Source organism: Taudactylus pleione, unplaced genomic scaffold (genome assembly GCF_031769625.1).
Source record: "Taudactylus pleione unplaced genomic scaffold, aTauple2 ptg001830l, whole genome shotgun sequence".
NCBI lineage: Eukaryota > Metazoa > Chordata > Amphibia > Anura > Myobatrachidae > Taudactylus > Taudactylus pleione.
In genome coordinates this window covers 66941-139029 of record NW_028286227.1, presented here as the reverse complement: position 1 = coordinate 139029, position 72089 = coordinate 66941, and the positions used below count along the sequence as shown (strand labels likewise).

Sequence of the window (72089 nt, the reverse complement as noted above, 5' to 3'; positions counted from 1 at the left end):
AATGGTAATTTTTATACTATGTCATTACTGTGAATAAAAAAAATAAAAATAAAAATGTTCCTTTTAAATCCATACCAAATTTCAGGGCAGACCCGGGTTTAGTGTTAATGTATCCGACCCTGGAATTTCCCGGGTTTTGGTGTAGTGTGAATGGGGGTCTCATCGATTTTGTCCCTCACTATTCTACCTTCTCCATCCATCGACTTCAGCTTTGTCCCTCACTATTCTATCTTCTCCATCCATAGACTTCAGCTTTCTGCCTCATTATTCTACCTTCTCCATCCATCGACTTCAGCTTTCTGCCTCATTATTCTACCTTCTCCATCCATTGACTTTGTCCCGCACTATTCTACCTTCTCCATCCATCGACTTCAGCTTTGTCCCTCACTATTCTACCTTCTCCATCCATAGACTTCAGCTTTCTGCCTCATTATTCTTCCCTTTCCTTCATTATAAATCATTATTCTACCTTCTCCATCAATCGACTTTGTCCCTCACTATTCTACCTTCTCCATCCATCGACTTTGTCCCTCACTATTCTACCTTCTCCATCGACAATGTGCCTCACTATTCTATCTTCTCCATCCATCAACTTCAGCTTTCTTCCTCGCTATTCTACCTTCTCCATTCATCGACTTCATCTTTGACCCTCACCATTCTACCTTTTCCATCCATCGACTTCAGCTTTGTCCCTCACTATTCTACCTTCTCCGTCCATCGACTTCAGCTTTGTCCCTCATTATTCTACCTTCTCCATCCATAGACCAGCTCTCTGCCTCATTATTCTACCTTCTCCATCCATAGACTTCAGCTTTCTTCCTCATTATTCTACCTTCTCCATCAATCAACTTTGTCCCTCACTATTCTACTTTCTCCATCCACTGACTTTAGCTTTGTCCCTCACTATTCTATCTTCTCCATCCATCGACTTCAGCTTTCCTCCTCGCTATTCTACCTTCTCCATCCATCAACTTTGTCCCTCACTATTCTACCTTCTCCATCAATCGACTTCAGCTTTGTCCCTCACTATTCTACCTTCTCCATCAATCGACTTCAGCTTTGTCCTTCACTATTATTCTACTTTCTCCATCCATCGACTTCATCCTTCACATTTCTACTTTCTCCAACCCATCAACCTTAGTTTTGTCACTTAGGATTTTACCTTCTCCAACCCATCATCATCACCTTTGCCTCTTACGATTCTACCTTCTTCAACCCATAGACTCCATCAACCTTAATTTTGTCCCTCGCGATTCTACCTACTCCAACCCATCAACTTCAACATTGTCCCTCACAATTCTACCTTCTCCAACCCATCAACTTCATCCCTCGCAATTCTTTCTCCATACCAACAACTTCAGTTTTGTTGCTCATGATTCTACTAATTTTTCTGAAAACTTCTAAAACAAATTATAAATAACCAATACTTAAAATAAATTGTTTTTGCAGCAGTCACCTACAAACAACTGTAGCAGCTATTTTGTCAACCGATACACAAGAACGCCGTTACGGAACCAGCGACACCACTGAGGAACTTCACAGCTATCCCGTATTGTACCTGTAACACTCTTTTGGTAGTGTCTACAAAGCACCACGCAATGACCCACAGATAGCACTACATGTAAGGAATGAGACTGTGCTTTTGTGCACAAGTTACTCTATGCTATAATCCTATCTCGCTGCGGATCTCACCTTTTCTGCAGGGTCTGTGCTCGCTTTGTCAAACTTTGAGGGTTTAGGAGCCACGATGGATAGCAGCTGAAAGAAACCAAAGTCAAGTAATCGTTATCACGAGATATAGGTCGCTTCCAGGTATTTTCAAATCAGAGGCCCTGCGCATTTTCAAGAAATCACACACTACAATTATCGGGGCGTTTAGTGGATATCGGGTGGGTCGCTCCGATAATTGCATTCTAGGGTGTAGAAGTTAATTTTATTTATTTTAAGTTAAAAAAAAAAAAAGTATCAAAATCTGCACTAATGGTTGTTTTGATGCCATCTAGTGGTCAGTGTTAGAAAATGCCAAGTCCAGACAAGAGATAACAGGCCTGATTCATTACGGATCGCAATATTGCGCACTCATGCATGCAGTTCAACTGCGATAACATGCAAATCCATTGCAATCGCAATGCAAACTCAGCACTATATAAGGACGCCCACTTTACATTGCACACATGCGTAATACTTAGCAGAATAGCGAAACCATCGGTACAATCGAGTACCATCGCAGACTCATGCACATTTGAACAAGCCCTGACCTTACTCAGAAATTGCTAACAACCACGCACACTTTGAGACCATGTATGGTAATGGACAATTTATGCACGCCCCTGCAACGGCGTGCGAACTGGCACACCTGCGTTTCCCTGACCACCACCCCCAGTCACCACCCAGAAACGGTGCTTCCTGTCAGTCTGCGTAGCCTCTGCGATCGCAGTCCCGATCACAAAAGCTAGTTTGCGCACTGCAAAGCATATGCATGCGCGGACGCAACAATCAGGCGACTGCGTGCGTAATCGCCGTTGGGTACGGTAATGAATCAGGCCCAATGTTGGGTTTGTATCATGAAGATGACCAATCCAAGCGCATTCCGTATCTGAAACCCCTAATCCTGGTTTCCCCGGTTAAAATTTTTTAATTCTGTTACCTACACATCTCAATTCATATGTTCAGACAATAGTAGCCGTTTAGCATGTATGGTACACAATACACGTACAGGACCAGAAAGCCGTTTAGCATGTATGGTATACAATACACGTGCAGGACCAGATAGCAGTTTAGCATGTATGGTATACAATACACGTGCAGGACCAGATAGCTGTTTAACATGTATGGTATACGATACACGTGCAGGATCAGATAGCAGTTTAGCATGTATGGTATACAATACACGTGAAGGACCAGATAGCATTTTAGCAGGTATGGTATACAATACACGTGCAAGACCAGATAGTTTAGCATGTATGGTATACAATACACGTGCAGGACCAGATAGCCATTTAGCATGTATGGTGTACAATACACGTGCAGGACCAGATAGCCATTTAGTATGCATGGTGTACAATACACGTGCAGGACCATATAGCCATTTAGCATGTATGGTATACAATACACTTGCAGGACCAGATAGCAGTTTAGCATGTATGGTATACAATACACGTGCAGGACCAGATAGCAGTTTAGCATGTATGGCATACAATACACTTGCAGGATCAGATAGCCGTTTAGCATGTATGGTGTACAATACACGTGCAGGACCAGATAGCAGTTTAGCATGTATGGTATACAATACACGTGCAGGACCAGATTTTGGGAGTAGCCTCAGTCACATTCATTTCATCCTTGACCCTTCTCTCACTGGTTGTGAGCCACAGAAAGAGTACAGGGTGGGACACACTCCCACCTATAATGGTAGGACCATTTACCATGTATATAATTTAAAAGACTATTTCTGTGCAAACTATCACTCATTAACGTGTGGAGGCAGCTAGGTTACAACTATTTATTTTATGTACTTCCCACCAGTGTTCCTCTCACAGCCAGGTCTTTTACACATTATTTTATGTACTTCCCACCAGTGTTCCTCTCACGGCCAGGTCTTTTACACATTATTTTATGTACTTCCCACCAGTGTTCCTCTCACGGCCAGGTCTGTTACGCATTAGTTTATGTACTACCCACCAGTGTTCCTCTCACGGCCAGGTCTGTTACGCATTATTTTATGTACTTCCCACCCGTGTTCCTCTCACGGCCAGGTCTGTTACGCATTATTTTATGTACTTCCCACCAGTGTCCCTCTCACGGCCAGGTCTGTTACGCATTATTTTATGTACTTCCCACCAGTGTTCCTCTCACGGCCAGGTCTGTTACACATTATTCTATGTACTTCCCACCAGTGTTCCTCTCACGGCCAGGTCTGTTACACATTATTTTATGTACTTCCCACCAGTGTTCCTCTCACGGCCAGGTCTGTTACACATTATTTTATGTACTTCCCACCAGTGTTCCTCTCACGGCCAGATCTGTTACGTATGCACAGCAACCCAACAAAATATAGAGCTCCCTTGCTCAGGGACGAATAACTAATACGCCATTTGATACAATAATCTCTCAGCATTTGGCGCTTTCTCACCCGTAGGGCAGCCGATAAACTCTGGATGACGAAGACGACGGGAATTCCAGCATTTTTAATGGCCTCCACAGCTTCATCGTGTCTGGTTTCTCTCAGATCTACACCCGACACCTGGAAATTATATTCAGAGGCAAATTATACACCTCAAATACAGGTTCTGTGTCACTATTCTATCATAGGAAACATTTTTAACAACTGAAACACATAATCAGTTTTATTGCAAATTTAGTAATGTACAAATTAGTACCAACATTTAAAACAATGCAACTGGAAGGGGGGAATGATCTACATAATGGCCAGACAGGGAGTACAATAATAAAATGCAATAATTCTAGATACCATAGCTTAAACTAATATCTAAATTCACTAGTTGATAACGAAGGCAGAGGTTTTACGGTACTCTGTGTTCGTGGGATGCAATTCCCACACTTGTCTGGGGTAAAAGAATGGTGAGAATGGTAACATGATGGTAACAGGATGGTTGTAATGGTAACAGAATGGGTAAAATGGTAACAGAATAGTTAGATTGGTAACAGAATGGTTAGAATGGTAACAGAATGGTGAGAATGGTAACAGAATGGTTAGATTGGTAACAGAATGGTGAGACTGGTAACAGAATGGTTAGAATGGTAACAGAATGGTTAGAATGGTAACAGAATGGTTAGAATGGTAACAGAATGGTTAGAATGGTAACAGAATGGTTAGCACCTGTAAGTAACACCAGCGGCGATAGAGGCAGATAATTTATGTAATTGCAACTATTATCCAACAACTTGGTTACCTCTCCTACGGTCTCTGCTATGACTATGCTAAATACTAACAATACAATTATGTCATACAGAAGATTATGGAGATCGTCACAAATATTGGGGGTTGCAAAAAAAAGCTTTGAAGGGCCGCAGCAGACTAAAAGAGCCCTGTATCAGAACATAAGTCATCCGACAGGTCCTTATACTCCTGGCAAGAGACACATGAAGAACATTGAACCTGGTAAACGTCTCAATTGACATATGTAATACTTTAATATTTACAGATATTTTCAAACTTCGCTGCTAAGCAGATGCATGTAACCACACCCTATAGAGTCCTGCACTACACAATTAAGCTTCCTTGCAATGCAAGATGCTACCTAAATGAAGTTTGTATATTCATCATATTCTAAAAGGTCCTCCCACAAGTCAAAAATATATTGTTGGGTTATTGGGCTTCGCTTCTGACTAATTTTTCCCTATTGTTTGTGCGCACTTGTGTGCCTATGGTCGGGGGATTAGATCATAGGCTCCACAAATTGTACTGTACAAATGGTTAGATTGAAAAATACAGAAACTCTACAGGAACAAATCTTTAAAGCCTTGAAACTTAGGGTAAGTTGGTAACTATGCCATGGAAGTCCCAGGGGTGAGGAACCGGTAGGCGTCCAGCTCAGTGGAATAAGACGGGAAGGCGACGTCACCAGGAGGAACAAAATTTACAGAACTGTTCCACAAACTATTAGTCCCATGGTGCATTTACAGTGCATCCGGAAAGTATTCACCACGCTTCACTTTTTCCACATTTTGTTACATTACAGCCTTATTCCAAAATGGAATAAATTCATTTTTGTCCTCAAAATTCTACACACAATACCCCATAATGACAACATGTAAAAAGTTTTTCGAGATTTTTGCAAATTTATTTAAAATAAAAAAAACTAAGAAATCACATGTACATAAGTATTCACAACCATTGCTCAATACTTTGTTGATGCACCTTTGGTAGCAATTACAGCCTCAAGTCTTTTTTGAATATGATGCCGCAAGCTTGGCAACCTAACTTTGGGCAGTTTCGCCCATTCCTCTTTGCAGCACCTCTCAAGCTCCATCAGGTTGGATGGGAAGCGTCAGTGCACAGCCATTTTCAGATCTCTCCAGAGATGTTCAATCGGATTCAAGTCTGGGCTCTGGATGGGCCACTCAAGGACATTCACAGAGTTGTCCTGAAGCCACTCCTTTGATATCTTGGCTGTGTGCTTAGGGTCGTTGTCCTGCTGAAAGATGAATCGTCGTCCCAGTCTGAGGTCAAGAGCGCTCTGAAGCAGGTTTTCATCCAGGATGTCTCTGTACATTGCTGCATTCATCTTTCCCTCTATCCTGACTAGTCTCCGAGTTCCTGCTGCTGAAAAACATCCCCACAGCATGATGCTGCCACCACCATCCTTCACTGTAGTGATGGTATTGGCCTGGAGATGAGCAGTGCCTGGTTTCCTCCAAACATAACGCCTGGCATTCATGCCAAAGAGTACAATCTTTGTGTCTCATGGTCTGAGAGTCCTTCAGGTGCATTTTGGCAAACTCCAGGCGGGCTGCCATGTGCTTTTTACTAAGGAGTGGCTTCCGTCTGGCCACTCTACCATGTAAGCCTGATTGGTGGATTGCTGCAGAGATGGTTGTCCTTCTGGAAGGTTCTCCTCTCTCCATAGAGGAATGCTGTAGCTCTGACAGAGTGACCATCGGGTTCTTGGTCACCTCCCTGACTAGGGAGGTGACCAAGATCCCCCGATCCCCCGATCGCTCAGTTTAGACGACCGGCCAACTATAGGAAGAGTTCTTGTGGCTCCGAACTTCTTCTTTTTATGGATGATGGAGGCCACTGCTCATTGGGACCTTCAAAGCAGCAAATATTTTTCTGTACCCTTCCCCAGATTTTTGCCTCGAGACAATCCTGTCTCGGAGGTCTACAGACAATTCCTTGGACTTCATGCTTGGTTTGTGCTCTGACATGCACTGTCAAGTGTGGGACCTTATATAGACAGGTGTATGCCTTTCAAAATCATGTCCAATCAACTGAATTTACCACAGGTGGACTCCAATTAAGCTGTAGGAACATCTCAAGGATGATCAGTGGAAACAGGGTGCACTTGAGCTCAATTTTGAGCTTCATGGCAAAGGCTGTGAATACTTATGTACATGTGATTTCTTATGGAGCATACACATGGTCAGATTTGTCAGATCTGTCAGATGAACGATTGAACGATTTTTGACCGCATTAAAATGAATGGAATCGTCCAAGTCTGACTGCAAACACATCAGATGTCAGATATAGTTATCTGACCATCGGGAACGCGCATCATTCAAATCGTTCATCTGACAGATATGTCAGATTTTCCTTCAGATATGACCGATTGAACGATTTTTTAAATCATTATCGTTCAGATCTGAAGAAAAGTCTGACCGTGTGTATGCTCCATCAGTGTTTTTTTTTTAATGAAATTTGCAAAAAAATCTCAAAAAAACTTATTGCACGTTGTCATTATGGGGTATTGTGTGTAGAATTTTGAGGACAAAAATTAATTTATTCCATTTTGGGATAAGGGTGAACATAACAAAATGTGGAAAAAGTGAAGCGTTGTGAATACTTTCCGGATGAACTGTAGCTGTAAGTTTTGAACATTTCAATTTTGGAATTTACTCTTAAATTCTCCTATTCCCAATCCAACCACATCACCCGGTAGAATGAAATGATCGTGGCAGTTCTGCAAACCATACTGCAAATTTACAAATACAGTGCAGAATTGAAAAGGAAAAAGCTGGATAATGGGGCAATTCAATTAGCGGCCTGGCCGTGAAGTGCTGTCCAGGAAAGTTACATCGCGACCAGCAACATCGCTAGTTTCTCCTTGCACCCCATAGAAAACTAGCGATGCTCAGCCTACCCTAATAGGCAAATAGGAGCGCAGCCAAACATTGCGGGATGTGTACAGCGGCACAGCGTCTCCAATTCAATTGGTCGGTAAGACTGTATTGTTTGTATTTGCTATTACACTTACTTCTAGAATTTTATCTCCAGTCTTCAAGGCATTGGTTCTCCCCGCGGGACTGTCTTCCAGGACCTGCTTAATAAAAATCCCTTTCAGCTCCTCCCCATTTTTGAGGCGTTTTATAACGGTTTGCCCACCAACAATGCTGATTCCAAGGGAAACTTCAGGCTCTCTCCAAATTTCTACCCTGAAAGGAGATCAGAAAACAGGAGATGGTTGGACAACAGTAATGCAGTTATTGGAAGTGGTTAAAGACAGGGACGCACACTGACAGCTATGACATACACACGTGGGGCGCTCCAGTGGCTGAATGTTGGGGTCTCCTCTCCTTCCCCTTCTTCCCGTTCAGGTAGTTTCCTATAGATAGAATAAAAGTGACAAATGTAATACAGAGTACAAGACAGCAGTGCATCTTACTGCAAATGCCATTACTGCCATGCAAGTACCATGTACCAGTACATCCATGCCCTGCACCTGGGGCGAAGCTGGGAAGATAGAGAGCACTGGGCATCACAGGAATTTTTTGAAGTGGCCACTAACTGACTTCCATCGTTTTGTGCTGTTCTGCATAGCACGGCTATAGGCTACATGAGCTATCGTATACTACTGGAAAAGAAGGATACAACCGTATATACTCGAGTATAAGCCGACTTTTTCAGCACATTTTTTGTGCTGAAAAAGTACCCCCTCGGCTTATACTCGAGTGAAGTGTAGCGCTGACCGGACGGAGTTCGGTAAGTGCTACACACTGCCAAACACACAGCCGCCGGAGCCGGCAGCTGCGTGTTTGGTGTAATCAGCAGCGGCTGAGAGTCTGTCAGACTCTCAGTGGCTGCTGCTGCTCCCACTGCGGGAGCCATCTTCCGGCTCCCGCAGTGGGTAATGGGAGACACGTCGTCATGACGACGTCTCTACCATGCAAAGCGGCCGGAGGAGTGGATAGCGGCGGGACCAGGAGTGGGAGTTTCAGGTAAGTGATTTTTTTTTTTAATTCTTATCACGTCTCTCTCTATTGGGGGGGGACTACAGGGGGCACTACCAGGGGGCGTTTACTACAGGGGGCACTACCAGGGGGCGATTACTACAGGGGGCACTACAAGGGGGTGATTACTACAGGGGGCACTACCAGGGGGCAATTACTACAGGGGGCACTAAAAGGGGGGATTACCACTGGGGGCACTACAAGGGGGGGATTACTACAGGGGGCACTATAAGGGGTGATTACCACTGGGGGTACTGCCAGGGGGGGATTACTACTGGGGGCACTAAAAGGGGGGGATTACCACTGGAGGCACTGAAAGGGGGGATTACTACTGGGTGCACTACCAGGAGGGATTACTACTGGGGGCACAACCAGGGGGAATTACTATAGGGGGCACTACCAGCTGTTGCCATTTCCCACACTAGGCTTATACTCGAGTCAATAAGTTTTCCCAGTTTTTTGGGGTAAAAGTAGGTACCTCGGCTTATATTCGGGTCGGCTTATACTCGGCGTATATACGGTAATACAACATTAAAGGCACTGTACCATCATTAACGTAATGTCCAGACAAGTTATTATCCTGCTTTAAAGAGACACAGAGGAGAACACATTTGGTGCTTCTTACAAAGTTCGTACAGTGAATATAATGGAGAAAATAACTTCATATTAACTGCTGGCTCGTAAAATAAGTTATTAGACTTCCAATGAAAACCTGGGAAGAGTAACTGTGCAGCCTTTGGCTAATCACTATTGGTACCTGCGATATGGGACCGTTAAAGTGCCCCCCCTTCGTCTACACACAGTGAAGACCGACAATTTTGGGGCAATATTCATCACCGAGGCAATAGGCAAAAAAGTGCCTTGTGCCTCAGTGATGTCACTGATCATTAGGAAATAGCTAAATCAAATATGGGCTCTTCATGCAAAATGTTCCAGGCGCCCTGCAAGTGTGTAAGCGACATTAAAAAATGCACAGTACAGGCAACATTATTAACCATGACAAGGAATTAACGCTGCTACTACAGAAAAAAAAACTTCCAAAATACTAACAGGAAGCAAAATTACAACAAAACTCTACATCTATCTATGTTAAACAAAATTGAATCAAAGACGCAGTCTCACAGCTTTAACATTTAATGCGATCATGCCCAATATATTATTAAGTGTGACACCTACTGTATTTGCCTGAATGTATAACCGTTTATTAGATATCTAGATAGAGCCAGGAGCAATACAGGTTGAGTCTCCCATATCCAAAATGCTTGGGACCAGGGGTATTTTGGATATCGGAACATTCTGTATTTTGGAATAATTGCATGCCATATTAAAATATCTTAGCTATAGGGCCCAAATCTAAACACAGAATGCATTTATGATTTATATACACCTTATACACACAGCCTGAAGGTCATTTTATACCATATTTTCAATAATTTTGTGGCTCAAACAAAGTTTGTGTACATACATGAAATTTATTTATGTGTCATATACACCTTATACACACAGCCTATTGGTCAATTTATACTTTATTTTTAATAATTTTGTGCCTTAAACAAAGTTTGTGTGCATTGAACCATCAAAAATCAAAGTTTTCACTATCTCAGTCATGCTTAAAATATTCCGTATTTCGGAATATTTGGATATGGGATACTCAGCCTGTATCAGAAATGCATTCTAGAGAAGGCAAGGCAGACAGCACCACCTAGAGGAGACTAAAGAGCCAACAAATTACAACTAAGGCCCGTATTCAATTTGAGGCGAAAAGTCCAGACTTTTCGCCTGCTGGACTTTTCGCCTCCTTCACCTGTTTTCCAGGCAGAAAAGTATTGCGCGCGTGCCCACTATTCCCCGTATTCAAAGGACGCGAAAACGAGACCCGGCAAAACTGGGAGCGGCAAAAAAAATGGGAATTTTCGGGAAAACATCCTTGGACCCACCTAAAGATGAAGACATGGGGGTTCACTATGGGTACCCCCGTTTTTGCCTGCTGAAGGGAAGTCGGGTTTTTAAATAGCCGCGGCAGGTGCATAAATGCGGCTTTGAAGAAGGTGATACAGAAGAGGATTTAGCAATTTTTTTTGGGGAAAAAATAACTATGCCCATCAAATTTGGGGTACATGAAAATGGGTACAAGCATATTTTTAACTCCCTAAAATGATTTTTTAAACATTCTTCAATAATATACCTGCCGCTACCACCCGCAATGCAGAAAACACCTTCCGCATATAAGGGAACCCCTGTGGATTTATTATCGCTATTTTAGAAGTGTGTTCCCTATTTTTTTACAACCAAAATTAAAACTTCATTTTTTGGGGTGCCCCTTTTTTTTTTTTTTACATACATTAATTTGAGGGGCCATTCCCAGTGGTGCAGGCTATTTTTTTTTTAAAGCCTGCACCCCTAAACCCCAATTCTGCACTTTTTTTCACCAGCTAAAGGAAGGAGAAAACTTATCCCTGTTTTTTTACAAAGACTTTTCGCACCTATGAAAAGTCTTTGAAATTGAATACAGGGATAATGCAAACAGGCGAAAATGATAACGGGTTTTCGCCTCAAATTGAATATGGCCCTAAATGTGCAACTTTTTTTAAAAAATGTTTCATTTCAGTAACTCTCCAATAGTCATTTTGCTGCAAATGGAGTACCCTCATTTTAAAGTAGGTGGACAAAGATTGGTACAGTAATTTTAATAAAGGAAATTCTGTTTGAACTAATAATGATGCACAGTGATTCAGTAAAAGTTGATGCAGTAATGTAGGGAGGAAAAATAAAGATTACACTGAAAGGATGAATAGTTAACGTGCCCTATTTATACCAACTGTGCATACTGTACTTAGGGGCAGATTAATACTACATCACGCCATAGACCCAAAGCCAAATATTTATTTTATGCCTGATAACCCCCTACTTTACACCATTTATTCTGTATGACGCACAATAAGCCTCATGCTTCCAGTATTTGCTGCTGCATCTCCCCAAGTTCATTGTAATATTCTGCACACCAAGATCATTTACATTACTCTGGCAGTCTGAATGGGTCCGGACATTGTGTACAGCAAGTTCCACTGACAGGCGTCACTTGGAGACGTGTTGGGGGTGCTGTCCCTCCAGGAAGGCACCTGAGCAGGATATTCATTTGGATACGTGAGTGCCGGGGTTTGCCAAAAAGTCTATTATATATATATATATATATATATATATATGTATATATATAAAAATTATCGGCACTCACCAGGTAAAGAGGCATAGAAAGGTTTAATTTACCATTAAAACAATAAGGTGCATAAGATCAGTCGACGTTTCGATCCCATTTAAGGATCTTTATCGAGACATAACAGCAGTTCCCAATAGCAAGACAGCCAAGTGCAAAGTCTATATATAATATATTTTTATATATATACATATCTTGGAGCTGTGGCTGTACATTGTTGATATGTCTGATTGTCGCTATCGTTGATATGTGCTATTGGCTTGAAAAAGGTCTGGATATGACCGAAACGTCGCTATGCTATTTCAACTTTTTGATAATATTGGAAAAAATCATCTTTTTGCTACATCTGACTGGTGAGTGCCTCCATTGGGATATAGATATATATATACACACACACATATATACACATATATATACACACATATACATATATACACACATATACATATATACACACACACACCTGTGAATGTTCAATGCAGCTCTTTATCACAAATATACATTTAAATTCCGGCAGGACCATTGTACGCGGACCCAAAAAGGGATGGGGCTTCAGAGGGTGGGTGTGGCTATTGTGCACTAGGGTGAATAAGAGGCACAGACAGTGTAATGGTTAGCGTTACTGCCTCACAGCACTGAGGTCATGGGTTCGATTCCCACTACAGCCCTAACTGTGTGGAGTTTGTATATTCTCCCTGTGCTTGTCTGGGTTTCCTCCGGGTACTCTGCTTTCCTCCCACATTCCAAAAATATACTGGAAGGTTAATTGGTTCCCAACAAAAAATTAATCCTAGTGTGTATATGTGTGTGTACATGTGATAGGGAAAATAGAGTGTAAGCTCCACTGGGGCTGGAAATAAATAAATAAATGAAATAAATAAATAAATGGTTTCCACAGATTATTTTGTCCTGATTTCTCCTGGATAAATGTTAGGAAGTATGACATAAGGCAAGCTGTACCTTCGGTAGGGATTTCCATTGAATGCAATAGTGAGGGGGTATATTGTGCTTGTGTGGGCGCTTCCAGGGTCAGAGCAAGCCTAAACTATGACTGTGATGAGTATCCCTAGTATAAAACTCACAGGAAGGTCAATACTGGCAATGAAAGGGTGTCATCCCATTGAGTGCTCTGCCATCAATAGCTGAAGGTTTTGAACTATAGTCGGACAACAATTTATGGCTGAAACATCAATAGTTCGCAGCCACGCATGCGCAAGCCTCTGAAACCAATGGTAAAACTAGGGGTGTTAAAATGGTAATTGAAGGCTCCATAGCAAGAGTTTGTAAGGGGCCCTTTGTACCACCCAATGGTGAAAAATATATAACACACTTAACTTTGAGAAGGAAGATGAGCCCCCCTCAGCTCTGGGCCCCACTGCAGCTGCATCCTTTACACCTATGGTAGTTACGCCCATGGGTAAAACCATCTACCTTTGCCAGCTAACCATTGATGGTCAACCCTAATTTTTGCCACCTACATAGGAGACCCATGGGATTTCAGGTACCTTTACCATAAGGGTCTTGTGTTATTATTTATGGTCCAATTCCAGAATTTAAGCAAAGGCTTTGTTCTGTCTCTTTCTGTGTGATCGATCAGGATCTACGAGATCTGCTTCACTTTCCTGCCAGCCCTGATTATCACCTTCACCAGTCCACTATCTGCTCCCAAGGGAGATTACTACAATAGGGGCTAGAACAGGGCAGCCAGTCCGCTAATAAACTGCACTAGAAAAACATTGGCCCTCATTCAGAGGCGGTCGCAAGAAGCGATCGCTCTCTCTGAATGAGGGCGGCCGCTTCCTTTTTTTTTTAGTGTGGCCTCCTGGTCGCTAGCTAAGCTGTGGGTTACCACCCACAGCTTAGCAACCGACCAGGGTGATGGTCGCGATGGTGAACACCATCGCGACCTGCAACGAGACCCTAAGGTTGGGTCTTGGCAAACGCAAGCCCCAGGGAGCTTCCTGCTCTGATTGAGGTCAGTGCGGCCGCCCACAAAATGGCAGGAGTTCCTTAAGGAACGCCTCCATTTGTGAAATAACCCCTCGCCCCCAAAAAACAGGGTGAGCTGTCGATCAACATCGACAGCCGCCCCTTTTGTAGAGAGCTCCGGAGTGAGAGAGATTCTCTCTCGCTCCGGGGCTTGCGCACGCACAGCGCGGCACATGCTGCGCATGCGCAGGGCTAACCATCGACCAGGTTGCGAGCGCATCGGCGCTTGCGACCGGGTCTGAATGAGACCCATTGTTTCTTATTGTCAATAACAACTTTTTTTTTTTTTTCAACAGTTTCCAAAATTGGCCCCTACAGTGTATCACCGGTATAGGGGCATATTCAATTAGATGCAAAAAGTCCCGTACTTTTCGCTGACATCACTGGTTTTCAGTGCGAAGAAGTATCGTGCTCGTCCCCGTTTATCCCCGTAATCAAAAAGAAATCAGCGAAAACGGGACCCGGCGAAACTGTAACATGCGAAAAGTGCTGTCAGATTTGGGGAAATCAGCCTGACACCCCCCAAAAGATGCATCGACATTGGGGATCACTATAGATACCCCCGAATAGCTCTGCTGAAGGTATTTGGGGTTCTTAAATGGTCTCAATAGCTGCTATTTAGTGTCTTTGCATTAGTGGTGAAGAAAATTATTTAGCAGGTTTTTTTGGTGAAAATAAGTAGTCCCAGCAAATTTGGGGTACATGAAAATGGGTGCTAGCATATTTTAAAGTTGCTAAAGTGAACTTTTAATAAACGTAAAAAATCCACCTGCTGCGACCACCTGCAAACTTAAGAACACCTGGGGCATACTTGGGGACCCCCTGGAGTCTATTTTGCTAGTTATTAAGTTTGTAACTCAACTTTGGACTTTTTCGCCCCCAAAATGAAAACACTTTTTTGGGGTGATCTAAAGTATTTTTTAAACTTTTTTTACGCAGTTTACCTTTGGGGGACTGTCCCAAGGGTGCAGGGAGGTTTTCCGAGGTTTGCACCCCAAAACCCCAATTCTGTACTTTTTTTTGACACCTATTCATAGGCAAAACTTTTCACAGGTTCAAATACATTGGAGTTTCCGCACCGGAGAAAAAGTCTCCAAAATTGAATACGGAGGAAACTTTTCGCATGGCGAAATGTCACTCGCGATGCAGTTTTCTGCGAAAAAGTTTTTCGCACCTAAGTGAATATGGCCTATAGAATGGTCGATGTAACCTCCATAGCTGCATCAGTCATGTACCCAGCATCCCAATGCACCCGATTTAGGGGACTGTCCCGCACATCAGGACTATTGTCCCAATTCCAGGAGAACTGTGCCCCACTAATGGATTCCCCTCAATGCTGTGTGTGTGAGGGACAGGTGGGTGGGCACAGCAAGGGTGTTTGTAGAGCAGTATAGAGAGGACTGGGAGTGACCCAGCACTTTGGAAACTCTGGGTATACCCAAGGGGCACATGGCCCTGTTCTATTCTCACACATGGTCCTGAATACTATAATATATAATCTGTGAGGATCTGCCACCTCTTTATCTGGCCTAAGTTGTGTTTTTTCTGTCATTTATGTACCTTGCAATGCCCAAATAATTCTCCCCCCACCTTCCCCCCAAAAATTATATTACAAAAATCATATAACTAGGCCATTCCTTCAAGCTATTGTATGAAGAGGCGATGATCACAAAGAAGGCAGTACAGCAGCAGGATTTACTGTAAACTGAGCATAGGGAAGAGAAGGCAAACAATGGCACCTCTCCTGAACGAGAGCTCAGCAAGCAGATTATACTAGCACCAACAGAAGTTGTTCAATAGCATGAATAATTATTATTATTATTATTAATCATTTCAGTTTATATTAGACAAATTATAGGGTTACAGTTCTTTTAAATATTTTTCTTACGGATACAACTTTGGTAAAATAGACGACAGCTCATTAATTCTCAGCTTGGAGGTTTGTCCTACACACTCATGCTGTAAGCAGATCTACTTGTGTCACTCAGAGTCTTCAGATGCCCTCCTGATTAGGTCATAACAAAATAAAATAAAATTCTACCCAAGGGAGATGAGAGAGCATAAAACACGATTGGCAAAAAAGACGTTAATGGCACTGCACGATACCCTTCTGAAACCGAATTTATCATTCCATTACCGAGTCAGAAGTAGGGAGCTCATTATATCGTAATAAAATTATACACCTTCTGAAATGTTGTTAACGAAAACACAATAATGTTTTATGTGCCACCCTTACAAAAGCCAAATAGATCAAGCCTCGGAAACCCTTGCCGCTCTGTTGCCTCTTCTAGATCGTCAAATGATTGATCAGACTTCAACAGAATACGCATAAATATACCGGCACCTCCAGATTTTATACCCAGTTTTTAAACTGAGAATATGCCAAGTTTAATTTCAGTCCAAAAAAAGAGTAATAAAAGTACAGAAGCCTTTGGCCCATTTTTATTAATGATGGAGGAGAGACAAAGATACAGTTACAGAAATTGGCTATTAATGGTTGGTGTAAGGTTCTATACCAGGGGTCTTCAACCTTGGCCCTCCAGCTGCTGTGGAACTACACATCCCAGCATGCACTGCCATAGTTTTAGCATGCTGTTATATCAAAAAGGTGGCAGTGCATGCTGGGATGTGTAGTTCCACAGCAGCTGGAGGGCCAAGGTTGAAGACCCCTTTTCTATACTATATTACTGGGTACTTTGCACTGAAATTTGTCTTTTTGTGATCAGTCTACAACAGAGGTTTTCAAACAGTTCCCGATTTCCAGGTCACCCAGCAGGTGCACAGGTGTACTCATTACTCACTGACACACTTTAAACGAGCCACAGTTGGAGCTAATTATTTCACTTGTGATTCTGTCAGGAGACCTGGCAAACATGACCCGTTTGGGGTCCTGAGGACCGAGTTTGAGAACCTGTGCTCTACAAAGATGATGTTCAAACAATTGCTTGAAGAGCCTTCAAAATACTACAAAACTTCTCCTACTAATAAAGTGTGTTTCAATGTTTTTATTTGGATGACACGTCAGGCCTGAGCCAAGTCTGTCCCTTACAGCCAATATAAAAAGGCTTCAGGGAGATACATGTGTCCTCCTAAATCTATCCTCAATACGCCATGCAGCGCGACATGCCTGACGTGAGGGAGCCGTCAGGTCCTGTGCAGCACTGGTCGCATCGGTAGTCTTTTTGTGCCGAAAATGCAGATCCTACAATGTGACCCCTTCCACCTGGTACAAAAAGCTCTGCTCCTGGATTTCTCTCTTAATTGATGACTGCAGCTACTTGTGGTGAAACACCTGCCTCATCTTTTAGCTAGCTCTACACAGGTGTCTGTAATCATTAATTAAGAGAGAAATCCAGGAGCAGAGCATTTGTACCGGGTGGAAGGGGTCATGTTGGAGGGTAGGAAAATGCATCTAAGGGCCGTATTCAATTAGGCTGCGAAAAACCCGTTATTGGCGATACTTTATCGCCGATGACGTCATTTTCTCAGTTTTCACTTTTCCCCGTATTCAATTTCAAAGACTTTTCACAGGTGCGAAAAGTCTTTGGCAAAATCTAGGGATAAGTTTTCACAATAGAATAGGTGGCGAAAAAAAGTACAGAATCGGGGTTTTGGGGTACAAACTAAAAAAAAGTACCCTGCACCCCTTGCACTGTCCCCCCAAAAGTATTCTGTGTAAAAAAAAAAAAAAAGAGTTCCACAGGACAGGACACTCCACAAAATGCAAAATGTATTTATTTTTGGGAGCAAAAAATAAAAATTGGGGTGACAAACCTTTTAAACTAGCAAAATAGACTGTGCGGGGGTCCCTAAGTTTGCCCCAGGTGTTTTTTGATTGCGGTTTGTTGCGGCAGGTGGATTTTTTCACTTTAGGGACTTAAAAATATGCTTGCATCCATTTTCATGTACCCCAAATTTGATGGGACTAGTTATTTTTCCCAAAAAATGTTTGTCAAAGATGCATAAAAGCACCTGTAGAGACCGTTTAAAGACCCCACATACCTTTAGCAGGGCTATTCGGGGGTACTCATAGTGAACCCACATGTCAGAGCATCTTTTGGAGGGTGTCAGGCTGATTTCCCCTAAAATTACAGCACTTATCGCAGATTTCCTTTTCGCCGGGTCCCGTTTTCGCCAAAATGCAACGGAATACGAGGAATCGCGTGGACAAGCGCGATAACTTTTCACTTCCAAAACCTCCTTTGGCTCCGAAAAGACCGGCAACTGACTTTTCGCCTCAAATTGAATATGGCCCAAAGTCGCAATGCAATGTCACTAGGAAGCACCAGGAGACTGTGCTGATTAATATAATATGTGACACTTGTATATCTGTGTCTGCGACTGAGAATGTAAACGGTGCTTGGCGTGGGAAAAATCAGTGGTCGCTGCATTGTCGCACTTTGCGCGCTGATTGAGACAGCCAGTCGCACACAGAAATACAAGTGTCACATATCAGACTAATCAGCACACTGTCTCCTGGTGCACCCTAGTCGCATCGCATTGCGACTTAAGGTGCCCACACACATACCGATGTCCTCACGATACGATTTTATGGCCAATTTCCTCATGAACTTTCACGGAAGCTCCCTTGCCGTCGTGATCACTATTTTGGAAAGAAGACACCCAATCTGTGTTGCGATCTCACGATCTATCGGATCGTACACATCGTGAGATTGGCCATAACAAATCGTGAGTTAAAAAAAAAAAAAAAAACAGGCTCTTGACTATTAGTGGGAAATTTAAATAGCCATAACAATGGGAGGGGCTATCTAGGGAGTATAAAAAGCAGGCATCCTTTAAACTCTGTGTACATTCTGCTCTGCTACTAGATGAGGCTAGGTGTATTCCTGCTGAATCCTGTACATTGCTACTGTGCTCTTTGTATTTGGCTTGCCTTTTATAAAGGTTATTCTACCTGCAAGTGTGAGGTACCTACCTGCATTCTAACCTGTTCCTGAATTCTGTACTGATGCATCCCTATCGGTATAGAGTGTTGGTCGCTGAAGCTGGCGTCCTGGAGATTAGGAAGAGGGCCCAGCGAAGAAGGACGAGAGCATGCTGGACCAAGGAGTGGCTGCTACAAAGGGATACCCGCTCTCACATGTCCCTGCTGATGGAAATCAAGGAGAATAACCCGGACGACTATCGGAACTACCTGCGCATGGATGACGCCAGCTTCCAAGAATTGCTGCATCTGGTGACCCCCCACATCCAGAGACAGGACACAAGGTGGCGGAGGGCAATCCCTGCTGAAGACAGACTGGTGGCTACCCTAAGGTACCTGGCTACAGGAAGATCACTGGAAGACACTCATCTCACCTCAGTCTTTGGGCGTCATCATTCCGGAGACCTGCAAAGCCATCGTAAAAGTGCTACAGTACCAGTATTGCAAGGTAAGTTAAAAAAAAACACCACACATTGGTTTCTTGTGCAAAGAATAATTTTTATTTTTATTTTTTACTCAACATAAAGCAAAAAATTGCCTTCTTTTAGTACAATGTGCACTGACCTGCAGGCAACTGAAAGTGTGCACTAAACTGTGTGCAATATACTTTTTTTGTAACAAGTTCACAAAAGAACATTATCACCAAATTTTATGAATCCCAATAGGTAGCCGGCTGTATGTGATAGGGTGGGTCAGACGCCAGTTTGAACAGGCCAATACACATATGGCACAAGTGTACATTGTGGCCCCAGCTTCCAGCAATGTGTACTTGTGCCATGTGCGTAGTGACCTTGTCCAAATAGCGTCATCACCACCCTATCCCATGCAGCAAGCACCTATTAGAATTCATAAAATTTGGTGACATTAAAAGCAAGACAGAAAAAACAACCAAATTACTTATCAAATAAATTTACATCTCTGTATATTGGGGCGACTCATCTGCATCCAGCAGAGCATTATACAAGGTCGTGCTGGTGCTTGGTGGGGGAGTAATACCTAACTGGGCAGGGGGGGGGGCGGACATACCTATTTGGGGCAGGGGAAAATAGCATTGGATCTGCAATGTATGTAGAATTTGTGAGATTTTTGCTCATATAGCGACTCAATAGGTCGTGGGTTAACTTTAGAAAATTTCTTTGGATATCTGTATCCATATTTCTCAATGTGCTGTTCACATGAGCTGTGAAATCATCTATTGCATCTGGGGGTTTCTGCAGAAGCCGTTCTGCGTTTTGTAAAATATTGTCCTCACGTTCAGTAAGATTTTCCTTTCTCCCTTGTTTTTTTTTCTTTTTTTGGGGTTGTTGAGAAGATGAGGGTCCAGGTGGAAGTGGAGTTTTCACTTGTGTGCTATTCTCCGGATCACTGTCACCACCGAGCAGACTGAGGTCCGGTGTGGATGTTAAATCAGGGTGTTGGGTGGGAGTCTATATAGGAAAAAAAGATATGAAAAAAAATTATAGTCATGTTTTAACCCCTTTTTTACTATTTTTACAGTTTCTTAACATCGTGGAGGAGTGGACCAGCATCGCGGAAGATTTTGAACAATGTTGGAATTTCCCTAACTGCGGAGGAGCCATCGATGTGAAACACATCCGCATCAACCCACCTGCCAACACGGGATCATACTACTACAACTACAAAGGATTCTTCAGCATCGTTCTCATGGCAGTGGTGAATGCCAACTACGAATTTCTGTTTGTGGATGTCGGCAAGAATGGCCATGCTTCAGATGGTGGGTCCTTCAAAAAGACGGCTTTCTACCAGAGACTCGCCAACAAAACCCTCAACTTGCCCTCACTGGACCAGACAAAGCACGGCCTAAATTACGTTGGGGGGGGGGGGGGGGGGGTGATAACCTGGCAAAAAAAGAGTCGGTCTGTTTGCATTTTTCTCTGTCTAAATGAATTTACAAATACACAAATGTAGATCTAATCTGTCCTGCGGCTGGAATCATGACCCAATAGCCGTAGTATATAATATAATTGTACTAAAAAGAGGTTCATATGACTTATGAGAGCTGCCCCATACTATTAATGGTAGTGCCCAATGCTCCTTTTACATTATTGTGCAAGTGCTGCAGCAGCTGCAGGAGACCTGAGTGGGCAGGCAGGAGCCGGAACTCTCAGCACACGGGCGGCAGTTGGCAGCTGCATGCGCTGCTGTATAGGGAACCACCATCCTGAGCGTCTCCTTCCAGAGGTCACCCGCAGGAGAAGGCTGTGTCAGAGATGTGAGGGTAGGATTTAAGGTGGAGCCAGTGAGAGTGACAGGCTGTGGGCAGAGATATCTGGCAACTGAGGGGGCGGGGCTGGAAGTTACACTGGGCCCTATCAACGCTGATGAGTGGTCAGACAGAAGAGGACGGCTTCCGGCTGTGAGACGCACCCTGAGGTACAGTGCCCAAACTCAGTTACTTATCCTCATTGTATAAACCATACATTCATTTATTGGTATTGAGGTAAATTGTTGTATCAATCAACTAAAAGATTAGTACATATAGTGCAATGCACATATCAATACAATTACAAAAATCAATGTAAAAAAATTACACTTAAGTTACAAAATACCTTTAGTGCAAAATTAACTGTTGCGTCACGGTGACAACACTTTACAAAAAATAAGTTGCCTAAACCTAGTGACCAGTATGGGAATTTCTTCTTGAAAGGCTGGGGTAATTCGGGAAGGTTACCGCATATATGTGATACGATACACATTTTTTAAACATTTATTTATATATATATATATATATATATATATATATACTATACACACACAGTATATCGCATCGTGCATGCAGCACAGTTCAGAATTCAAACACCAACTGTCACTCCAACTGCTGCCACTCAACACTGGCAGTTGGTGTGGCTCCCCTACGTCAACAGTGAGGGAAGGGATTGCGTTACTACAGAGGTGAGAGAGGAAATGTCAAATGTGTACTACGGGGTGAAGGAAGGGAATGAGTTACAACATGGATGACGGTGGAGAATGTGTTACTAAAGGGGTGAGCAGGGGTAATGTGTTTTACTATAGAGGTGAGGGAGTGGAATGTGTTAGTACATAGGTGAGGGAGGGTAATGTCTTACTATGGCAATGATGCATAACTATTAGAGATGTGCGGGTTCGGATTTACTCGGTTCTTTTTGCCACATTACCGCAAGTTCGGATTAGTTTGGATTTATCTTATTGGCTATCAAAAACACGTCACAGCCGGATAGCCAATATCATGCCGTTTTTAAAATCCGAGTAAAACCGATCCGCACATTTAGGATTAATGTGTTACTGGAGAGGTCTGTTTCCATCTTGGAAATGGAAACAGTAAATAGCTACCTGAGCAAAACTGGGTACATCTGCTAGTGTCTTTCCGCTGAGTCCAGAACGAGGCAAAACATTATCTTCTGTGCCAAGATGTCCGTGAAAGATGACATTTTGCCTCGTTCTGAGATTTGATTTTGGGGGGATGATCCGATCCATAACCGAACCCCTCATCTCTAATATTTATCTTTGATATCCTGAGTATATCTTGTAATCGGACAGAATAAGAATTACAATTGTAATGCAGCTATTACTATGTGTATCATAATTATCCTTCTGTATTTTCATCATTGTAATATGTGACCTCTTACAGGGAAACTAATTGTCTCAAACCCTTATTCGGGTCCAAGAACCAAGAGCTTGCACTCACATTCCTGACTGATTTGCCATTTCAGAGGGCGTTTAATAATATGTGAACTTTTGCATTACAATTTATAGTCTTAAAAAATGACTGTAAGACAGAATTTCTATCTGCTATAAATATTGCAAAATATAGTTAGTATATACGATATATATATATGATGACCAGGGCCCTATCTGTGTGGAGTTTGTATATTCTCCCGGTGTTTATATAAGGGTTTCCTGTGGCTGTTCTGGTTTCTTCCCACATACCAAAAACATACTGCTATTTTATAAATGTACCCCATGGCACTGTTTCCCACCTCCATTCCTCAGTGGCCCCAGACAGTGCATGTTTTATGGATCTCCTAGATGGTGCACAGGTGTATTAATTACTGGCTCACACAAAAGGTGCAAATTATTTCACTTGTGATACTGAAAATATCTGTAAAACATGCGCTGATGAGGTTCCTGTGTACTGGAGATGGGACTCAAAACCTTAGTGTGTATACATTCTGAGAGAGGGAATGTAGAGTGCAAGCTCCAATTAGGCAGTAAACTGATGACAGTGACAAATAATCTATTTGTACAGTAACACATTACTTTATACACTGTACTTATGAATAAAACAATAATAATCACGCAGAAAAAAAGCAGAGGGGGGACCTGCTGAGAACCCCAAAGAGGCAGCCGAAGCGCCGACACACATTGAAACAGCAGAGGGGGACCTGCTGAGAACCCCAAAGAGGCGGCCGAAGCGCCGACACACATTGAAACAGCAGAGGGGGACCTGAGAACCCCTAAGAGGAGGCCAAAGCGCCGACAAACATTGAAACAGCAGAGGGGGACCTGCTGAGAACCCCTAAGAGGCGGCCGAAGCGCCGACAAACATTGAAACAGCAGAGGGGGACCTGCTGAGAACCCCTAAGAGGCGGCCAAAGCGCCGACAAACATTGAAACAGCAGAGGGGGACCTGCTGAGAACCCCTAAGAGGCGGCCGAAGCGCCGACAAACATTGAAACAGCAGAGGGGGACCTGCTGAGAACCCCTAAGAGGCGGCCGAATCGCCGACAAACATTGAAACAGCAGAGGGGGACCTGCTGAGAACCCCTAAGAGGCGGCCGAAGCGCCGACAAACATTGAAACAGCAGAGGGGGACCAGCTGAGAACCCCTAAGAGGCGGCCGTAGCGCCGACAAACGTTGAAACAGCAGAGGGGGACCTGCTGAGAACCCCTAAGAGGCGGCCGAAGCGCCGACAAACATTGAAACAGCAGAGGGGGACCTGCTGAGAACCCCTAAGAGGCGGCCGAAGCGCCGACAAACATTGAAACAGCAGAGGGGGACCTGCTGAGAACCCCTAAGAGGCGGCCGAAGCGCCGACAAACATTGAAACAGCAGAGGGGGACCTGCTGAGAACCCCTAAGAGGCGGCCGAAGCGCCGACAAACATTGAAACAGCAGAGGGGGACCTGCTGAGAACCCCTAAGAGGCGGCCGAAGCGCCGACAAACATTGAAACAGCAGAGGGGGACCTGCTGAGAACCCCTAAGAGGCGGCCGAAGCGCCGACAAACATTGAAACAGCAGAGGGGGACCTGCTGAGAACCCCTAAGAGGCGGCCGAAGCGCCGACAAACATTGAAACAGCAGAGGGGGACCTGCTGAGAACCCCTAAGAGGCGGCCGAAGCGCCGACAAACATTGAAACAGCAGAGGGGGACCTGCTGAGAACCCCTAAGAGGCGGCCGAAGCGCCGACAAACATTGAAACAGCAGAGGGGGACCTGCTGAGAACCCCTAAGAGGCGGCCGAAGCGCCGACAAACATTGAAACAGCAGAGGGGGACCTGCTGAGAACCCCTAAGAGGCGGCCGAAGCGCCGACAAACATTGAAACAGCAGAGGGGGACCTGCTGAGAACCCCTAAGAGGCGGCCGAAGCGCCGACAAACATTGAAACAGCAGAGGGGGACCTGCTGAGAACCCCTAAGAGGCGGCCGAAGCGCCGACAAACATTGAAACAGCAGAGGGGGACCTGCTGAGAACCCCTAAGAGGCGGCCGTAGCGCCGACAAACAATGAAACAGCAGAGGGGGACCTGCTGAGAACCCCTAAGAGGCGTCCGTAGCGCCGACAAACATTGAAACAGCAGTGGGGGACCTGCTGAGAACCCCTAAGAGGCGTCCGTAGCGCCGACAAACATTGAAACAGCAGAAGGGGACCTGCTGAGAACCCCTAAGAGGCGGCCGAAGCGCCGACAAACATTGAAACAGCAGAGGGGGACCTGCTGAGAACCCCTAAGAGGCGGCCGAAGCGCCGACAAACATTGAAACAGCAGAGGGGGACCTGCTGAGAACCCCTAAGAGGCGGCCAAAGCGCCGACAAACATTGAAACAGCAGAGGGGGACCTGCTGAGAACCCCTAAGAGGCGGCCGAAGCGCCGACAAACATTGAAACAGCAGAGGGGGACCTGCTGAGAACCCCTAAGAGGCGGCCGAAGCGCCGACAAACATTGAAACAGCAGAGGGGGACCTGCTGAGAACCCCTAAGAGGCGGCCGAAGCGCCGACAAACATTGAAACAGCAGAGGGGGACCTGCTGAGAACCCCTAAGAGGCGGCCGAAGCGCCGACAAACATTGAAACAGCAGAGGGGGACCTGCTGAGAACCCCTAAGAGGCGGCCGAAGCGCCGACAAACATTGAAACAGCAGAGGGGGACCTGCTGAGAACCCCTAAGAGGCGGCCGAAGCGCCGACAAACATTGAAACAGCAGAGGGGGACCTGCTGAGAACCCCTAAGAGGCGGCCGTAGCGCCGACAAACAATGAAACAGCAGAGGGGGACCTGCTGAGAACCCCTAAGAGGCGTCCGTAGCGCCGACAAACATTGAAACAGCAGTGGGGGACCTGCTGAGAACCCCTAACAGGCGTCCGTAGCGCCGACAAACATTGAAACAGCAGAGGGGGACCTGCTGAGAACCCCTAAGAGGCGGCCGAAGCGCCGACAAACATTGAAACAGCAGAGGGGGACCTGCTGAGAACCCCTAAGAGGCGGCCGAAGCGCCGACAAACATTGAAACAGCAGAGGGGGACCTGCTGAGAACCCCTAAGAGGCGGCCGAAGCGCCGACAAACATTGAAACAGCAGAGGGGGACCTGCTGAGAACCCCTAAGAGGCGGCCGAAGCGCCGACAAACATTGAAACAGCAGAGGGGGACCTGCTGAGAACCCCTAAGAGGCGGCCGAAGCGCCGACAAACGTTGAAACAGCAGAGGGGGACCTGCTGAGAACCCCTAAGAGGCGGCCGAAGCGCCGACAAACGTTGAAACAGCAGAGGGGGGACCTGCTGAGAACCCCTAAGAGGCGGCCGAAGCGCCGACAAACGTTGAAACAGCAGAGGGGGGACCTGCTGAGAACCCCTAAGAGGCGGCCGAAGCGCGACAAACGTTGAAACAGCAGAGGGGGACCTGCTGAGAACCCCTAAGAGGCGGCCGAAGCGCCGACAAACGTTGAAACAGCAGAGGGGGACCTGCTGGAGAACCCCTAAGAGGCGGCCGAAGCGCCGACAAACGTTGAAACAGCAGAGGGGGACCTGCTGAGAACCCCTAAGAGGCGGCCCGAAGCGGCCGACAAACGTTGAAACAAGCAGAGGGGGACCTGCTGAGAACCCCTAAGAGGCGGCCGAAGCGCCGACAAACGTTGAAACAGCAGAGGGGGACCTGCTGAGAACCCCTAAGAGGCGGCCGAAGCGCCGACAAACGTTGAAACAGCAGAGGGGACCTGCTGAGAACCCCTAAGAGACGGCCGAAGCGCCGACAAACATTGAAACAGCAGAGGGGGACCTGCTGAGAACCCCTAAGAGGCGGCCGAAGCGCCGACTAACATTGAAACAGCAGTGGGGGACCTGCTGAGAACCCCTAAGAGGCGGCCGAAGCGCCGACTAACATTGAAACAGCAGAGGGGGATGCTGAGAACCCCTAAGAGGCGGCCAAAGCGCCGACAAACATTGAAACAGCAGAGGGGGACCTGCTGAGAACCCCTAAGAGGCGGCCAAAGCGCCGACAAACATTGAAACAGCAGAGGGGGACCTGCTGAGAACCCCTAAGAGGCGTCCGAAGCGCCGACAAACATTGAAACAGCAGAGGGGGACCTGCTGAGAACCCCTAAGAGGGCGTTCCGAAGCGCCGACAAACATTGAAACAGCAGAGGGGGACCTGCTGAGAACCCCTAAGAGGCGGCCGAAGCGCGACAAACATTGAAACAGCAGAGGGGGACCTGCTGAGAACCCCTAAGAGGCGGGCCGGTAGCGCCGACAAACATTGAAACAGCAGAGGGGGACCTGCTGAGAACCCATAAGAGGCGGCCGAAGCGCCGACAAACAAAGAAACAGCAGAGGGGGACCTGCTGAGAACCCCTAAGAGGCGGCCGAAGCGCCGACAAACATTGAAAGAGCAGAGGGGGGACCTGCTGAGAACCCCTAAGAGGCGGCCGAAGCGCCGACAAACATTGAAACAGCAGAGGGGGACCTGCTGAGAACCCCTAAGAGGCGGCCGAAGCGCCGACAAACATTGAAACAGCAGAGTGGGACCTGCTGAGAACCCCTAAGAGGGCGGCCCGTAGCGCCGACAAACATTGAAACAGCAGAGAGGGACCTGCTGAGAACCCCTAAGAGGCGCGCCGAAGCGCCGACAAACATTGAAACAGCAGAGGGGGACCTGCTGAGAACCCCTAAGAGGCGGCCGTAGCGCCGACAAACATTGAAACAGCAGAGGGGGACCTGCTGAGAACCCCTAAGAGGCGGCCGAAGCGCCGACAAACATTGAAACAGAAGAGGGGACCCTGCTGAGAACCCCTAAGAGGCGGCCGAAGCGCCGACAAACATTGAAACAGCAGAGGGGGACCTGCTGAGAACCCCTAAGAGGCGGCCGAAGCGCCGACAAACATTGAAACAGCAGAGGGGGGACCTGCTGAGAACCCCCTAAGAGGCGGCCGTAGCGCCGACAAACAATGAAACAGCAGAGGGGGACCTGCTGAGAACCCCTAAGAGGCGGCCGTAGCGCCGACAAACGTGTGAAACAGCAGAGGGGGACCTGCTGAGAACCCCTAAGAGGCGGCCGTAGCGCCGACAAACGTTGAAACAGCAGAGGGGGACCTGCTGAGAACCCTTAAGAGGCGGCCGTAGCGCCGACAAAGTTGAAACAGCAGAGGGGGACCTGCTGAGAACCCCTAAGAGGCGGGCCGAAGCGCCGACAAACGTTGAAACAGCAGAGGGGGACCTGCTGAGAACCCCTAAGAGGCGGCCGAAGCGCCGACAAACGTTGAAACAGCAGAGGGGGACCTGCTGAGAACCCCTAAGAGGCGGCCGAAGCGCCGACAAACGTTGAAACAGCAGAGGGGGACCTGCTGAGAACCCCTAAGAGGCGGCCCGAAGCGCCGACAAACGTTGAAACAGCAGAGGGGGACCTGCTGAGAACCCCTAAGAGGCGGCCGAAGCGCCGACAAACGCTGAAACAGCAGAGGGGGACCTGCTGAGAACCCCTAAGAGGCGGCCGAAGCGCCGACAAACGCTGAAACAGCAGAGGGGGACCTGCTGAGAACCCCTAAGAGGGCGGCCGAAGCGCCGACAAACGTTGAAACAGCAGAGGGGGACCTGCTGAGAACCCCTAAGAGGCGACCGAAGCGCCGACAAACGTTGAAACAGCAGAGGGGGACCTGCTGAGAACCCCTAAGAGGCGGCCGAAGCGCCGACAAACGTTGAAACAGCAGAGGGGGACCTTGCTGAGAACCCCTAAGAGGCGGCCGTAGCGCCGACAAACGTTGAAACAGCAGAGGGGGACCTGCTGAGAACCCCTAGAGGCGGCCGAAGCGCCGACAAACGTTGAAACAGCAGAGGGGGACCTGCTGAGAACCCCTAAGAGGCGGCCGAAGCGCCGACAAACGCTGAAACAGCAGAGGGGGACCTGCTGAGAACCCCTAAGAGGCGGCCGAAGCGCCGACAAACGTTTGAAACAGCAGAGGGGGACCTGCTGAGAACCCCTAAGAGGCGACCGAAGCGCCGACAAACATTGAAACAGCAAGAGGGGGACCTGCTGAGAACCACCTAAGAGGCGGCCGAAGCGCCGACAAACATTGAAACAGCAGAGGGGGACCTGCTGAGAACCCTAAGAGGCGGCCGAAGCGCCGACAAACATTGAAACAGCAGAGGGGGACCTGCTGAGAACCCCTAAGAGGCGGCCGAAGCGCCGACAAACATTGAAACAGCAGAGGGGGACCTGCTGAGAACCCCTAAGAGGCGGCCGAAAGCGCCGACAAACATTGAAACAGCAGAGGGGGACCTGCTGAGAACCCCTAAGAGGCGGCCCGAAGCGCCGACAAACATTGAAACAGCAGAGGGGGACCTGCTGAGAACCCCTAAGAGGCGGCCGAAGCGCCGACAAACATTGAAACAGCAGAGGGGGACCTGCTGAGAACCCCTAAGAGGCGGCCGAAGCGCCGACAAACATTGAAACAGCAGAGGGGGACCTGCTGAGAACCCCTAAGAGGCGGCCGTAGCGCCGACAAACAATGAAACAGCAGAGGGGGACCTGCTGAGAACCCCTAAGAGGCGTCCGTAGCGCCGACAAACATTGAAACAGCAGTGGGGGACCTGCTGAGAACCCTAAGAGGCGGCCGAAGCGCCGACGAAACGTTGAAACAGCAGAGGGGGACCTGCTGAGAACCCCTAAGAGGCGGCCGAAGCGCCGACAAACGTTGAAACAGCAGAGGGGGACCTGCTGAGAACCCCTAAGAGGGCGGCCGAAGCGCCGACAAACGTTGAAACAGCAGAGGGGGACCTGCTGAGAACCCCTAAGAGGCGCCGAAGCGCCGACAAACGTTGAAACAGCAGAGGGGGACCTGCTGAGAACCCCTAAGAGGCGGCCGAAGCGCCGACAAACATTGAAACAGCAGAGGGGGACCTGCTGAGAACCCCTAAGAGGCGGCCGAAGCGCCGACAAACGTTGAAACAGCAGAGGGGACCTGCTGAGAACCCCTAAGGAGGCGGCCGGAAGCGCCGACAAACGTTGAAACAGCAGAGGGGGACCTGCTGAGAACCCCTAAGAGGCGGCCGAAGCGCCGACAAACGTTGAAACAGCAAAGGGGGACCTGCTGAGAACCCCTAAGAGGCGGCCGAAGCGCCGACAAACGTTGAAACAGCAGAGGGGGACCTGCTGAGAACCACTAAGAGGCGGCCGTAGCGCCGACAAACGTTGAAACAGCAGAGGGGGACCTGCTGAGAACCCCTAAGAGGCGGCCGAAGCGCCGACAAACGTTGAAACAGCAGAGGGGGACCTGCTGAGAACCCCTAAGAGGCGGCCGTAGCGCCGACAAACGTTGAAACAGCAGAGGGGGACCTGCTGAGAACCCCTAAGAGGCGGCCGTAGCGCCGACAAACGTTGAAACAGCAGAGGGGGACCTGCTGAGAACCCCTAAGAGGCGGCCGAAGCGCCGACAAACGTTGAAACAGCAGAGGGGGACCTGCTGAGAACCCCTAAGAGGCGGCCGAAGCGCCGACAAACGTTGAAACAGCAGAGGGGGACCTGCTGAGAACCCCTAAGAGGCGGCCGTAGCGCCGACAAACATTGAAACAGCAGAGGGGGACCTGCTGAGAACCCCTAAGAGGCGGCCGAAGCGCCGACAAACGTTGAAACAGCAGAGGGGGACCTGCTGAGAACCCCTAAGAGGCGGCCGAAGCGCCGACAAACGTTGAAACAGCAGAGGGGGACATGCTGAGAACCCCTAAGAGGCGGCCGAAGCGCCGACAAACGTTGAAACAGCAGAGGGGGACCTGCTGAGAACCCCTAAGAGGCGGCCGAAGCGCCGACAAACGTTGAAACAGCAGAGGGGGACCTGCTGAGAACCCCTAAGAGGCGGCCGAAGCGCCGACAAACGTTGAAACAGCAGAGGGGGACCTGCTGAGAACCCCTAAGAGGCGGCCGAAGCGCCGACAAACATTGAAACAGCAGAGGGGGACCTGCTGAGAACCCCTAAGAGGCGGCCGAAGCGCCGACAAACATTGAAACAGCAGAGGGGGACCTGCTGAGAACCCCTAAGAGGCGGCCGAAGCGTCGGCCGAAGCGCCGACTAACATTGAAACAGCAGAGGGGGACCTGCTGAGAACCCCTAAGAGGCGGCCAAAGCGCCGACAAACATTGAAACAGCAGAGGGGGACCTGCTGAGAACCCCTAAGAGGCAGCCAAAGCGCCGACAAACATTGAAACAGCAGAGGGGGACCTGCTGAGAACCCCTAAGAGGCGTCCGAAGCGCCGACAAACATTGAAACAGCAGAGGGGGACCTGCTGAGAACCCATAAGAGGCGGCCGAAGCGCCGACAAACATTGAAACAGCAGAGGGGGACCTGCTGAGAACCCCTAAGAGGCGGCCGTAGCGCCGACAAACATTGAAACAGCAGAGGGGGACCTGCTGAGAACCCATAAGAGGCGGCCGTAGCGCCGACAAACAAAGAAACAGCAGAGGGGGACCTGCTGAGAACCCCTAAGAGGCGGCCGAAGAGCCGACAAACATTGAAACAGCAGAGGGGGACCTGCTGAGAACCCCTAAGAGGCGGCCGAAGCGCCGACAAACATTGAAACAGCAGAGGGGGACCTGCTGAGAACCCCTAAGAGGCGGCCGAAGCGCCGACAAACATTGAAAGAGCAGAGGGGGACCTGCTGAGAACCCCTAAGAGGCGGCCGAAGCGCCGACAAACATTGAAACAGCAGAGGGGGACCTGCTGAGAACCCCTAAGAGGCGGCCGAAGCGCCGACAAACATTGAAACAGCAGAGTGGGACCTGCTGAGAACCCCTAAGAGGCGGCCGTAGCGCCGACAAACATTGAAACAGCAGAGAGGGACCTGCTGAGAACCCCTAAGAGGCGGCCGAAGCGCCGACAAACATTGAAACAGCAGAGGGGGACCTGCTGAGAACCCCTAAGAGGCGGCCGTAGCGCCGACAAACATTGAAACAGCAGAGGGGGACCTGCTGAGAACCCCTAAGAGGCGGCCGAAGCGCCGACAAACATTGAAACAGCAGAGGGGGACCTGCTGAGAACCCCTAAGAGGCGGCCGAAGCGCCGACAAACATTGAAACAGCAGAGGGGGACCTGCTGAGAACCCCTAAGAGGCGTCCGTAGCGCCGACAAACAATGAAACAGCAGAGGGGGACCTGCTGAGAACCCCTAAGAGGCGGCCGTAGCGCCGACAAACGTTGAAACAGCAGAGGGGGACCTGCTGAGAACCCCTAAGAGGCGGCCGTAGCGCCGACAAACGTTGAAACAGCAGAGGGGGACCTGCTGAGAACCCTTAAGAGGCGGCCGTAGCGCCGACAAACGTTGAAACAGCAGAGGGGGACCTGCTGAGAACCCCTAAGAGGCGGCCGAAGCGCCGACAAACGTTTGAAACAGCAGAGGGGGACCTGCTGAGAACCCCTAAGAGGCGGCCGAAGCGCCGACAAACGTTGAAACAGCAGAGGGGGACCTGCTGAGAACCCCTAAGAGGCGGCCGAAGCGCCGACAAACGTTGAAACAGCAGAGGGGGACCTGCTGAGAACCCCTAAGAGGCGGCCGAAGCGCCGACAAACGTTGAAACAGCAGAGGGGGACCTGCTGAGAACCCCTAAGAGGCGGCCGAAGCGCCGACAAACGTTGAAACAGCAGAGGGGGACCTGCTGAGTACCCCTAAGAGGCGGCCGAAGCGCCGACAAACGTTGAAACAGCAGAGGGGGACCTGCTGAGAACCCCTAAGAGGCGGCCGAAGCGCCGACAAACGTTGAAACAGCAGAGGGGGACCTGCTGAGAACCCCTAAGAGGCGGCCGAAGCGCCGACAAACGTTGAAACAGCAGAGGGGGACCTGCTGAGAACCCCTAAGAGGCAACCGAAGCGCCGACAAACATTGAAACAGCAGAGGGGGACCTGCTGAGAACCCCTAAGAGGCGGCCGAAGCGCCGACAAACATTGAAACAGCAGAGGGGGACCTGCTGAGAACCCCTAAGAGGCGGCCGAAGCGCCGACAAACATTGAAACAGCAGAGGGGGACCTGCTGAGAACCCCTAAGAGGCGGCCGAAGCGCCGACAAACATTGAAACAGCAGAGGGGGACCTGCTGAGAACCCCTAAGAGGCGGCCGAAGCGCCGACAAACATTGAAACAGCAGAGGGGGACCTGCTGAGAACCCCTAAGAGGCGGCCGAAGCGCCGACAAACATTGAAACAGCAGAGGGGGACCTGCTGAGAACCCCTAAGAGGCGGCCGAAGCGCCGACAAACATTGAAACAGCAGAGGGGGACCTGCTGAGAACCCCTAAGAGGCGGCCGAAGCGCCGACAAACATTGAAACAGCAGAGGGGGACCTGCTGAGAACCCCTAAGAGGCGGCCGAAGCGCCGACAAACATTGAAACAGCAGAGGGGGACCTGCTGAGAACCCCTAAGAGGCGGCCGAAGCGCCGACAAACATTGAAACAGCAGAGGGGGACCTGCTGAGAACCCCTAAGAGGCGGCCGAAGCGCCGACAAACATTGAAACAGCAGAGGGGGACCTGCTGAGAACCCCTAAGAGGCGGCCGAAGCGCCGACAAACATTGAAACAGCAGAGGGGGACCTGCTGAGAACCCCTAAGAGGCGGCCGAAGCGCCGACAAACATTGAAACAGCAGAGGGGGACCTGCTGAGAACCCCTAAGAGGCGTCCGAAGCGCCGACAAACATTGAAACAGCAGAGGGGGACCTGCTGAGAACCCCTAAGAGGCGTCCGAAGCGCCGACAAACATTGAAACAGCAGAGGGGGACCTGCTGAGAACCCCTAAGAGGCGGCCGAAGCGCCGACAAACATTGAAACAGCAGAGGGGGACCTGCTGAGAACCCCTAAGAGGCGGCCGAAGCGCCGACAAACATTGAAACAGCAGAGGGGGACCTGCTGAGAACCCCTAAGAGGCGGCCGAAGCGCCGACAAACATTGAAACAGCAGAGGGGACCTGCTGAGAACCCCTAAGAGGCGGCCAAAGCGCCGACAAACATTGAAACAGCAGAGGGGACCTGCTGAGAACCCCTAAGAGGCGGCCAAAGCGCCGACAAACATTGAAACAGCAGAGGGGGACCTGCTGAGAACCCCTAAGAGGCGGCCAAAGCGCCGACAAACATTGAAACAGCAGAGGGGGACCTGCTGAGAACCCCTAAGAACCCCTAAGAGGCGGCCGAAGCGCCGACAAACATTGAAACAGCAGAGGGGGACCTGCTGAGAACCCCTAAGAGGCGGCCGAAGCGCCGACAAACATTGAAACAGCAGAGGGGGACCTGCTGAGAACCCCTAAGAGGCGGCCGTAGCGCCGACAAACATTGAAACAGCAGAGGGGGACCTGCTGAGAACCCCTAAGAGGCGGCCGTAGCGCCGACAAACATTGAAACAGCAGAGGGGGACCTGCTGAGAACCCCTAAGAGGCGGCCGTAGCGCCGACAAACATTGAAACAGCAGAGGGGGACCTGCTGAGAACCCCTAAGAGGCGGCCGAAGCGCCGACAAACATTGAAACAGCAGAGGGGGACCTGCTGAGAACCCCTAAGAGGCGGCCGAAGCGCCGACAAACATTGAAACAGCAGAGGGGGACCTGCTGAGAACCCCTAAGAGGCGGCCGAAGCGCCGACAAACATTGAAACAGCAGAGGGGGACCTGCTGAGAACCCCTAAGAGGCGGCCGAAGCGCCGACAAACATTGAAACAGCAGAGGGGGACCTGCTGAGAACCCCTAAGAGGCGGCCTAAGCGCCGACAAACATTGAAACAGCAGAGGGGGACCTGCTGAGAACCCCTAAGAGGCGGCCTAAGCGCCGACAAACATTGAAACAGCAGAGGGGGACCTGCTGAGAACCCCTAAGAGGCGGCCGAAGCGCCGACAAACATTGAAACAGCAGAGGGGGACCTGCTGAGAACCCCTAAGAGGCGGCCGAAGCGCCAACAAACATTGAAACAGCAGAGGGGGACCTGCTGAGAACCCCTAAGAGGCGGCCGTAGCGCCGACAAACATTGAAACAGCAGAGGGGGACCTGCTGAGAACCCCTAAGAGGCGGCCGTAGCGCCGACAAACATTGAAACAGCAGAGGGGGACCTGCTGAGAACCCCTAAGAGGCGGCCGAAGCGCCGACAAACATTGAAACAGCAGAGGGGGACCTGCTGAGAACCCCTAAGAGGCGGCCGAAGCGCCGACAAACATTGAAACAGCAGAGGGGGACCTGCTGAGAACCCCTAAGAGGCGGCCGAAGCGCCGACAAACATTGAAACAGCAGAGGGGGACCTGCTGAGAACCCCTAAGAGGCGGCCGAAGCGCCGACAAACATTGAAACAGCAGAGGGGGACCTGCTGAGAACCCCTAAGAGGCGGCCGAAGCGCCGACAAACATTGAAACAGCAGAGGGGGACCTGCTGAGAACCCCTAAGAGGCGGCCGAAGCGCCGACAAACATTGAAACAGCAGACGGGGACCTGCTGAGAACCCCTAAGAGGCGGCCGAAGCGCCGACAAACATTGAAACAGCAGAGGGGGACCTGCTGAGAACCCCTAAGAGGCGGCCGAAGCGCCGACAAACATTGAAACAGCAGAGGGGGACCTGCTGGGAACCCCTAAGAGGCAGCCGTAGCGCCGACAATCAATGAAACAGCAGAGGGGGACCTGCTGGGAACCCCTAAGAGGCGGCCGAAGCACCGACCCACATTGAATCAGCAGAGGGGGACCTGCTGGGAACCCCTAAGAGGCGGCCGAAGCGCCGACCCACATTGAATCAGCAGACCTGCTGAGAATAGAGGCCAAAATATGATAATTCTGTCAATGTCCCAATATTTATGCACCTGACTGTATATTACAAAATTCTCCGGTGTACATCCCTTTGTCCCAATTTAAGATGATTACCAGCTGTATAACTTCATTTATTTGGGGAAATAATGCTCAACGTATAGCTTATAAGACACTGTCGACCTCGAGGGGAAGGTGGACTAGCGTTGCCTGATTTATATCTTTACTACCTAGCAGCTCAGATGTCCCAGATGAGGGAGTGGGTTACTCCGGTGGATCGGGGAGATCTTCCCTTGGCTCTCCTTGCAAAAGCGGGCCTGAAGCTTTCCCCCTTACAATTTTTGTTGGCTTGTACACCTCTCTCACGGTGTCCACCATTGCTGCAACAGGCTCGTAGAGTGTGGCTGGCCGGGAGAAGCTATTGGGGGAGACTCCAATTGATCTATGTTCCCCACTTTGGGATAATCTCTCTATTTCTGAGGTCAGGGGATTACAGGGTAGAGAGGCTTCGAGGTCATATGAAGTGGTAGCTATTGGGCAGCTGTACCAAGATGGGGTTCTTTATTCATTTACGTATTTGTCCTCCAAATATGGTCTCCCAGCTCACTTCTTTTATAGATACCTCCAGATTCAACATGCTCTCTGTGCAGTGGAGGGATGCAGTTCCTAACTTTAGTGAAGCCCCAAAGCGCCTATTGGTGCGTACTCTGCCCTCTAGTAGAACAGTTTCGGTAGGCTATTCCTTACTTTTGTCTTCTGGGGGAGGAGGGAGTTTGGCTGGCCTTAGAGCCCGTTGGGACAATGATCTGGGTACTGTCTGATGATGACTGGAAGATTGTTATCGGGTCTCCTCAGGTGGCTACGGCATATACAATATTTCAGCAGATACAATTGTATATTCTGCAAAGGGTTCATTGGACCCCACTTACACTTTTTGAGTTTGGAGGTTCTGCCGTGGACTCCTGTCCCAAGCGCCTTGCTCCGTCTGCTGATTTCTGGCATCTCCTCTGGTCATGCCCCTGTATTGCTTTGTTTTGGACTAGTGTGGTTACTGGTGTGCGAGATACGGGTATTCATGTACCTCTATTAACTCCACGTATCTGTTTATTTGGCCTGGACTTGGAGGATTCACTCTCTGGTTCCCATAAATTATATGTCAATAACCTTTTAATTGTGGCAAGGGTTTGTATTCCCCTCATGTGGATGGCCCCTGATCCGCCCACCTTTGCATCCTGGGTCGCCTTGGTTAATTTTACAACATCCCATGAACGCTATTTGTATCAGAAACGTGGCTGTCCAAGTAAATTTAATAAAGTCTGGTCTTTGTGGCAGAGATCCCGTCACGCCCTCTCTAATTAATAGTGATTATGATTTATTAGTTTTTGTGTTTATAGTGCCTCGTCAGCCGTTTATTTATAAGTGCTTTTCACACAGTATTTTTGTAAGTCATACATGCAAGAGTGATAATGTAAAAATTGAGTGATTGTAATTGTTCACCCTCTGCTTTAAAGTATGTACTATAGAAATATTATTTAGATGTTTGCCGGAATGTCAGATACTCTGCTACTGTACCGATTTGTATGTAATGCTGTACAATACTGATCGTTTATTTCTTTATTATATGTACTTTGTTTTTCTTTTCTATTGATAAAAGAAAATTTATTAAAAATATTTGTTTAAAAAAAAAAAAAAAAAGCACATTGAGGCAAGAAAATCCCTCAAGTATTTCCCAGAAGGTACAAAAACTTGTACCTTCTCACTGAACCATCCCTGCAACTGTGTTTATTTTATTAAAGACAGATGCATGCATCATGGATCTCCCCGTGTCTATTTTTTTTTTAACAAATGACGCAGCTCGAACGCATGATGCACCGCATACTGAAAAGCACAGCACGATCAGCATACGACGGATAATATGGGCTGCACATCTGATCATACGATACATTTTAAGAGTAGCGGGAGCGCGCATCGCATCGTATCCTACCTTAAAAAGTACACGATTTCCACACGATTCATCGTACGACGTGTCGCATATCGGGCAATCGGCTTGAAATCGCACTAGAGTATGGCCAGCTTTACATTAAGGATGACCTATGAGTAATCTCCTGTACACACAGTACGATAACATGTCAGATTTCAATGATAACGATCCTATCGTTATTGTTAAAATCTGACAGTTTCTGGGCCCTGCTAACGACCATACGATGGACGATGCGCGTCCACATATGTTAGTTGACGACGAACTACCGTCGTCTGTGCAAGCAGGCAGACCTGGCCGATATCGACCAGGTAAGCCTGTTTACTATAGGGACCAGTGATTGTTGATCGGGGGTCATTATAGTAGTGGAGGGTCTGCTGCATGTGCTGGATGCCCGACCCAGCACATGCAGAACATTCAGACGATCGTCTGATCGTTATCTGATCGTTGCTGTCGTACCGTGTGTACGCAGCATAGCAATTAGAATGTAACACAATGTAACATTGTATATCCTCAAAATCTAAACATATAGGCCCTCATTCAGAGGCGGTCGGAGGATGCAAGCGGTCGTTCAGAAACTGGGTGGCCACTTGCATCCTGACCGGCCGCCTGTTTCGGTCGTTAGGCTGTGGGTTTACACCCACAGCTCTAATGACCGCTAGGGTAATGACCATCGGGGCTTACGACGAGACCCTAGGGTAGGGTCTCACTTGTCATAAGCCCCGGAGAGCTTCTGGCTCTGTCAGAGCCGGAAGCTCTCCACTGACATCACTAGTAGACCGTACGGCCGCCTCTGAATGAAGCCCATAATCTCTGCCAGTATATAAAATATTCAGTTTAAAGGCATTTGGTGTATTCTTTCATCAGGACAATATATGCCCACGAACTGTGTTATGCACTACATAAGGAAAAGAAAAACAATTATTATAGTTCATGCTACCAGACTCTTACAAGCTGAATAGGCTACCTATTACAATAGGTTTATTCCTATTAGTGTGTACTAAGTGCAGGGGCGGATTGGAAAACTTAAGTGACCCTGGAAAATTTTTATAAAGTGGCACACGTTGGCTAACAGTGATAGCAACCAGCACTATTCACTACTTGCATGGACGGGCCTACACCAAGTAGAGCCAGGGGGTGAAATGTCTTAAGGAAAAAAAATTAACTATTTTTTGTGTGTACTAAATAAAAATACACCTTAATTGTATTGTGGTTTCTCTGCAACGGGGGAACCTCTGAAGAATAGATCCTTCTTGGACTGGCAGTGTCGGTATTCACTATCCATGCAGGTGTTCAAATGGTGCGGAAGCCGCCCGATTGCCTAGGAATAAAGCCAACATTATCATCATGCAATAGCGATTCAACCAGATAATCCCACAATAACAGAAGTTTTGGGGCAGGGCAAAATGTGAGTTTCTCTGATCTAACAATTTTATATTAATAAAATATATTTGCTAATTTGGTGCCATTTGTATATATGGTTTTAAGAATTGATGTTTTAATGAAGATTATTGACCCGCTGGCCTTTTTTTCTAATCCTACCAGCGGTCCGGGATGCGGTCATAATACCGACTGTGGGTATTCCGCTGGTCAGAATGCCGGCGCCGGAATCCCAACACCTGACAGAATCTCGGCGCTGGAATCCCAAAGGTAAGTAGTGGCATTGGGGGAGGGTTAGGGGTTGGTTTAGGCGCTAGGGGGAGGGTTAGGTTTAGGGTGCGGGGGTGGGAGGGGGAGGTATAGGGGTAGGGAAAGGGGGGGTTAGGATACAGACCAACCGATGTCGGTATCCTAACCCTGTCGGGATGCCGGCGTTGGGATTTTGTCCGCCGGGATCCGTGCCCAACCAAGTGGTCCTAATGATCGGGTGGGGCGGAGAGAGAGAGTGATATATGGGAGGGACACTGGGCTAGAAGAAGGGACAGTGAGATGGGGGTGCACCTGTCTAGACGGGAATGAAGGGCAGTGAGATTGGGGGTGGGAAGGGGAACACTGGACTCAATGGGGTGGGCACTGTTACTGGGCTGGCTGGGTTTTTTTAAGAGGTGGAGCAGTGATTGGGGAGATGGTTGTGGAGGGAAAGGGGAGACAATGGGATTGGGGACGGTGAAGGGGTCAGTGAGATGGTGGGGGTTTGAGAGACACTTGGCTGAAGGGGGGTGGAGACACAGGGAAGGGAGTACTTACCTGGGTTGTTGAGCATGCCTGGTCCCCGCAAACTCACTGGAGCAGCATCCGTAGCCACAGCAGCCTCCAGAGCACCTCAGCTGGGATTTGGGAGGCAGGAGCTGAGGTCCAGGAGCAGAGTTGAGAGTGGAGTGGCATGGCATGGTGTGGCGGTCAGGAGAGCCGCACCGGGCCATGGGGAAGGGGTGTGGCCTAACTGCGGGAGGCATGGCCACACCCCCTTAGAGAAAAAAACAACACAGTTTTGCAGCGCCACGGAGGTGGGCTTTGTGAGACCCGGCACATAGCCAGTGGAGGGGGGTGCAATCAGTATGATTGCTCTCCCCACAGGCACTGGAGACTGCTGTGGCTGCTGCTTTAATGTAAGAGGGAGGGGGAGGCAGCACCGGGCCCCTCCATCAAGGCAGGGGTCGGGTAATTAGTACCCGCTCCCCCCCCTCTCGGGAGCACTGGTGGCATTGTGGCCCGGTGGGGTGGGACTGCCGAGCCGTCAGTCTAAGGCAGCTGTCTGAACAGAGGCTGCTGAATTCATTGGAGGCAGGCCTCTCTCCAGCTAAGGAACATGATATGAGGGCGGGCCTCCTCCCGATCAGTGCTGACCGAAACACTGGACCTCAATCAGAGCCGCTCGCAAAATGCGAGTGTTCGCTCTGAATGAGGGAGGCCGCTACTTTTTTATGAGCCGGCCTCCTGGCCGCTCGCTGGGCTGTGGGTGACCACCACAGCTCTAGCGAGCAACCAGGTTGATGGTCGCGATGATCAAGACCCTACCTTGTATACAGCCTGGCTACACCCCTTCATCATACCCTCCCAGCCTAGAGTCACCTTGTATACAGCCTGGCTACACCCCTTCATCCTACCCTCCCAGCATAGAGTCACCTTGTATACAGCCTGGCTACACACCTTCACCATACCCTCCCAGCATAGTCACCTTGTATACAGCCTGGCTACACCCGCTTGAGAGATATGGTAAGAACTTACCCTTGTTATCTCTCTTTCTTCGAAGTCCACAGGGTTGACCTTTAGGTATAGCTGGATCTGGATCCACGGGCACCACACAGTTAAAAGTTTTAGCTCTCAGGATGCACTTGGTCCATCCTCCTTTTTACCCCGCCCCCGAGCCACAGGCACCTCAGTTGATAAGTAGCCAAGGCCGGCGGAGGAACAACAGAAAGAAGGAAGACTGGAACACACAAGAACCATACTCACAGAAAGTGAGATGGAAAACCAGTGACCAGTAACACAGCCCATATGAAGCCAGGTGCGTCAAGGCGGGTGCCCTGTGGACCCTATGGACTTCGAAGAAAGAGAGATAACAAGGGTAAGTGCTTACCATATCTCTCATTTTCTTTTTCAGGGTCCATAGGGGGTCCACAGGGTTGACCTTGGGGATGTCCCAAAGCAGTCCAATTAAGGATGGAGACGCTCCTGCGCTGAGAGTAGAATCCAGTGCCCAAAGGAAGCATCCTGAGAGGCGAAGGTGTCAAAAGCATAGAACCTCAGGAAGGTCTGGATGGAAGACCACATAGCCGCCTTACACAGCTGACAGCCGAGGCACCACGGCGAGCTGCCCACGAGGAGCCCACAGACCGAGTAGAATGAGCCTTAACAGAAACTGGAACAGGCAGGCCCGTCTGTGTATAAGCCTCAGAGATAGCCAAACGAAGCCATCTAGCCAAAGTGTGTTTGTTTTCTGGCCATTCCCTCTTGTGAAATCCAAAGAGTACGAATAAGGAATCAGATTTCCGAAGGGAACCGGTCCGGTCCCATAAATTTTGAGAGCACGGACCACATCCAAGGAGGCCTCACCAGCTGTGAGGTCTGGTGACTGAAAGGCCGGTACAACAATTTCCTGATTAATATGGAAATTAGAAACAACTTTAGGTAGAAAACCAAGATGAGTGTGAAGCACCGTCCTGGTGAAATATCAGAAAGGGAGGACGACAGGAAAGCGCCCCCAATTCTTATACCCTCCTGGCCAAAGCAATTGCTAGGAGAAAGAGTCTTAGTCGTCAACCACTTGAATTCCACCGACTCTAGTGGTTCAAATGGAGGGCCCAAAGAACTACTGCAAAATCCCAAGGAGCCACTGGGGGGACAAAGGGAGGTTGAATCCATAAGACACCTTGGAGGAAGGTGTGGATATCCGTTAGCGGAGCAAGTCTACGTTGGAACCATACTGACAGAGCAGAGACAAGCACTTTCAATGAGACCAGGGTCCAATCCAGCTTGAAGGAAGGCCAGGACTCTGGAAATCCAAAACACCTGGAGGTCGTAACCTCTGGGACGAAACCATTGGAAATACCTATGCCACACTCTGTGATAGATCTTAGCAGAAGCTGGCTTACGTGCTCTAAGCATCGTGTTGATGACAGAGCTAGAGAATCCTTTGGACCTTAGGAGGGATGTCCCAAGAGCCATGCTGTCAAAGACAGACGACCCAGGTCCGGGTAAAGGCAAGGACCTTGAGACAGCAGGTCCGGTCGTTGAGGCAGCAGGAACTGTGTTGATGGAGAGACTCCAAAGATATGAGTACCAATGACGCCTGGGTCAAGCTGGAGCCACTAGCCGGACAGTGCCTCCGTCTTGTCTGAAATTGCGAAGAACTTGAGGAAGAAGAGAGACTGGAGGGAATAGGTACGCAAACTGGAAGGTCCACTTCACTGATAATGCGTCTACAAAGGTTGCCTCGGCATCTCTTGTTCTGGACCCGTACACTGGCAGTTTGTGACTGTGCCGGGAGGCTATGAGGTCCACCTTTGGGAGGCCCCATCTGTTCACTAGGAGTTGAAATGCCACTTGGTGAAGAGACCATTCCCCGGAATACACGTCGTGACGGCTGAGGAAGTCTGCTTTCCAATTGAGAACTCCCGGAAGAAACCCAGCAGAGATGGCTGGAAGGTGACCCTCAGCCCACGTTTGAATGTGTGACACTCCTGTCATTGCTGCCCGACTTTGAGTGCCTCCTTGTGAGTGATGTAAGCCACTGTTGTGGCATTGTCGGACTGAACCTGTACAGGTTTTCCGTGAAGTATGTGCTGGGCTAGTTTGAGGGCCCAGTAGACACCTCGAAGTTCCAATATGTTGATTGGCAGGGTTGATTGGACTGATGTCCAACGGCCCTGAAAGGAATGCGGACTGGTCACTGCGCCCCAGCCCCGGAGACTAGAGTCCGTTGTTAGGATTACCCAGTCCGGGATCCAAAAGGGGCGAACCCTTGATTAGAATAGATGTCTGTAGTCACCAAGATAGAGACAGAAGCACCTCCGGAGAGAGCACCATCGTTTGAGCTTTGATCCGATGTCTTAACCTGTTCCATCTGGAGAGAACTAGCCTCTGCAAAGGCCTGTAATGGAACTGAGCATATTCCACCATGTCGAAGGTGGACAACATGGATCCCAGAACTTGCATTGCTGAGTAGATCGACACTCGGTGATTGTGAAGACATCTGTGCACTCGTACTCGAAGTGTGGAGATCTTGTCTGATTTCAGAAAGATTCTCTGATCCTGAGAATCCAGCAGGGCCTCCAGATGAATCATTCTATGTGAGGGATTCAGGGAGGCCCTTATTTCCAGATGATTAACCAACTGTGCTTGTGAAGGAAAGCAATGATTAGCTATAGATGGCTTTTTAAGCCCCTCTGGGGATTCTGCTAATAGCAGGAAGTCGCCCAGATATGGTAGCAGTCGGACACCCTGACCATGCAGGTGGGCTGCTATGACAGCCATAATTTTTGGAAACACCTATGGAGCTGTGGACAGTTCAAAGGGCAGAAAACTGGAGATATCGGTAATGAGAGGGCGCTATAGGTACATGTATGTACTCGTCCTGAATATCCAGCGATACCATAAAGTCTCCCAGCTCCATAGCTAGGATGATGGAGCATATGGTTTCCACCCTGAACCTTAGCACCCTTAGGGATTTGTTCAGGGATTTGAGGATAAGCCGATGAGACCTATTCGGCTTCTGAACCAAAAAGAGTAGAATTATATTCAGTCCCTCGCTGAGATAGCAGGACTGGCACAATTACCCCTGCTTGCAGCAAGTACTGTATGGCCTTCTGGATTTGTATAAAAACTGGTGGGGAGGCAGTCTGAGAAAGTAGAGGGCATACCCATGAGAGACCACTTCTCTCATGGTCTCCAAGCATCCGTGGTGGTTTGACACCAATACTGGGCGAACTGAAGAAGTCGGCCTCCTTCTCTGGGAACCCCTAGAGGGAGGCCCGTCCCACCAGGCTAAGGGGTTTATCCTCGGGTTTTGAAGCAGGGCGTCTGCTTGGTTCTGGTTTTGGGGAGCCCTCGTGGAAGCCAAATGCCTAGAAAAGGATTTCCTTTAGGCTTTCCTTGAGGAGGAAAGGACTTAAAAAGATTTAGAGCCTGATTCAGACCCGCTCGCGAGCGCATAGCACTCACAAGCGGGTCGATGTTTGGCCCCTGCGCATGACGGGTGCTCCGTCGCTACGGGTCTGGTACCAATACAGGTCGGCTGTTGATTATAATTGACAGCTCGCCCTGTTTTGGAGGTGGGCAGGGGGGGTTGGCTTGACAAACGGAGGCGTTCCAAAGGGAACACCTGCCGTTTGTAGGCAGCCCTACTGACATCACCAGTGATGTCAGTAGGTGGACTTCCTGCTCTATTAGAGCAGGAAGTCCACTGGGACTTGCGATGGACGAGACCCTACCTCAAGGGTCTCGTCACAAGCCCGATGGTCGCAACCATCACCTGGCCGCTCGCAAAAGCTGTGGGTGGTCACCCACAGCTATGCGAGCGGCCAGGAGGCCAACACACACAAATAAAAGAAAAAGGCCCTGATTCAGAGCGAGCACTCTGAAAGAGCGTCCGGCTCTGAATCAGGGCCATAGTCCGAGGCCTTGTAGTAGAGGTAGCTGAAGGCAGAAATGCCGCTTTTGATACTACCAACGTGGTTACGATATTTGTCAATGGGTCAAACAAGATCTCCCCATTATAGGGTAATCCTTCAAGGCCTTTCCTGGAATCCACATCTGCCTTCCATGATCACAGCCACAGGGTACGGCAGGCAGACAAAGAGGCGGCCGAAACTGTGGAGGTTAGGAGACTGGCATCTAAGGTTGCTTCACCAATATAGGAAGCTGCATCTCGAATGTGAGCAACAAAAGACATCTGATTCCTAGAAGCTTCTGAGGGAAAAGTGTTTTCAAGTGCGTCAGCCCAGCTCTCTATAGGTTTAGCTACCCATGTGATAGCCATGGGTGGGCGGGCAACAGTCCCTTAAAGAGAGCATATCGATTTCAGGCAATCTTCCACCTTCCTATGTAGTTCAAGGAAGTAATTGTAGGAATAGGCAACGTATTTTAATTAAACACGTAACATGGGAATCCACAGGGGGTGTTTCTGACTTTGCACAATGAGCCACAGAAAAAGGGTAACATGAAGTTAGCTATTTTTGTGGTTGAAACCTCTTACCAGACCGATTGCCAGGCTGCAGCCATGTGTTCAGCTAGCTGATCCGATATAGGGAAATCTGCTGAAGTCCCTTTCTGCCATTTAAACAGCGGGTGCTTGGATTTAGGGGCTGGCTCGTCATCTTCTATTAATAAGATGGATCTGACAGCTCGCACCAAAGCAGGAATATTATTTTTGACCGACTCTCATTCTCCTCCAGAAGGGAGTCAGGTTTAAAGAGATCAGCATCTTTTACCTCATCGGATGATACCTCAGAATCTGAAAGTTGCGTGGACTGTGACGATACCACAGGACGCTTAAAGGGGTTACTGGGAAGGGGCTTCTTACCCTGCAACATGGAGTGAAAGCCATTAGATGTAGCCACCAGACTCTGCACCGAGTTAGAAAGTACATCTACCCATGGTGGCAGTACAGGGGGCTTGTATCGCCTGAACCTGTTGAGGCAACCCCAAAGGGGACATTACTGCCTGCTGTGATAACCCCATAGGGGGAATTACAGCCAGATCCGCTATGCGGTCCGCAATAGTGGCTAGTACCTTGGAGAAAATTAAGCTCAGGAGGGCCCTAGCACCGGCTCTGTCTGATGGGCCAGGTGGAGTATAATACTTACTACATAGCCCATCTTGTATGAAATCCTCCTCACTTAAGCCTGCAGCACATAACTTGCAAGATAGCAGTATGTGAGCAGATGCCTGTTGTTACTCTTGCCTTTGCTAAACATAGCTGCAGAGTAAATTGCACACAATATGGCACTGGGTATAATGCAACCTCTGTGTTATTGTAGGATACTAGTAGCAATGCAAAATACTGGTCTTGTCTTATGCTTGGCTAAGCAGCATGAGCCCACAGCCCAAATATGGCACAGTGCAACGAACTCCTGTATGTGACAAACCTCACAAATACTTAGTTCTATAGAAGTGAGGCATTGGAAACCCCCTGAATACACCTGTATGTTAGGGTAATAGTCAGAGAAAAGATAAGGATAAATTCCATCCCATCATGGTACCATAATAATCTATGGTATTTAGTGTTCCCTCTAGCTCCGGCGGCAGGCAGGGCGCCGGAGCTAGAGAGGGCAATGTTGTGCGCGCGACGAAGGTGCGCGCGTCCGAAAAGGGGGCGTGGTTACGAAAAGGGGGCGTGTCTATAAGACGCGTCCCCTTTTCGTCATACTTGGGTGCGTGCCCGGCGCTTACGGACATGCCGGGCAGTCCCCAAGCGCTGCAGAAAGGGAGAATAGACGTCGGGCGCATGCGCCCGGCGTCTATTCTCCGGCGGTGACCGGGTCACCGCATGTTTGTCCACCCGCGGGACACTGCGTCCCGCGGGTGAGAACGGCTCCCGCAGGCTGTTAGGGCAGGGTGCTTTTTGCCCTCCTCCTGGAGGGCAGGGTGCTTTTTGCCCTCCAGAAGGAGGGCAGGGCGCCGCGCCCCGCTAAAACAGCCTAGCGGGAACGCTAGGTATTCTAATGGTGCATACACACGGTCAGATGTGTCAAATGAACAATTAAACGATTTTACCAATGATTTGAACGATTTCTGACTGCATTAAAATGAATGGAATCGTCCAAATCTGACTGCAAAGACATCAGATGTCAGATATCGTTATCTGACAAGCGGGAACGCGCATCGTTCATCTGACCAACATGTCAGATATGTCAGATTTTCCTTCAGATATGAACGATTTTTAAAATCGTTATTGTACAGATCTGAAGGAAGATCTGACTGTGTGTATGCACCTTAACCCTATATTAGTCTTCTTTTGCATCCTGAAGATAGTGCATTAAAGCACTGAAACGAACTGTGAGTGGAGTGGTTCTTTATGGATGAGTGCTGCACCTATGACATACTTATTGGATTTTATGTGAAGGCACCGTCTGCAGTTAAAGGTTTGGTATTTGAAGCGCCAGACCACGATATATATAAAGATACAGTCAAATCCTGCATACTCAATAATCAAATGAATGATGGGTGCTCAGTCATAGGTGATAAATGAAAAAGTCCGGTATGCACTAAAAACAAGTAGTGTGTGTTATTGTTTAACTGTGATTTGCCCCGTGATGAATATGCCAGTGGCCACCGAAGCGGCCGTTGGGCTATCTATATATCATGATCAATTGCTGTTGTATCGGCTCCAGGCAGATGAAGTCCGTTAAGTATTAACTGGTATTTTCTGCATGTAGCACTTTGATTTGTGACTGAAGAATCATACTGGAGGCTGTTTTATGAGCATGCATTATATATAAATTACATTTTGGCATAGTTATTTGAAGTGCTGTTTTTTTTCAGTGCATACCGGCACTCTCTCTAATTCTATACTTCACCCCGCTGCTCTCATTATGTCATGTCTCCAACATGAGGATGTATGCAGGTATTGACTGCGGCACTCAGGGTTTCTCAAAAGAATAAAACAGCAGCCTTTGGTATGTCAACGTTTCAATGTTTAAACCAACATTTTCATCAGAAATAAAGAATAAGTGTGTATTCACCATTTATATGTGCTCCCCTTCACCATGCTCAGCCTCCTGCCGGGGGTCCTGTCAATAGGATAGAGCAGCCATAAAGAAAAATATAATATCAAAAAGTATAGTATGTAGTATACACCATATGAGGAAAGCAACACATATTCATGTCACTATCATTGATGTCAATGAGGGAATAGTCCCAGAAGAAACATATTGGCCAGAAGTATGTATGGGGACCGAACCAGGAGACTGCATCCATAGGCACCTCTCTCTGGTCTGCAACCCAGCCGTCCAAGCCAGTCTAACTGTCACAGAAAACATGAGTACGAAATACTTACATTTAGGCCCCAAGGAGCGACAACATCGAGTTTAAAATTCACTGTGCCTCCCGTCTAAGCAGCATCTTGCCCAGATCACCCCTATGTTTAAGTGGAGGGATGTGGTCTATCATTCTGTATTTTAGCGATGTAAGGGAATGATTATATTCTAGAAAGTGGCTTGCCACCGGTTGTTCACTAACACCAGTGCTGCCCGGATGGCTGATCTGTGGACCGCCATCCTTTCCTTTAATTTTCCTGTCCGGTCATAAAATAATAATAATAATAATTAAATACATAAAATAGAAATATAAAATTATTATTAACATAACATTGTGCTTAGCTGCCATCCTTTAGATGAATGAAGTGGTGCTGTACACACCTGTATTTCTATGGTCTGCACCACTTCTGATGGCAGACACCAGCCATGGGGAGGTGGAATATGCACACATGATGAGGTAGCAGAGGTACTAGATGGGGAAAGAAGCATAGGGACAAATGGAGATGGTTGCAGAGGTACAGATGACAAAGGGGGCAGAGACATAGCAGGGGGAAGTATCAGAGGCACAGATAGAGGAGGACAGAAGGAAAATGTGGCAAAGGATGGGAAACAGGAATGAGGCATACCTGTAAGGGGAGGGGCAGAGGCACAGCATATAACGGTGGCAGAGGCACACATTGGTGGCGGTTTAGGGGAACACGTGGGGTGGGTAGGTGGAGAGGCACAGGTGAGGAACGTCTGAGTGCCTCTATTTAGCCCAGCGAGGGGAAGCAGGGGGCGGAGGAGAAAGGAGGAGCTGTGGGGGACCTTGGGGTGGGGCATCATGCAGAGTAGTCGGGAGAGGAAAGTGAAACTCAGCCGGACAGTGAGACTAAAGTCCCCTGCAAGAGTGGGGGAGGAGAGCACACACCACCAATGCCCCCATCTAAAATCTGGCTGGGTCTAATGATCAAAACTGAGGGGCCACTGGTGCTAACGATCCCAGCCCAAGCGGCTTCTGACTCACAGACAGAGACATGTGGCTGTGAGCGAGAGGCAGGCTGCAGCTGCGATCATCAGCACCAGCAGCCCATCTGTCAGATCTGTGCCCTGGCGCTTCCTTTACTTTCCTTTATGGGAGTGTTTAGATCCCCTTCAATATATGTACTTGGAAGTAGCGTTCCCGCTAGGCTGTTTTAGCGGGGCGCGGCGCCCTGCCCTCCTTCTGGAAGGCAAAAAGCGCCCTGCCCTCCAGAAGGAGGGCAAAAAGCGCCCTGCCCTAACAGCCTGCCGGAGCCGTCTTCACCCGCGGGTCGCAGCGTCCCGCGGGTGAAGAAATTTGCGGTGACCCGGTCACCGCCGGAGAATAGACGCCGGGCATATGCGCCCAGCATCTATTCTCTCTGTCTGCAGGGCTTGGGGGCTGCCCGGCGTGTCCGTAAGTGCCGGGCACGCCCCCAAGAGTGACGAAAAGGGGACGCGTCTTATAGACACGCCCCCTTTTTGATGACCACGCCCCCTTCTCGCTCCGGCCCTGCGTCACGCCGGAGCTAGAGTGAACACTATGGAAGTGACGTGGATTGAGTGCAGTAAGGAATGACATTGGACAGTAACTAATGTCAGGGTACAAATAATGAAAGGGATCTATCCACTACCCTTCCTTTATACCCCTCAGCTCCATCTGCCGCCCAGCTCATCTGTCAGCGTGGCCTCCCAGCACAACCGGCTGACTGACGTATGCTGCGTATACGCGCAGCAATTTAAATGAACGATTTGAACAATAACGATATCGTTCATATCGTTATCGATCATTTTTTGCCTACCAACGATCAGCGATGTGCGGGCACGTATGGACGATAGCGATACCGTCCATCGGCCATGCATGCTGGCCAACCTGCTCGATATCGAGCAGGTTACTATAGGGACCTCGCTATAGTCATTGGTGTGCTGGATGATCGATATCGATCATCCAGTACACCAGGACGATCAGCCAGCGATATCGTTATCGCTGGCTGATCGGTCCGGGTGTACGGAGCTTTGTAGAGCACTTTCCGGCCCACTTAGCTCCGCCCACCTCATTTGTCAGCCCGCCCCTCAGCCCCGCAGGATGACTGCAGACTGTAATATATGCCTGGCCTCACACTTTAGCCTGCCGTGTGTAATTTAATGTGGTCCGGCCCCACTGCAGGCTGCCTCGGCTCACCGGGAATCTTCCTGCTGACTCCAACAGCCAATCCACCCCTGGCAGAAGACACGCAAATGCAGAAGGTCAATGCAGCGATCTTTAGCATCTGTGAGATATGGCAGCAAAAGACCCACCAGAGTGCCCATTAACACTACGACACCAGACACAGCGCCTCACCTGGGCTCTTGACGTACAGTCAGGTGAATAAATATTGGGACATTGACAGAATTTTCATATTTTGGCCTCTATTCACCACCACAATGGCTTTGAAATGAAACAAACAAGATGTGCTTTAACTGCAGACTTTCAGATTTAATTTGAGGGTAATTACATCCAAATCAGGTGAATGGTGTAGGAATTACAACGGTTCTATATGTGCCTCCCACTTTTTAAGGGGACAAAAGTAATGGGACAAACTAAACAATCCTAAATCTAACTTTCACTTTTAATACTTTGTTGCAAATCCTTTGCAGGCAATTACTGCCTGAAGTCTGGAACGCATAGACATCACCAGACGATGGGTTTCATCCCTGGTGATGGTCTGTCAGGCCTCTACTGCAAATGTCTTCAGTTCCTGCTTGTTCTTGGGGCATTTTACCTTCAGTTTTGTCTTCATCAAGTGAAATGCATGCTCAATCGGATTCAGGTCAGGGGATTGACTTGGCCATTGCATAACATTCCACTTTTTAGCCTTAAAAAACTCTTTGGTTGCTTTTGCAGTATGCTTCGGGTCATTGTCCATCTGCACTGTGAAGAGATGTCCAATGAGTTCTGAAGCATTTGACTGAATATGAGCATATAATATTGCCCGAAACACTTCAGAATTCATTCTGCTGCTTTTGGCAGCAGTCACATCATCAATAAATACAAGGGAACCAGTTCCATTGGCAGCCATACATGCCCACGCCATGACACTACCACCACCATGCTTCACTGATGAGGTGGTATGTTTTGGATCATGAGCAGTTCCTTTCCTTCTCCATACTCTTCTCTTCCCATCACTCTGGTACAAGTTGATCTTTGTCTCATCTGTCCATAGGATGTTGTTCCAGAACTGTAATGGCTTTTTTAGATGTTGTTTGGCAAACTCTAATCTGGTCTTCCTGTTTTTGTGGCTCACCAATGGTTTACATCTTGTGGTGAACCCTCTATATTCACACTTGTGAAGTCTTTTCTTGATTGTTGACTTTGACACATATACACCTACCTCCTGGAGAGTGTTCTTGATTTGGCTAACTGTTGTGAAGGGGTTTTTCTTCACCAGGGAAATAATTATTTTGTCATCCACCACAGTTGTTTTCCGTGGTCTTCCGGGTCTTTTGGTGTTGCTGAGCTTTCCGGTGCGTTCTTTCTTTTTAAGAATGTTCTAAACAGTTGATTTGGCCACACCTAATGTTTTTGCTATCTCTCTGATGGGTTTGTTTTGATTTTTCAGCCTAATGATGGCTTGCTTCACTGATAGTGACAGCTCTTTGGATCTCATATTGAGAGTCCACAGCAACTGATTCCAAATGCAAGTGTCACATCTAGAATCAACTCCAGACCTTAATTGATAATGAAATAATGAGGGAATAGCCCACACCTGTCTATGAAATAGCTTTTGAGTTGATAGTCCCATTACTTTTGGCCCCTTAAAAAGTGGGAGGCACATATAGAAACCGTTGTAATGCCTACACCGTTCACATGATTTGGATGTAATTACCCTCAAATTAAATCTGAAAGTCTGCAGTTAAAGCACATCTTGTTTGTTTCATTTCAAAGCCATTGTGGTGGTGAATAGAGGCCAAAATATGAAAATTCTGTCAATGTCCCAATATTTATCCACCTGACTGTAGCTAATTTGACACTGGAGTACTGGCAACATGTGGCGTGGTCCGGTGAGTCACGGTTCCAGTTGTTTCGGGCTGATAGTAGGGTTCAGATATGGCGCAAACAACATGAGGCCATGGACCCCAGTTGTCAACAAGGTACCGTCTAGGTTGGTGGTGGTTTCATAATGATGTGTGGTGTGTTCATCTAGCATGGGTTGGGGCCACCTGAAAATGTCACTGACCGTTAACCTCTACGTTGCATAGCTTTATGACCATCTGCAGCACTTCATGGATTTCATGCACCCCCACAATGATGGAATATTCCAGCAGGATAATGCACCGTGTCATCGGTCCCAAGTCGTCTAGTATTGGTTCGAGGAGCATTCTGGAGAGATTTGACAAATGGTGTGGCCACCATGTTCTCCCAACATGAAATCAAATCTAGCATTTATGGGACGTGGTGGAGAGGTTCATTCCTGCATCTACAAATATCAGGGAGTTGTGGGAAGCTATCCAGACAGCATGGGTCACATCTCTCCAGAAGTCTTCCGTCCACTTGTGAAATCGATGTCATGTCGAGTTGCTGCACTTCACCAGTCTAGAGGGCTTTCTACACGATACTAGGCATCTATCCCATGAGTTTTAGCACTTTTTGTCAGCAGGGATTTATTACAGACATTGCTGCTGCAAGGGAGATCTGTCTCAGGAGATGTCAGATGCTGTTAGCTCTGTCACATGTAATCTAGCAATTCTAACAGTAGGAAAGACCAGACAGAGGCTCCCAGACTAAGCATATGTACATAAGGTAAACTTTCTAAGGCTGCACAATAGAGCTGGCCCTAGCCAATTTGGTGCCCTAGGCAAAATTTTGACTGGTCTCCCTATCAAATAATCCCACCACCAATCTAAGGCCCCTATTTATCAATGAAGTATAACCCCTTTAGCGCTTGCTAAAGGGGTTATGCCATCTTTTCTAGAGAAAACAGTTATAATCAAAGATTACCGCTGTTTGTCATTATAGCTCTCGCTATCTTTTATATATACACACATTTACATATATACATATACAATATATATATATATATATATATATATATATATATATATTAGTAACAAAAGTCAGGTGGCACTCAGAGTCTCAGTAAATCCATGGTTGCATGGTTGTACAGTGGGGTAAGTGCATATTGTTTTATGTGTTTATATGCCTTGTTGTATGTGTTTCACTTTGTTATGTTGTCCTGAGGAAGGGGTGGATCACCTCGAAACGTCGACCATTGACCATTAAATCCCTCTGGTGAGGGTATTGGATTTACTGAGACTCTGAGTGCCGCCTGACTTTTGTTACTATTACATTTTGGGGGTGCTGTCCTCCTTGGAGGGCACCAGAGCAAGTATTGGGCTTCTTGCCCTATGACACGGATAGTGGGAGTGCCGGTGCGCAGTATTGTATGTATGTATGTATATACTATACGGACAGAGGTCGGCGCCACAAAATATAAACGGCAAGGGTGCACATCCAGAGACCAAAGCTGACCCCAAACGCAGAGAAGCGCAGCACTCCATGAACTTCAAGGAAATGACCACAGCACAATGCATAATTTTCTGAACATTAAGCGCCGTATTCAATCAGAGGCGAAATCGGCCGTTTTCGCCTTCGTTTGCGAATCGGCCGATTTGTGAAAAACTGCGAAAAACTGACATTTTTCACCTAAAAACTGGAGAAACCTTTTCTCCAGCCTAGGGCAGGCGAAAAAATTTACAAAATCCCTATTTTTGGGTAAAAGTGTGGGGATTTCTTACAGAACCCTTTGGACAGCCCCCCTAATGATAATTTAGCGAAAACATATTTCGTAAATTGCGTACTTTGTCAAAAATCAGGCGCTGAAATTTCAGTCTAAATTTTTTTTCCCCGTAAAAAATGTGTTTAACGTATCGGGTCTGGTATTTCGGAGGGCCATAAGGCTGCGCCAAGTGTTTTAAACATCGCACGTGGCTGGCGCAGGTGGTTCTTTAAAACCACTAAAAAACCACCTGTGCCGGCAACGTACGATGTTTAAAACACTTGGCGCATCTTTATGTCCCTTCAAAATACCAGTCCCAATACATTAAATGCATTTTTCACAAAAAATAAATAAATTTCAGCTGTCATTTTTCGCCAAAGCACGCAATTTATGTAAAAATGTTTTGCCAAAGTATCATTGGGGGGGCTGTCCAAAGGGCTCTGTAAGAAATCCCCACATTTTTACACAAAAATAGGGATTTTGCCCATTTTCCACCTTTTTAAAAATGAAGGAAAGTTTTCTCCATTTTTACATGATGGCGATAATATCGCCGAAAAATCGGGTGATTGAATACGGCCCTATGCCTTGTGCCGTGGTTATTTCCTTGAAGTCCACAGAGTGCTGCAATTACTTCATTTGAGATAGATGAGAGAGAGATCTCTATCTATATATATATATATCTATTTGAGATATATCTATTTGAGATACATTATATATATATATATATAGATATATATATATAATATGCAAATGGCCCGGCACTCTGCAAACCCTAGTCAGGGTATATACCTTGCTCCAGGTGCCCTCAGAGGGTAGAGATCACTCCCTTCAATGAAGTCGACAATGGATCAGCGGCACTCAGGAGTCTTTAAAAGTTAGTGAAGAAAAGGTGTCTTTATTTCGACGTTTCGGGGTCAAGTGACCCCGTCTTCAGGAACACACACAGGTTCCTAAAGACGGGGTCACTTAACCCCCCGAAACGTCGAAATAAAGACACCTTTTCTTCACTAACTTTTAAAGACTCCTGAGTGCCGCTGATCCATTGTCAACATATATATATATTATAAATATCTATAGATATATATCTATATATATCCCCCAAAAAACAAAGATATCATAGATATGTTTGTGTGTGTGTATGTATATCTATCTATATATAGATAGATATAAATACACACACACATATCTATGACATTGTTGTTTTTTTGGGGGATATATATATATATATATATATATATATGACAGCTCAGCCCCCCTCTCTGCCAACATTGCCTGCCTACGCAGGTTACACTTACTTTTTGATGCAGGTAATGCTGCTGGGCAAGGGCTGGGCGCTGGGCAATGCGGGTGGAGTGCCGGCGGTTAGTCTGGGAGCAGAGCCGTGAGGTCACACATGGCTCTGCTCCGCAAAGGCACATGGGAAGAGTGGCCGTGACTGGGCATGCGCAGCATACCCTCCGCGGCCATCTTCTCTCCTACTGCAGCCAATAGCCAGAATGAGCTTCTATGCAGACGCTCATTCTTCTGACCTGGCTCACAGTCAGTCACCTGACTGGCTGACTACCGTACTGTAGTGCCCGATCGGAGCTGCAACGGGAGGGGAGGGGGTGAGGCAGCGTCGCGAAGGGTGTGGGGGCAGCAGAGCCCTGGAATGCCTCCCCGCCCCAAGGCGTTTCAGTCGCCCTAGGCATTTGCTTAGTATGCCTAGGGCCGGCTCAGTATTTGTGGGAAGGTACATAAAGCAGTTCATATTCTCTGTAGAGCAATCACAGTAAAATGCACTGACAGGTAGCCACTAGCCAGGGCAGGAGGAGACATCATCTGCAGGTTATGAGGAGACAGGCGCTAACACACACAGGACGCTGCATGGCATCTGACGTCACACCACTGTGCCAGTGCTCTGATTGGCTAGTGAGTGTCATCACGTGATGCGGTAGTAGCAGGGAAGGAGACAGGCGTCTCCGTTGTTATGGTGACCAGGCGCAGGTATGGCGGAGAAGAAGAAGTTTAGTGGAGCTCCCTTCGGCAGCCAGGAGGCCAGGTACAAATGCCCAGCCCAGGACGCACAGGCTGCGGGAATATAATGCTTTTGGGACAGTGGGAAACTAAAGCAAACAGAGACATAACAGCACACCTTGGTGTATGAGAAGGTCTATAATGTTACAGCCTAACTTTCTTTAATGTATCGTTAAGTCAGGGGCGTATCTACATCCAGCGCTATCACACACACACAGCAGCTGGCTGGTTAGTTCTTCTATCATGTATGTGAAACAATGTAGCTGCAGCATGACAGGACACGCTGTCCTGGAGCTGAGCAGCCTAAGCCCGTCCTCCCTCCTCCCTGACTGCTCTGTGTATCGTGTGTGTACTGCTGCTGCGGGGATCACTGATTTAGAGCAGACAGGCAAGAGGCAGCGTCTGCTCTTAGTCACAGGCAGCAGCTTCTATAGCACAAATCCTCCTCCCCAACGCATAAAATTGGCTGGCAGCAAAGTGTTAAACACATAAATTACATACAGTACTTGAAGTTGTCTCTGTCTCTGTCCTCTCTGTCACCCGTCCACTACACCCCACGCTGATTGGATAAGGTCCAATGGTGGGGGTGGGACAAACTTTAAATGACAGGCTACTGGACAAATGATTGCCTGTATAGTGGTGAGTGGACTTGTGCTGTGTGTACACAGGAAGGGAAGTAGAAAGGAATTATGCGTTCCACCTGCACATGGATTCTACTTCCCTATGCTGAGTCTGCATGCTGCATCTGGTTAGACAAGCAACCTGCCAGCCAGGGAGCCCAGCAGCCAGCACCAGCCAGGGAGCCCAGCAGCCCGCTTACCAGTGACAGGGCCCAGCAGTCTTCCAGAAAGTATAATTATTCCTATAAAAAGGAGGGGAGTGGGAGGGGGGGCGCAGGTCCTTTACTTTGCCAGGGGTGCTCGGACCCCTAGATACACCCCTGCGTTAAGTAGATGGCTGAAATGAGCCCAAGGTATTTTAAAGGGGAGATAGACAATCATTTATAAAGAATAATAATGCCTACAATAGATAATATGGACAAATAATGTTTAGTAATTGAGTCCAAAATGTGGCAAAATATATGCAATAATGAGAATGTGACAACAGTGGGAATCACATAGATTATAATTGAAATGGCACCAGAATAATAGCAGCATCAATTATAGTAATAGAAGTTGCTTTCAAGTAGAGAACTGTTCTATAATGCCCAGATGTCTCCTGATAAAAAAAAGGTTTACACGGTACAATATTGGTGTAAGTCATTCATGTATAAGCAGCGCAAGAAATAAAGGATAATACTCTGTATTAAGTAAACACACCCCTATTTGCACTTTGGGCCTGATTCGTTACTGATCGCAACTGCGATTATGCACGAAGACGGCCGATTGTTGCGTTTGCATTGCAGTGCGCAAATGTCACTGCGATCGGACTGCGATCGCAGTGACTACACAGGCCTATAACAGAGTGAGTGTTTGGGAGTGGTGATTGGGGGGGTGGTCGGCAAAACTCAGACATGCCAGTGCATTTGAACGCCATTACAGTGGCGTGCATAAATGCCACTTCGATGGCATATGCAGCTTGGGATCTCACTGCGTGCGATGAGGTTAGCAAATTCTGACCTTGTGCAAGTGTGCGTGAGGGTCTGATGGTACTCGTTGCTACCGATGATTATGCAGATTTGCAAAGTATTATGGATGTGAGTAAGGAGAAGTGGTCATCCTTATTTTAGGCTGCGATGGCACTGAGATTGCAAACATTAGCATATTTTCGCTGTGCAATCCGTAATGAATCAGGCTCTTTGACCCTCCACACTGTTCCAATAGTTTGGCATTTTGACATTACACAATGACACAGTCCATTTATACTGAACTCTACCAATAATGATGTAAATTTGCCTTGATGACCTTGAAAATACACTTTGAAAATTTTTAGGTGAAATGCCAGTTTCATGTTTGGTAAACAGCGAATCGAATTTTAAATGGAAATATAATTTTTTATGTTGTTGATAAATGTGCACTATCTATTTCCCTAGAGTCTATGTTTCTAAATCATCATATACGGTTCTTTTACCAAAATAAAATGGGCAGACTAGATGGGCCAAGTGGTTCCTATCTGCCGTCAAATCCTATAGTGTATTTTAGCTAGTGGCAGGATTAGCAGTATGAAAGCTCCCACCCATGTTAATACATTTAAACGTGCAGTTGCAGATATGTTATGCAACTTAAAATTAGAACTAAATGTTTATAGAAAAATAAAGTGAAATTAAACCAACTTAGAAAAATATTTTTTTACCATGAAATGCTCTAGTGCTGTCCTTCTGTTGAGATCTTCCTGTCAGGTGTCATACAACAGGGCACAAAAAGCATTTTAAAAAATATATTTTTTTGGAATAACCGAAAAACTGAAATATGGTCTGGTAATTGATGTATATAATACTGCACCAACACTCATGAAGGGATACACCATAGTCTCCAGCTGAACTCTAACTTCGCACTATAGGGGCTTTATTTACGTAGTGGCAGGTTTTATAAGCTGACACTTCCAGGGCCGGCGCTTCCATTAGGCAGCTTTAGGCAGCTGCCTAAGAGCGTCGGGACCTGATGGGCGGCCCGCTGAGGCTGTCTTGGAGAGAGGGCATTGCCTTCCCTCTCTTAGAAGCCACTATTGCAGGCTGAGACCCGGTGAATCCCAGTGGCGGCGCCCATTACACCCGCTCCCTCCCACCCAACCGCGGAGAAGACAAACTAAACAGACACACATAGAGGGGAATTCAATTAGAGGCGAAAAGCCATATTCACCTGTTTTTTTGTGAAAAATTTGCCTAAAAAAAAATTCGCCAAATTCAATTCCAGGACAATTTCGCCTAAGTGGAAACAATTCTCCAAAAATGATTCTCCAATCAATAGCTGGTGAAAAGAAATGCAAAATCTTTATTTTGGGGTGTAAACGTGGTGAAAAAACTCAGACCCCTTGGGACAGCCCACCAAAGGACAAATCTGCAAAAAAAACAGAAACAAAAACCTAAGAACACCCCAAAAAAGACATGTCATTTTTGGGGTGAGAATTTAAAAAGTGGGGGGATAAACATTAAAAGTATCGAAATAGACTTCTTGGGGGTCCCCAAGTATGGGTCAGGGGTTTTGGGATTGCAGGTGCATGCAGCAGGTGGATTTTTCACGTTTTTTAAAAGTTCACTTTAGAGACATAAAAACATGCTAGCACCCTTTTCAAGCACCCCAAATTTGACTGGTTTACTTAATTTCACCAAAAAATACAGCTTTATGCCATTCTTCACCACTTTTACAAAGACGCTAATAGCAAGCAATTTACACAACTTAAGTACCCAAAATAGTCTTATTAGGGCTATTAGTACACATTTATATTGATTCCCTAGGTTAATATATCTTTTTCTGGGGTACAGACTCATTTCCCCAATTCTTTCAGTATTTTTCGCCTGTTCCGCAGTCGCCTATTTCCGTTTTCGCCTGTCTTGCAATTGAATTAGGCGAAAAGCGGGGACGAGCATGGAATAAATTCGCCTCTGAAACAGGCGAATGAAGCGAACAGTCGGACAGGTGAAAACTACACCTCTACTTGAATATGGCTCACAATGCTAGAGGCTGCGGCAGCTGCCTGGGTCCTGTGCCGGCGATGTCATTGGCCGGCCCAGTCTGCTGCTCCGCCTCCAGTCTTCAATGTTCCCTGAGTCCTGGTGCTATGTATGCGCCCCTCCTGGACTGATTTCGGGGGTGGATGGGGGTGGATTGGGCTGCCGGGACGCCAGGTCAGTTCACACTCAGCCCGCCCTTCAATATCTGATCCCCCTCCATGCGATCAGGCAGCTGGATGCTTGATGGAGTTAAAAAAAAAAAATGGCTGACGGAGCCTTTGCTCTGTCTCTAGCCCCTGCGCCGTCAGCCTCAGACTTCAGACCAGGCAGCAGATGTAATGCAGCACTGAGCCAGGCTGCCAGCGCCCAGCAGCAAACTGCCCAATATTATTGTACAGTACTGCAGCACCAGGTAGGCACCAGCAGAAATATATATAATTCTATAGTGTCCTGTGTGGGTGTGTATATATATATATATATATATATATATTAGTGTCCTAGTGTTCACTCTAGCTCCGGCGGCAGGCAGGGTGCCGGAGCTAGAGAGGGCAACGTTGTGCGCGCGCCCAAAAAGGGGGTGTGTGTATAAGACGCGTCCCCTTTTCGTCATACTTGGGGGCGTGCCCGGCACTTACGGACACGCCGGGCAGCCCCCAAGCGCTGCAGAGAGGGAGAATAGATGCTACCCGGCGTCTATTCTCCGGCGGTGACTGGGTCACCGCACATTTCTCCCCCTGCGGGACACTGCGTCCCGCGGGTGAAGACGGCACCCGCAGGCTGTGAGGGCAGGGCGCTTTTTGCCCTCCTGGAGGGCAGGGTGCTATTTGCCCTCGTATTATACGTGTGTGTGTGTGTGTGTATAGATATATATAAGCAACAACTCCGGCACTCCTTCACGCAGTGTAACTTGGACAAACAGCCCACACCTTGCTCCGGTGCCTTCCTTATTAGGAGGACAGCACCCCCAATACACACTGTACAAAAAAATAAAAAATAGGCAGCACTCGGAGACTGGATAAGACTCGTGAAACCCTCAGCCGAGGGACTTTTAATCAATCATAGGTCGACCTTTCGGAGTCTTGCACCCCTTCCTCAGGACAGCAGAATAACACAATACAAACAAACAGACATATTTATATCATAACTACTCACCACTAAACAGGCGCCATGCACACCTGAGCTCCGTCCAGCAGCCGCACTTCCGGTCGCGGCAAGTCCGCAAAAACCGGAAGTGACGTCACCCGGGCGGGACCCAGCGCCATGGCAACCTGCAATAACATACACAGTGCGATCGTGAACAAACTTAGTCATTATCATAATGCAATAGATCCATAAAGTGTATATATCTCAGCACATGTACACTGTGTAAAAAACATAAGATCTGCGTACAAATATCATGCACAGAAAGGATTATACAAACTTTGTTGTGTATAAAAAGTGATACTTACAAAAAGTGTAAAGTGAATACACATACATATAAATACTCAAATAAAATACACATATTCTAACGTGGACATATAACTAAAGATAAAAAATGCATTAGTAACACTATAAAAAACATTTTGCCACTAATGACATTGCCTCTTATTGTCATCAATATGACAAGTAAAAAATCAATACTACATAATGGAGAAATGGAGCCATCTAGTGGGCAAAAAAACACCACTACTACCAAATTTAAATGCATATACAATCCTTAATGAACATATTCATGTCATAGAAGATCCACAACATTGGCATATAAAGCCATCCAAAATTACACAAATTTATAAGAAATTAATAAGACCCAAAGAGTCATTTAACCCTCGAGGAAAAAGAGTATCCAATCTACAGATCCACTGTGTCTCCAATTGCAGGAGTTTCCTTCCTCTATCACCACCCCTTAGTGACAAGGGTACATGGTCAATAATCTTATATCTGAGGGTCGCTATACTGTGTTTGTTATGCGCAAAGTGGCGTGCTACCGGTTGTTCACTACCATTAGTGGAGATAGCTGTTCTAATTGCCGATCTATGTTGAGCCATTCTGATTTTAAATTGGCATTCAGTTTTGCCTATGTAATATAGGCCACATGGGCATATAATAACATAGATGATGAATCTAGAGGTACATGTCAAAGGCCACTTAATTTTATATCTTTTCCCCGAGTATGGATGGAGTATGGTATCCCCGGTCTCAAGATATGAACACGTCGTGCACCCTAGGCACTTAAAACATCCATCTTTACGTGTCAAGAAATTGGGCTTAGGCATAGGTTTTAAAAAATTTGTCACATCAGTTTTAACCACCAGATCTTTGATATTTCTCCCTCTGGTATAGCTAGGTAATAGTTTAGTATTCTGCAAACACTTTAGCTCTGGATCAGATGTAATAATGGGCCATAACTTCTTAGCTCTTTTGTTGGTATATTTGCTCTTAACATCGTATTCATGGACCCATGGTAGCTGATTTAGCTTTTTGTCCTTAGGATCAATTCTCAATAACTCTTCCCTACTCAGACAATGCTTTTTGTCTAGCCTTAATCAATTCTTCCACCGGATACCCTCTCCTCTCAAATTTTTTAGACCTGATATCTAATTGTCACTTCCGGTTTTTGCGGACTTGCCGCGACCGGAAGTGCGGCTGCTGGACGGAGCTCAGGTGTGCATGGCGCCTGTTTAGTGGTGAGTAGTTATGATATAAATATGTCTGTTTGTTTGAATTGTGTTATTCTGCTGTCCTGAGGAAGGGGTGCAAGACCCCGAAACGTCGACCTATGATTGATTAAAAGTCCCTCGGCTGAGGGTTTCACGAGTCTTATCCAGTCTCCGAGTGCTGCCTATTTTTTTTGTACAGTGTATATATATATATATATATATATATATATATATATATGTGTATGTATGTAAAAATGCGATGTCTGTCAGAAAACAGCTACAGGCGGCACTCCACGGTCTTTATAAATGAAGAAAAGTGACTTTATTCGCCAACGTTTCAAGACCTGGGCGGTCTTGTCATCAGGGTGTAAAAGTGTGACAAATAAGGAAGCTTACCTTAAATAGCGGTGTATTAACAATGGTGTCCATGAACATCCTCAATCCTGAATATTCAAAATATTCTCCAGTACAAACAGGAATTAGATAATCAACTTTTGGACACTGCAGTATATGAAAAATTAACATATGACCCTACTTTAATATATAAGTCAGAACTGGATTCCACTTTACACACGGCGGTACTTAATCAGCATCTAAGTTCTAATCTGCTAAACAACTGGTGCAACCATTTCCAAGAGTCCCGGTGATTTATACAGTTCCCCCCCCCCCGCAGTAGAGAGAGACTTAACAAGAATAAAAAAAAAAACCACTTACCTGAAAATCCCGCTCCTGGTCCCGCCGCTGTCCGCTCCTCCGGCCGCTTTCATGGGAGAGACGTCGTCATGACGACTTGTCTCCCATCACCCACTGCGGGAGCCGGAAGATGGCTCCCGCAGTGGGAGCAGCAGCAGCCGCTGAGAGTCTGACAGACTCTCAGCCGCTGCTGATTACACCAAACACGCAGCAGCCGGCTCCGGCGGCTGTGTGTTTGGCAGTGTGTAGCGCTGACCGAACTCCGTCCGGTCAGCGCTACACTTGACTCGGGTATAAGCCGAGGGGGTACTTTTTCAGCACATTTTTTGTGCTGAAAAACTCGGCTTATACTTGAGTATATACGGTAGATCACCTGTGCTCAAGCATGGATATCCTTAAAACATGGACTGTATGGCGGAGTTTGGGAACCTCTATCATATGGTCAGGAAGCAATTAGTTACTTATGTAGAATCAGTCATGGTTTGCGGTCACTGGGCCTGATTCATTACGGATCGCAAATCGGCCGATGGTACGTACTTCTTATGCATTGCAGTGCGCGTACGTGAGTTAGCATTGCGATCGATACAAAGCCATCACAGACTGAAGGACAGGAGGGTGTTTGGGGGTGGTGATGGAGGAGTGGCTGGAGAAACGTTGGCGTGCCTGTCCGTTTGAACGCCGTTGCATGGACGTGCATAAATTGTCCACTGCGACGGCATACACAGCTTGAGTACTCACTGCGTGCAACGAGCAATTTATGAGTAAGGTCATACCTGCTGTAATTGTGCGTGAGGGGCCGATGTTACTCGATGTTCCCGATGTATACACAGCACTGCAAGGTATTACGGATGTGACATAGCGGTAGTGGGCGTCTTTATGTTGGCTGTGCGACGGCATTGCGATAGCATTCATTAGCATATTGTTTCAGCACACCTGTGTGCGTAATCGCAGCCGCGATTGCAATAGTTATCCGTAGTGAATCAGGCCCCACTGTTCTTTAATGTTTACACACTTTTTAGCCACGAACCAATGAGTGAACAACAAATACATTTTTTTACATAAATAGTTACATTTAGATTTTCTATCTTATCCCATAGATTTGATGTATCTGCGGTTTATCCTGAATTTAAGAAACCTGGTTCCTACACACAAGTACCTTACTGCAAGAGGGCAACTTCAGAGACAGTGAGTACATATATGATACACCACTGGCTAAGAAACTCTAAAGAACATATTTCATAAAATATTAGGAGGGGAACATGCAGTAGCCAATGGCAACTACATAAATTAATTTGTGTCTCTAGAGTCCTGTAAAGTGATATCTGGTTGGTTGCTGTGGATTGAAACAGTTCATGCTCATTGCACCATGTTATTAAATAAGATCTAGTTGATGAAGTTGATTTTAGATTCAAGAAAGTTTATGAAAGATGTACAGTTCAAGGCTACATCCGAATAACAATAATGTCCTTTTAGAGGTCACAGGACACCACTTACCCCCTCTGTCCCTCATCTACCTAAGCCTCTGTTGATTGCAGGGCTGTATTTTATAGGGTAAGACTGGTTTTCTCTATATGTTTTTCTTGAGAAAGAAAACATTTTTCACGTTTTTTCTTATTTTTAAGTAAGAATGTGAATGTTGGACATAAATTGTATCTGTAAAAAGACTGTGATTTAATCCAGGCAAGACGTTTAGGGCCTGGAACCTATAATCCCTATAATCCTTTCGTTCTGGAGTGAGTTGCATCTACGCCTGGATGGAAAAGAGCAGAAGAAACAGAACGGCTGACTGTGATGCCACATGTCCTGTACAAGGAAACATGGGAGAGGAACCGTTTGCTGGTGAGGTGAAGCTGTAATTTACACTCTGGGAAACATGAATCAATTTTCTGAAACGTTTGTATGCTTGATTACTTTAGAAGCAAAACATGGGGCCGGGTCGATACAACATAAAGTCATTTCTGGAGCTAATGGAAAAGAAACCTGCCAGCGTGCGAGGACTGTGTAACACTAAAGATGTGCGATTCAAGGACGAATTAAAGGTAGAGCATGTTAAACAGTGATAGAGGAGTTCTAGGAATATGCACAATGATCCTCTACACATTGTGGGTCAGCCAAACTGTAGGCTAGTTCTAGGTACACACTGTGCATTTATGGGACCGATTAACCAATTCCCAGCCTAGTGCTGCCGGCGAACGGTCACAGTAATATAAGCATGCCCTGGCAGCGCCCCCTCTGTTTTACACGGTAGCTTGACCCGACGCTGGCGAAGCAAAGTATTTCCATTTTTGCATGTCCCCGTTGTCGGGTACAGTGTAACGCAATCTGAATAAATTACAGTAAGCTGCCATCTCCATAGAGATTTATAGGGGCGGGGGTAAGCCTCACAAACTGATTTCACTGGTGCCAATCTGTTAATAATGTAATAAAAGCACAGAAAAGTCCTTTGGTGAAAACACCAGAGAAAGGACTTTTCTCATCTTAATAAATAGACACCTGAATCAGTTCTGTACCCCCTTCCTGGCAGTGTGTGAATGATGTCACATGCAGATGAATGTTTGCTATGTGATCTATTTTGTTCATGATTCCTGTTTCTGTCCTCCACACAGAATTGTACCCCAGGACCTGGAACTTACGGCAAAGCAGGGAATCCACACACTCATAGAAGAGAGGGCTTCAGAGTCTGCCAGCTCCAAGGGTATAATGGACAGCGAAACGACTAAATGTGGCTCAGCAAGCAGCAATGTAAGTGATTATGGGATGAGAGGGGCCGTGTGTCATTGCTTTCCTAATGCACTGCTCATATTTCAGGAATGTGTGCCGGGACCAGGAACCTACAACCTAAAATGCTCCATAGATGAAACCTTGAAGCACGTTGTGGGTAAAAGAGGACCTTATGACCTATTCACCGGGCCAAGATCACAGCACATCCTGTACGGACACTTTGCTACACCTGTAAGTATGCTACAAAGTGGAACGCTTCCATTAGAGGTCATTGAATGGAAGATGCTGACCACATATAGTATGTACATGTATAAAACTGAATATAAGAAATTAGGGAACCAGTATATGACGAACGGTACAGGAGGTATACAATAGTATATGCCTGTACTTTTTTATTTTCAATTATTATATAAATGGTATACTTCTCTTTAAGTATTGTTTGTGATTTATGGCTACCATGTAATGATCACAATATTCCCTTGTTTAAAAAAATAAGAAAAAGCAATCTTCTCTGTTCTGTGGCCAACTTGGAAATCCAGAAGACTCTGGGCCTGATCAGAGATGGGTGATAATGCACAGACTGCGACTCTGCATGCAGCGGCTGTGCAATAATATGCTTATGCCACAGGTGGCGTCTAGTTTAAAATGACGCCTACTGTATGCATTGCAGATCCGAGGGGTGCAGCATCGGCTCACTCTGTGGGAACATCTGCCATCTGAGTAACCCTGTGTTGCAAGACGCAGACACTGGCCACGGCGTGCCTCAAAAATGGGGCCGACACATCTGTTTTCAAGACCACCCAGTCCCCAAACTGCCGCAGCTTGTCATTCATGTTGTGGCTTAGGGGGCACTGCTAGCGATCTCTCAGAACGAGATCTGCACATGCACAGATCTCACACCATTGGGTTTGCGTACATCTCTGAATAAGGCAGATCTGACCATCAGGAGGTGAGGTTGAATAACTGCACCCTATACAATACAGTACAATAAAATACAGCCACCCACAAGATTTTATGACCTCTTGATCAAAGACACTGCAGGGGTGGTAAATGAATAAATTGTATGTGGAAATTGCCAGATTTGGCCAACTTTATCTGGAGAAACTTGTAACATTGTAGGTCAAATTGGTGTTATTATTGTCCCACTTGGTGCAGTTATGGGTGGAATGTCTATAATTGTTTACGATTAGGGAACTAATACAGAAAACATTTGAATTTGTTTATTTAAAATATATTTATGCAGCAGGCTCCATAGGGTATCCACAGGGTTACCTTGGGTTATAGTCCTGGCTTGGCCATCGGGCACCACACAGTTAACTTTGTGCTCCCAGCATGCACTGGGCCACCCTCCTATAACCCCGCCCCCAGGCCAAGGCACCTCAGTTTCAGTTGGTACCCGGCCATAGTCGGGTCACTGCATGGGGGCTGCTGGCAAAAACAGCCCCGAAGTTAAGAAGACTGCAAGTGCGGCTAGTGGGGACAGTCCAGCGGAAGCCCCCACTACCCCACCTACACCCCTGCTGGCGCTGAGCCACCGGTACTGAACCAGGGAACTCTGCAGGCTTTTCTGGGGGTCCCAGCTAGCAGGACTGTGGTCAGGTGCACAGGGAGCAACAAGGTAAGCACAGGGGGCGTCTGCGGACGGAGCCCACTGTGGCACAGTCCAGTGTCCTCAGGGCTGGGGGCTACCTGAGGGGTGCAGTTAGTGGAGCCAGGTACTCATCCTGCGCTACCACTAGACCACCAGGGATATGGGGCTGGAGCATTAAGGAAGCGCTCCAGCATCCTGAGGGTTAATGGCCTGCCAGAGAGGGTGCTTTTCCGGTTTTAGACTATGAGAAAGACCCCTCTCTCACTGCACCAGCTGCCTTTCTACTGAGGCTTGGCGCGCTGGTGCTTGGGATCCTTCCCCACGGCTCCGCCTACAGAACGCACGGTGGCCATCTTGGATGCACAGCAACGCTGAGTAGGAATGTGGAGCCTGGGTCCCCCACCATCCTACCTCTCCTACAGCTTAATGTTTGGTCAGGTAGCGCTATTCCCACTTCAGACTTAGCATCTGAGTGGTTGATGATAGCGCTGTTAGTGCAGGCATTTATTTCTGCACAGTATGTGACTTTATGCTAGCAAAGCTGTATATTTTCTTCTGTCATCCATTTTTACTGTCCCTGTTTTCTGCTCTGTTCTACCCTAATTGGTGCACACTACTGTCAGGGTGGATATTAAACCTCACAGTGGGTAGTGTTTTACTTACTGTAAGGGGTCATATACTAACATATCTGGTAGTGAGGATTCCGCACATAGTGCTACCCCCGGTTCACTGTTCCAGGTGTAACATGTGTGGGGGAGGGAGAGTTTCCGCAGGATGGGATATGCAGCACTTGTTTGTCCCTGCCTGTCACCCCTGTAGTGGCCAGCACGTCCCAGGAGCCTCCTTGGGCGGCGCTTAAACTAGCTGTTAAAGCCTTGGTAGGGCGATTGTCCGCTCCTCCTGCGTTCCATCAATTGGGGTTCACGCATCAGGCGGCAGTCCCTTCCCCTGTACTTGGGGCACCGGGGCAGTTGATGGTGGCACAGGGTCCTCCTCCTCAGAGGCTGTCCCAAGAGGAACCTGCCTGGGTGAGCACTCTGGACCTGATTCAGACCCGCTCGCAAGCGCCGGCTCTGACGTGCGCACGCGTGAGACCCGGCTAGCGACGGGCGCTCCGTTGCTCCGGGTCTTGCACCAAAACGGGGCGGCTATCAATTTTGATCGACAGCTCGCACCATTTTGGAGGCGTGGCGGGGGGGTGGCTTCACAAACTGAGGCGTTCCCAAGCGAACGCCTGCCGTTTGTGGGTGGCCCCACTGACATCACCAGTGATGTCAGTGGGAGAGCTTCCGGCTCTATTAGAGCCGGAAGCTCTCTGAGGCTTGCGTCCACAAGACCCTACCACAAGCCCCGATGGTCGCGATGGCCTGGCCGGTCGCAATAGCTGTGGGTGGTCACCCACAGCTATGCGAGTTGCCTGGAGGCCGCACAAAAAAAAAAACGCCCTGAATCAGAGCGAGCGCTCTTTCAGAGCATCCGTCTCTGAATCAGGCCCTCGGTCCGCCACAGTACAGAACTTAACGGACGTTTTGCAGGTGCCCGCTCTACGGCCTGCTGAGAGACCATTAGTAGCGCCACTGTTACCACATTATGACGATGATGATGTCAGATGAAGGGGAGCTCCCGGAGTCTGACTCGGAACGACCCACTTAAGCGGTTGAGTATAAGTGCAGGATTTATGTATCCGGGCTAATTAAAGCTTTCCGCAGGGTTATGGAGGATGACTGTCTCCCTGAGACTGCATCGTCTTACGCATACTTTAAAAGGTAAGGCGTCAGTTTTTCCTCTCTGGTCAGCTGGTGGACCATATGGAGGAAGCGTGGAAATTCCCAGGCAGAATGTTTCAGCCCCAAAAGAGACTCATATTCTTATCCCTTTGCAGAGGATTACTTCACTAAGTGGGACACCCCTCCTCAGGTGGATTCCCATGTGACACGCCTGATTAAGAGTGCAATCTTACCCATGCCGTCTATGTCCTCATTTAAGGACGTTTCGGACCGCAAGGTAGAGATTTACTTAACATCCATTTACTCTTTGGCCGGGGGATCCGCCAGACTGCTCATGGCGGTCTGTTGGGTGGCTTGGGCCATGGAAAAATGGGCTGATGCTTTTTAATCGTCATTCTCCTCTGATGCTTCTGAGGAGCAGACGGTGCTGGTAGTATCCGTGATTCTGCTACTTATATTAGCGAAGCAGCGTTGGATGTTAGCCTGCTTACTTCCAGGATTTCAGCAGCAGCAGTTTCGGCTTGCCGATCGTGGTGGTTACGTTCTTAGATTCCACGTCTGCATTCAAAGAAGGGCCTGGAAGGCTTGCCGTTTAATGGTCTGGTCCTCTTCGGCCCAGACCTGGATAAAATTGTAAGTACATTGGCAGCTGCAAAGTCTGCATGTCTGCCATCGCCTCAGGCTCCGTCTAGGACTGCTACTTAGGCTGAAAAGACGATCGTCCTCAAGGTAAGCAGAAGGTGCAGTCTTTTCCCAGGCCATCAGGAGCCACCAGGAAGACACCCTAGTCCAAGAAGCGACCTTGGAGTGCTGGACGCCTTGTCACCAAGCCTAGGGCAAACTCTCAGCATGAGTTGGGCCTCCCCTTGGGGAACCCCAGGGTGGGAGGCCAACTTCTTTGGTTTGCCCAGCACTGGTGGATGATTATCACAGACACCTGGGTCAGAGAAGTGGTTTCTCACGGGTACACCCTCTCCTTCAACAGAAGGCCTCCCCATCAGTTTTGTTTCCTACACTCCGGAGGTAGGCCTTCATTCCACAAAGGCTCTGGAAATCCAGAAAGTGGTAAGTTCTATGCTCCAAGACGGGGTCATAGTTCCAGTCCCCCCGTCCCTCAGGGGGATGGGTTCTTATTCCAATCTCTTTTTGGTACCAAAACCGAACGGTTCTGTCCGTCCTATTCTCAACTTCAAGGCTCTCAACAAGTCTCTGAGGGTCCCTCGGTTCAGTATGGAGACTCGACGTTCCATTATATTAACTATGGAACCTGGGGATTTCATGGTGTCCCTGAATATTCAGGATGCCTACCTGCATATCCCCATTGCTACGGCTCCTCAGAGGATTCTCAGATTTGCTGTATTGGATCACCATTACCAGTTTCAACCGCTGCCGTTTGTTCTTTCCGCGGCTCCGCAGGTGTTCACCAAGGTAATGGCGGTCATGGCGGCTCGCCTGCGGTTACAGGGGGTTCGCCTGTTACCTTTCATGGACAACCTGCTTTTCCTAGCAGGGTCTCCGGAGGTACTTCGCAATCATCTGCAACTGACAATATCGGTGTTGCATACTCACGGCTGATCGATTGGAAAAAGTCCTCACTGATGCCATCTCAGAGGATGATGCATCTGGGAGCACTGTTGGACTCTCAGCAGCAGAGAATCTTCTTTACAGAGGAGAAGATCTCAGCCCTACATACCAGGTTACGTTCCTGTCTCCAGGGTCGCCAGGTGTTCATTCACTTGGCATTGAGATTACTGATTTCCATGGTGTCGACATTCGACATGGTGGAATATGCCCAGTTTCGTTCAAGACCTCTACAGAGGCTGATCCTCTTCAGATGGGATGGATCACATGGTCGGATTAAGGATTCTGCCTTTGAACCTCTATACACCCCTGCCTATACCTTCTGATATCCTGCCTATAAACCTCTAAGGACGACGCTATTTTGCGTACGCAGTTATACAGTAAATAAAGACTCCAGACCTAGAACCTGTGGTTCCAAAGCACAAAATATTATTCAAGCAAAAGTACAGTCAGTTACACGCTAGTTATAAGTACAAATTTAGCGCAAAGGAATTATACAGACCCAAGTACAGTTATACATACGCAGCGCTCTGGACCAGATGTAGGCATCAGCAAGAAACCCCTCGTCAATCAGCATTCAGCACGAAGACTCGAAACCCAGGGTCAGAGCACACATATTTATACCCTCCAGAAATAGACAACACAATAGAGAAGTTTGTTGCTAATACCATTGGTCCTAAAGGAGAGGGCATATGTTACAAGGCATTTAACAGGTTGGTTCAAATATACACAGTCCAGCCTCTAACAACTGGTGGTCTCTGGTTTCCCACCTCATGCAAATCCTAATGGTTGGTCATATAATGTTCATTTTGTTGCTTGAAGTCTCTGCGGTCCATTAGTTGAGAATGCCTGTTGCGATCTCTACATCGATGTTACCGGAATACTGTTGAGAGAGTATGCATCAGTACAATACCAAACATGGCTTACTTATCACATATAAAACCTTAGTTACAAAATAATCTTTATTTCATAGCAATTATAGTAAATGTGCATACTTGAATCTTATACCTTAAAGCTTTTGGAACCTTGTATGTGAATATGTAATGTGTGAGTATGTGGGGTTTGATGTAAAGACGCTAGTTAGGTTTATCTGATTTGGGGCAAATGTGCACGCATGCAGCTAATAAACAGCGTTCGCATGCAGGATATTGTGCATTCGCTACTGAGCGTCATGTTAGCAGCTTAACTGTGCATAATGTGTGGTGTTCATGCATGAGATTCCATACGGCAGTGTTCATTCCAGGAGTACTCAACTCTGAAGCGGACTTCCTCAGTCGACACGATGTACATCCAGGGAAGTGGTCACTTCACCAGGAGGTCTTCCAACTCCTGGTGGACAAATGGGGTTTTCCAGAGATAGATCTCATGGCCTCCAGATACAAATGCAAGCTAAGAGTGTACGGGTCCAGAACAAGAGACGCAGAGGCTCTCCTGGTAGACGCTCTGTCGGTTCGGTGGACCTTCCAGTTTGCGTACCTGTTTCTTCCTTTCTCCCTTCTTCCTCGGGTATTGAAGAAGTTCAAGCAAGAGGGAGGCATGATCCTGCTGGTGGCTCCAGTGTGGTCGGACGTCACTGGTACTCAGATCTTCAGAGTCTCTCCATAGACGCTCTGTTGCTGTTTCCTCAACGTCCGGACCTGTTGTCTCAGGGTCCTTGTGTTTACACGGATTTGAGTCGTCTGTCTTTGACGGCGTGGGTCTTGAGACATCCATGCTTCGGAAACCTGCTTCTGCCAGGATTTACCACAGGGTATGGCATACCTTCTTTGAATGGTGTCGCCCCAGGGGGTACGATTCCCAGGTATTTCGGATATCCAGGGTTCTGGCTTTTCTCCAGGCAGGATTAGATAAGGGTCTTCGTCTA

The 72089-nt window shown here is 47.7% G+C and overlaps 2 long non-coding RNA genes across 2 annotated transcripts; one reads left to right on the top strand and one right to left on the bottom strand.

The window, feature by feature from the left end:
• Window positions 1-19788: 19788 nt before the first annotated feature.
• Window positions 19789-47655, bottom strand: LOC148436310 (uncharacterized). The gene is made up of 3 exons (XR_015876470.1): window positions 47601-47655; window positions 38674-38797; window positions 19789-20482 (listed from the first exon to the last, which is right to left on the bottom strand). It is a non-coding gene; the product is annotated as an uncharacterized LOC148436310 (long non-coding RNA).
• An 8716-nt stretch (window positions 47656-56371) lies between these two features.
• On the top strand, window positions 56372-65257 carry LOC148436309 (uncharacterized). Its single transcript, XR_015876471.1, has 5 exons — window positions 56372-56516; window positions 63703-63790; window positions 64286-64444; window positions 64522-64644; window positions 65212-65257. It is a non-coding gene; the product is annotated as an uncharacterized LOC148436309 (long non-coding RNA).
• Window positions 65258-72089: the final 6832 nt, after the last annotated feature.